We start from the raw sequence: 72,089 nt of genomic DNA, 5'->3' as shown, positions 1-72,089 counted from the left end.
GTGAACGTTAATGGCTTATATTTCTAAATTTGCTTCGCAAACGCGAAGTGCACAGCCATTTGCTTATGTTTTCAAAGCCGATAACAGCAGGTTTCATTTTTCAGCTGACTAGGAAACCTGCTCCGAGCACATGGCCATCCAGTAAGGCCAAAATAATTTATGGTGCAGTGACTCTTCTTCAGGAAACCAGCCCCTATCCAACGCATCTCCAGCAACACTATTACATTAGCCTTATATTAGGACAGGGTATCGGCTGGCTGCTTGGCAGCTTCATCTCTGCACAGGGAGCGCACGTTCCATGAGAAAATGCGCAGCTCGTTATTCCGTTATCATTGCCTGGTTCGTCGTTGTAAAATCCATCCCGTCCGACGCTCCTTCTGCGGCATCGTAACGTTGGTTTTCCATGTAGGGCTGTCAGCTCTACCCAACCCCCAGCCTGGAGGACTAGTTGGTACAATTTGACCCATTTTTAGGCGCAGGAAACTCCCCCTTATCTTTCTCCCTCTACTGCTTTTTTAAGAAAGATCCCCCGCGGTCACCACGTAGACATGGAAATAGAGGTTGGTAGTTGAGCTGTTGGTGTTGGTTCGGCAAGTGTTTCCCACGTTTTATGCACGTTTCGCCTTGTGATCTATACTACCCGCTTTTGCTTTTTTGGTCAGTTAAGTCCTTGAGGGTTTTACGTGAGCACCTGTCTGGAAGACTTAATCCCACGATCTTCTCAGGGCGCGGATTGATTTCGTGACCACAATCAAAGCCCCACTGAGACAGTGCATGGCTTAGCATTCATACTGGTGGATGCAAGATATACCTAAATCTCTACCGAACTAAGGAGTACTGCACCCGTGTTGAAACGCAACACCACGCCGAGGCCCGAAGGTGTCTTCTCGCTTGAGCACAACCACAACCCCCATGAAACTTCCACTAGGAGGCCAACCGCAAACAACCGAGCTGTACTCACATACAACGGGAGTTCGCCCAAAGTATGAAAGTTCAGGAGCTATCCCGGTTCCCATGGTACCAGTATACCTCTGGTAAGGTTTCGTGTCCAATTTACCACTTCAGATGAGTCCCCGTGCAGACTCGGGTCTGATCGCCCTAATTAGGCCTTTGGAGCATTCGCCTACTGCATCACGGCCGGCAAGCCAAAGTGAGTACAGCGTCTCCCGGTACCACAACTATGGAGGTTTTCCTCGGCCACTTGGTTTTGGTTTGGCCGACAGGGTTGCCGCCCCGTTTTCCTCACCGCCACCTCTGAGCACCGCTTTTTTGGTCAAATATAAAAGCAGCCCAACCGCTTCCTCGTCCAACCCGACCAGCGCGTAATTGGAACGGACGGCATCCACTGTCTCGCCGGCCAAAGTGAATTAGGTCTTGTTTATATTTATGTTTGTTTTTTTTCTTAAGATGAAATTTAATAATAATTTGATTAACAATCAAAATTAATTTATCCAATTGAACAATAAGAATAAGATTTAAAGTTATTACAACATGTGAACTCTACGTTAATTTCGAAGGGGGTTCTCGTGGAAGTCGAAGTTGGTGTTGCTGGTAAAATAGACGCTCCTAGGATTACACTTAACGCCCCTTTCAGTCTACTCACTTTGGTCGCCATTGCATTTTGACAGAATTCTGAAGCTCAGCATGCATTGCTACTAACTGCTTATTTGCGTCCTAACCATCCATTTGCAAGGTAGCTGTATGGGCTACGGTTTGTCTTAGCACTGTTCGCAGACAATTAGAATTTTTTTGTCACGAACGGGAAAATTTACAGACCACACCGTTACTGGATAATCCGTGGTGTTTGCACTAGTAAAATGACGGCCAACATCTTCCGGCGAGGAGAATTGCTATGGCGATCGACCGTAAAATTCTGTTTTCCTTCCTCTTTCTGCTGACAAGCTTCTCACACTACAATTGAACCGCAGCAAAATCCTTCACAGACAAATCCTTGTACTGGAATTAATGTATTATTAATCTTTATTAATCTTTATGTTATATATGGTTTTGTAGCATATCCTATATAGAATTAGATGTTTAATTTCAATTTTTTAAAAAAATTGTCTTAAATTGACCACTTTTATTATTGGCATAGCGCCACTTGCTATATGTAGGGATTCACAGACCGCACGTAAGGACTAAATCTCGTTAAAATCGGCTCAGCCGTTTCCGAATAAATTAGGTGGGACAGACAGACCGACAGAAAGACATCGAATCGATTCTAATAAGGTTTCGTTTCACGGAAAACAGACAATCAATTAAAACCCTTACTTGTTTTTCTCTTATATGGGGAACTTGTAATGCTAGCAAATAATATATGATATGAACAGTATTTTTGGGGCCTGGGTACCATAAAGAGGCGGCTTCATGATTTTTTTCCGATTTTTCGGTTTGGTAGTTTCTGAGAATGGGTCCGTTAAAGAAATCATCACTTTCTACCCCTCCCACTCCCCGCCTTTCTAACAAATCTCAAAACTAAGACCGGCTTCGAAAAGTACTAATGGAAACCTTTCATTTGGTACCCCACACAACTCTATTCGGTGAAAAAAAATTTTACACCACCCTTTTAGATGTATGGGGACCCCCTCTTAAGGTTTAAGGTTTTGGGGGAGGTCCCCATACATGCAAAAGCGGGGTATACAATTTTCACCGAATATAGTCATGCTGGGTATCAAATGAAAGGTCTTGATTAGTGCTTTTCGATGCCATTTGTTGGAAAGGCGGGGAGTGGAGAGGTGGAAAATTAAGATTTTTGAGCGGACCCGTTCTCAGAAACTAACCAACCGGAAAAGCTGAAAAAAATCACCAAGCTGCCTCCATATGGTGTCTAGGCCTAAAAATACTCTCCACATCTATATCTGTTCAAATTAATTTAATAATAGTATATTACCATATTTTAGGGGAAATTGAATAAAAAAGTGTGTAGTAGTGTAGTGTAGTAGTATAGAATATAATATAAGATAATAATGTCTCTAAGTTTGGTTAAAATCGTACTTTTACTATCAAAGTTACAGTAGCTCAAAGTTGACTTTACTGTGTAAATTTACTGCAACTACATATATATATGTCCGGATAGCTGAGTGGTTAGAGCACTAGGCTGTCATACGGAAGGTCGCTGTTCAAATCTCGTTGGCGGCAGTGGGATTTGTATGTTGATTTGACGTCGGATACCAGTGGACTCAGCTGCGAATAGGAAACTGAATCAAATCAGGTATTGGCTCTCATAACTTATATCAAAATGCAAATGATAACGGACTGCAGATTATTCAATTAGCAGTGTTAAACGAAATGGTTGTTGGAAGTACCTGGCTTGCGTGGAAAGCGGTCCTCAAAAATACGTGGGCATCTCCAGACGGGACCACTTTCAACTAAATCGACCACGTGTTGATCGAACGCCGCCACCTCTCAGCCTTGATGAATGTCAGAACATATAGGGGGGCCAATATCGACTCGGATCGCTATCTCGTTGGCATGGTACTCTGAGCTCGAATAATAACACCACCCAGAATCCCCTCTGACAATCAGGTGAGAGTTAACACTGGAGCCATCCACAGCACAGCCCTCCGTGAACCTATAAAAGGGAAATGCATGCCGCAATAACCGCAGTCAATAGAGGACCTGGAGATGAAGCATCAACAAATGATCTTCACTATCACCTGAAGAACGTTATCATAATACCGCCACATACTTGTCCCCAGCCGCAAAAAGAATCGGAACGGCTGGTTTGACGATGAAGCTAGCAACGGAGCGGAAGAATGCTGCATACCGAGTAATGTTGCATTCTTAAAGGACCCGCACACGCACGGGGGCTTATTACGAACTCCGGCGAGCGGAGAAGCGACTTCACAGACGGAAAAAGGAAACCTGTGCGAACCAACAGGTCTGTGAACTCAAAAAGTACAGGGAGCAACCGAACCAGCCGCGGAAGTTGTACCAACAAGTCAGAGGGATGAAGCCTTATACATCTCAATGTTCATCTTGCCGAGGCAAAGAAGGAAGTGGGCATATTGGAGCGATGGGTTCAGTACTTTGATGAACTACTGAACAACCAGAACATCGGCGAGTTGGAGGTCCCGCCAACTGAATACGACTGACAAATACTGCCACCACCAAGTATAGAAGAAACAGTCCGCGCAATTCATCGGCTTAAAAATTATAAGTCGCCAGGAGCCGGTGGAATTACAGGCGAATTAGTTAAATATGGAGGCGACCAATTACACCAAGTGGTTCATGACCTAACAACGCCTGGCGTTGACCTGCCTGATGACTGGCAAGGAGGCATTATCTGTCTTATACATAAAAAGGGTTATATCACAGAGTGCAACAATTATAAAGATATCACGTTGCTGAGTACCATCTATAAGATATTCTCCGCTATCTTGCTAGGCCCGACAACCCCATAAGCCCAGAACATCATTGGCCCTTACCAAAGAGGCTCCACTCCAGGCAAATCAGCAACACATCAGATTGGAAAAAAACTGTTGAAATATGGACATCAGTTGCGCCATTTTTTCATCGATTTTAAAGCCGCCTATAGCATAACCAGGGTAAAATTGTACACGGCCATCTGAGAATTCCGTATCCCGAGGAAATTGATAAGACTGAGCAGGTTGACACTGACCAATGTGTGAAGCCAATTAAAAGTAGCAGGATCACTTTCAAGACCATTCGACATCAACAACGGGCTACGAGAAGGAGACGCCCTATCATACGTCCTCTTTAACCTGGCCTTCGAGAAAGTGATTCGTGATGCTGGGATAAATGCGAGGAGTATGGTCCTCTTTAAGTCCACTCAACTACTGGCTTATGCTGACGATATCGACATCATGAGAAGAACGACTCGATACGTACAAACTGCTTTCATCCAGATCGAGCAGGCGGCGCGAGATCTTGAGCTGCACATCAATGAAAGCAAGACAAAGTATATGGTGGCAGCGGCTGCACCAAAGGCCAACCAACCAACAACATCAAACCGCACTACTCAACAGGAAGAATAAGGATAGGAGAATACAACATTGAGACCGTAGGTAATTTCTCCTATCTGGGTCGAAAATCACAACCGATAACAGTTACGATGATGAAATCCGCGCACGGTTGTTGACAGGCAATAGAGCCTATTTCAGCTTACAAAACTGTTCGGCTCAAAACGTCTCACCATAGGGTCAAGGCTCTTACTCTGCAAGACAATGATCTTGTCAATGCTCATGTATTCTTCGGAGACTTGGGTTCTTTGGAAGAAAAATTGCGAACTCTTGGCTGCATTCGCGAAGAGAATCCTCAGAAGAATTTTTAGCCCCCTACATGAGGACGGACGATTCCGTAGCGTATATAACGACGAAATCTATGAGCAATACCATAACCGTCAGGTTGGGGATAAAATTCGGCTCAATAGGTTACAGTGGGCGGGTCACTTAATCCGTATTAATGAGGATGATCCAGCCCCGAAAGTCTATAAGGGCAATATCGAAGGTAGCAAAAAAGACGAGGCAGACCCTGCTGAGATGGAGCAATGGTGTAGGTCAGGAAGCCAGACAGCTTTTAAGGATATCGAATTGGTGGACCTCGGTGCAAAACCGGGATGTCTGGGGTTCCTAGACTAGATACCGGTTGTTGTGACTTTGATGATGATGATGGATTCGACACTTGTCTAATCCAAACTGCATCCGAATATCACGGCTGAACATGTCTGTTATTCGCAACAGACTTCTAGGATGGTCGTCAGTACCAGCATACAGCTTGATGTCATCTAAGTACATCAAGTGTCAGTTCGACCTTAGCACGTAAGCCATATTTAGTTGCAAAACCATACCCTCTAGCATCATTTAGTAGCCATGAAAGGGGGTTCAGTACCATAAAGGGACTCAACGAATCCCCCTCAGATGCACGCACTGATAAAGTGGTATGCTGCCCTTCCATGACTGTCGCTAAAAACTTTATTAGTTTTGGATCAATGCGATACAGATATAGGACATCGATTAGCCAGGATGCTATCAAGAGCCTTGGCATAGTCGATATAGCAACTAAAGAGGTTCTTTGGCCTCTAGTTGCTTGTCCAACAGCTACCGATTCGATAATGGGTTGGTCTTTGCAGCACCTTGACCAGAACTCGGCAGCCCTTCTGCTCCTCGGACAGAATGTTGTTAGTCTCGAGATGCGCATTGACCCTTCCACTAATAATGGACGTAATGAATTTGTAGAAAGTTGGTAAGCAAGTAATCGGTCTTGTGCCTGCGGGGTCCGGCATCGTGCCTTTCTTAGGGATAAGGTAGGTAATCCCCGCAGTGAGGAAGGGTGGAAATTCCTCCGGCCGACTCATGACCTTGTTTATGCAGTGTGCCGATCCAGACCTGGGCCCCTCCAGTTCTTCGAGTTTGTTTATGGCTCGTCGAACTTCCTCTTCGGTAACATCTGCAAAATTCATGCCAGGCGTATTGGGATGACGGGTGCCTTCGGCGGTGATCCACTCAGTATGCTCAGCAGACTGCGCGGGTAACCCCCAAAGTCCAGCCCAGTATTCTTTCGCTTTCGTTACCGAAAACTGCACTGTCTGGACGCTCTGTTGGGATTCATTGAGAGATCTGAAAAAGCTCCACTGGTTCCTCGCGTATGTTGTATTCTGGACACGTCTGGAGTGACTTTCGCTATACCGTCGTGATCGACTGCATATGACAGAAAGTCTCTGCTTTAGTGTGTCCAGAATTTCAACTACGGGTGTCTCCTGGGGATGGCATAGTTTCTGTAAACCCTCTGCACTTTATTTTTCACCCGTCTGCTGGCAATGTCAGTGCTGACTTCAATCAGTCTAGCAATGTCCTGCCTTAATGAGTCGGCCCGACGTTCCAGACGAATTTTCCAAGGTGGATCTCTTCGGTCACTCAAACCGATAACACGAAAGCGAATCTTCAGACCGTGCAATATGACAGCAGCAACTCCACCACAATACACAAATGATCGTAAATGCAGCAACGACATATCAGCACCCAGCCGAGATGCAATCTCATCATTGATTTGAGATAGAATTCCCGGAGTTGCTGGAGATGCATAGAGCCTGGTAATACCTGGTCTATGCAAAGGATCCATTTCCGAGAATTCTATACACGCTTTTTGGAATTCGTCCCGAACCTCAACGGAAACCTCAGTTGGCAGTTGAAAAGAGTGCTTCGGCGAGTACTGAAACTGTAAGTTGCAGTGCGGCGTGGTGTTGTTGATGCCGCCGCCTCCGCCCCCATCAACTCTCGGTCACCAGTTTCCGCCGTAACCTCAAGTCGAACACGCTCCCTGATGGTGACCGGGATTGTGTCGCTGCGAGTAATAAAGCAGTAGTGGTCTGCGACTCGCTGCACAGTCACGTGCGCGAATTGCGGGAACATTCGGGAAATCTCTGGTGCAACAAAGGACGGTAAGGTGTTGTACCCGCCACCACCATTCTTTCGTAGTAAGAGCGGATTATGAAGAGGCTCATTTCTTCAGTCCACTTCATCCGCTGCCTACGCGAACCTGCTGAAGTGGTCGCCACAGATTGTGGTGAAACAGCTGCAGCAGGCCGAGCAATGCTCCTGGTCGCCGTGGCGCCTAGACGTCGAACCGTCCCACGAGTAGCGCTTTCGACGCCATGCTGTCCATTAAGAGAGCCCGACCCAGTCACCAAGTCAGACAACTCTCGCCGGTTATCCGTACCGGACCTCAAGTTTCTCCTTCTTCTCATTAGATGGATTTGCATTTTATACCTAACTGCCAGGTGTGGAGATAGCTTCCTCAGTGAGCAATCTGCAAGACTGCAAAGTTCCTGCACTTTCCTCAGCTACCCCTCGAGACACTGCGGTGGCGTACAGCCATTCACACCGAATCCCTCCTCCTTTCAAAACCGGGGTTGGGACCGGCTTCGGCGGAGTTGAGGTATTGCGATAATGTTTGAGCATTTCTCATCTCAGTATCGATGGCCGCCTTGACCATGATTTGTCATGTTCGGACCGAGGACTTACAATGATTGGTAATTTTTTTTTTTACTTTTTCTTGTAATAATTGTGAAACACAACCAGAGCAATTTCCGCTATGAGCTATCCGCCGTCATATATTTTTATTTTTTGGGTTATTAAATGTTCAATTCCTTGGCAGTCATCTGCCTGACTCTGCCTATTTTCAGGAATTCGCTACACAAAATTAGTTAGAAATTGCATGCAAGAAACACACCGGGGAAGTATTTGTACAATGTAAATACTTTAAAAATGATGGTCAATGCAATCCATTATTGGACAGGGAATAGCTAATGGTGCTTGAAGTTCCTCTAGAAGAATATCTTTATGACCGCGATAGTTAGAGGCATGCGCCACGGTTTTCAAGGAGACATTTCTTCTATATGATCTTTTCACTATTTCAAATAAATACTGCATCTCTCAATTCATCTTCCCTAAGTGTGCAACTATCTGATTCCGCCTCCCTTAAATTTGAGAAAAGGGGACAAATGACTTTCTGGATCTTATTGAGCCAAAATCAAATTCATCGATGGCAACACAGAAAAGCATCCTTGCTGGAGAGATAACACGAATAGGGTAGACCGAAATCTGGTCAATGAAGAATTCCCGGCAATATCGGGATGTAATTGAAAGGCAACCGAAAACTGTGTTTCAGAATAGGACAATGGAAAAATATAACTACATACTGGCTCTAAAATACTATGCCACTAAGGCAAGCTGAAAAAAACTTTGGAGTCGGTTCGGCGCCACAAACATCCACACGATTGGCACTCCAATGACGGTCTTTTTCTTTCAAGTGCTGAATGGTGCCTCGAATGTATAAGAATCCATCCAGCAGCCGCAGCATAATGATAGCACAGGAATGGAAATGCTCAAAGAGGGAAGAAAATGAATGAGTCTGGCTCTGAACGGGATATGGGACGGGACTGTGAATGTAACGCCGCCAGTAAGGAAAAAGCTCACAAGGCTATTACACTCCTTTGGATAAATGTTTTTGCCCCCCTAATTCGATGGGGCCCGGAAGCATTACGGCAGCAACTCGCTGTAAGAAATAGTTAACGAACTGAAAACGAATCGACAAAAAGCCTTGACCTCATGTTGCCGCCTTCCAACCCACACTAAATTTCCGAGCGTAGGACAGCCAAAAACGCCGGAGCATTTTTACGATATGATCGAAAGTTTGAATGTGGAGAATAAACATCGAACGACATTGATTGCCATTGTTTTTACAGATCTTATCTGGGCACATCAAAAGCAGAAGCTCTTCCGTTTGCTCCTCGTCCTTGCGATTCTTCCTCTATAATGGCAATTTTCGATGCTATACGATTATTTGCTGAAGGACATAATAACGACGGGGGTGTACTTGGCCAAAGAACGAGCTACCCTTGAACTTCGGATAGCCGAACAAAAAAATGAGAAATTAATGACATGAATAGCTGCAGGCGTTACGCAAATATGATTCCACAACAAGGCCTGCAAAAAAGCGTATTTACTTTTAATTCCCTGTAACCTAATATCGAAATCGGTGGAGGTAAAATTTCTGCGATTCCTGAAAATGAAAGCACATCCGGGGAATAGAAAGGACTTGAAAAGTTTCTTGCCGTCAGTTAACATGTATCTCTTTGTAAAAATTAATTATTTAAGCCCCGAGTCCTTTATTTCCACTTGATTTCATGGAACCGGCGAATCACTCATCAGAAAACTTAAGATGTGGTTTTTAATCTGATTTTAAGGGAAAATCTTAATTTCATTGAGTTTTGTCCAAGTGGTCGCTTTCTATTTTCTGTCTTTGTGGTACTTTATATTCGAAACAACTATGGCGCAGGATGTGTAGAGAGGACCTGATTCAATCAAGTTTTCTTAGGCACTGTTTCTACTCGGTTTCGTCTCTGCACATTTCATTTTCTTACATCTGTATAATCAGAAAATTTCCAATCCATGTCACTGTAAATTTGAACCCTCGCAGTCACTTAGAAACTTTTCCCTTTAAAGAAATATTAATGACGGGAGGACCAATGGCTAAAACGATTCCAAGATGAAATATTTAGATTTTTCTGGTTAAGATTGACTGGCATTACTCTGGCTGTTTAATAATTAAAACCGGTTGTCACCAGAGATTGCGGAGAGTAATTACGCAAATGTTATAGTTATGATGTTAAAGATAGATATCCAGTGTCCTGCTTGGTTTTTCGGTTAATAAAGATTTGTTACTTGATTCCTCACAAAAAGAGCGCTGCAAGATGTCACATAATTTGTCACCATCGCCGGGATTTATTCTTCGTAGTGCTGTTTTTTGCATTATAATTAAACGCTGACTCTTCGAATTGACACTGGATCGTAATCTTCACAAACTAACAAGCTGATGAGTCAAGAGCACAGACAGAATAACATAAAGACATTTTAAATAATTATACTAACCTTCCTAAGTCCAGGAAAGAAGAATTCTTTCCAGTCTTCTATATTTCCTGTGAACCAAAGGCCACTTCACCATTATGTTGCGGAAACTCTTTAGCCCGAGCCTTGGTTGTCTTATGCGGCAATATTCAAATTCTTCGGACACTGTTCTCGTTACTAGTGATGGGAAATATGACTCTTTTCGGTGAGTCGACTCATTTCGACTCACTAACTTTGCTGAGTCGAGTGCCTTAAAAGAGGCAGAATTATATTCACTTCGCCTGTAGCACTATGACGACAATTTCTTTTTTTCTCAATCCGGCCTTCTCCATTTTCTTCTTTTTTTTTTAACAAGGTAGATAATCAAAGATTTTCGCTGAAATGTTATATCATCGCAGACCCCCCTTAAACAAAATAACGACTTTAACAATTTTGTAATAAGATTAAATCAACGAATTTCATATTATTTACAAATCATGCTGATCCCAAACCCAGGTAAAGGAAGCTTGAGGCAACATACTTTTTACTATCCGTGGGTGGGTGAAAGAGCAGACAGTAACAGGTGCCATGTGAGAAAAGGGATTGATGGTGGTGGCCTTGTGCTTGTGAATACATGGTTCCATGCAACTATTGGACGATTGCCTCTTCTTCCTGCATTTAATAGTGGGAATGGTACAACGCAAATCGACTATATTCTCATAAGACATCGGTATTTTGCACCACCACTGACTGCAAAGCCGTTCCCTATGAGATCATTGCATCGCATGCGTCACAGATGGTCGACTTTACAAGAACGCCAATCGGAAAGCAAAGAAAGCGATCGCTGTTACCCGGGCGGTCCACTACATAGATCTTCACGATAAGGGCGAGAGAGATTTTCACGACTTGTAAAAAAACCGACACCAATGCCTACAGGATGTCGAACACTTCTGTTGCGTTAATGATATAAACGGTATTTACTTACTGTTTGCGTACAAAGTGCACTTTTTAAGGTTTTATTAAAATCGGATCAATGCCTGTCTGTCTGTCTGTCTGTTTTTTTTTTAAGGAGGTGGAAATTTCCAAAAGACTCTGGCCTGGGCACGCCAGAGTGTGGGATTTTTATCCACTAAATTTTCCGGTGATAGCACTTCGCCTAAACTCTCCTCTAGGTTCCACCTTTCTTCCACGAATCAAGGACATCACAGTTTGGACAATTAGGCGAAGTGTCCAATTTAAACCTGTACACGCATTGACGGTATCATCCATGGCCGGTGAGAAACTGGGTGAGATTATAATTGATCTACCCATGCTTTCTCTCCAGCCAGCCACAAGCTTGCAGCGCGTTTCCCCAAATCGGGACTGCATACAGCATGATAGAATTCACCACCCTGGCTATGAGCAGCCTGCAAGTATGCCGCGGTCCTTCTACGTTCGGCATCATCCTTGCAAGAGCCACCCTCGTGGTGGATGCTTTTTCCGTCTATCATCACCCCCAAGTATTTGATGGCCAGCTTGGAAGTGATGATACGATTCCCGATTCTAATGCAGGCGTAATTTCTTTTGCGGCCCGTAGTGATGAGGACCGCTTCCGTCTTTTCCTCCGCGAATGCCAGTCCAGTACTCTTTAACCAAGCCTTAACAACACTGATTGCTTCGCTTGAGTACAACTCAGCATCCTCGAGATGCTTTGCGATCACAACCAGCGCTATATCATCGGCGTAACCCACCACCGTGCCCTAATCCGGAACCGGAAGGTTAAGGACATCATTATACATAATGTTCCACAGTAATGGGCCCAGTGCAGAGCCACACCCACGTAGACAACGTACTCCTTGGCTCCATCATTGGTATTATACCAAAGTGTTCGCTCATGTAAGTAGCTATCGATAATAGCAGCGAGGTAGGTGGGAACACTAATCGCCGCCAGAGACTTTCGAATAAGGTTCCAATTGGCCGAGTTGAATGCGTTCCTCACATCCAGGCTAACCACCACACAATACTTGCTGGTACAACCCCTTCCGGGAATTGCATTTTCAACCAAGCCAGTAACCATTTTGATGGCATCAATGGTTGATCTGTCTTTACGGAACCCATACTGAAAGGCCCCCTTGGCTCCCGACGACTGGGAGTAGTCTATTATAAATAACCCACTCCTACAGTTTCCCCATAGCGTCTAGAAGATATATGGGTCTATAAGGGGACGCGGTTCCCCTGGCGGTTTGCCAGCCTTAGGCAGCAGCGCCAGTTTCTACCGCTTCCACGGTGCAGGAAAAATACCCTCGGACATGCACATTTCGGACAACTCCGCGATCATATCCAGTCTATATTTAACGGCAAGTTTGAGGGCCTTATTCGGTATGCCGTCCAGACCCGGGGCTTTGCTGTCGCCTATTCGACTGCAGATTTCCAGCAACTCGTCCCTGGTGACTGGTGGAATCGGCGTTACGTAAAGGGACGCTGGAAAGTGTTAGTACCCTCCTCTTGTTGGGAAAATAACCCATGCATTATTTTCAACGAGAGCATAGGGCACATGATCTGCGGAGATGATCAGCCTGTGAATCGTCCTGTCACGATTTTATGGGCGCTACCCCACGGCTTTATGTCCACTTCCAAAGAGAACTCCTTAAAATATTCCCACTTACTCTTCCGGATGGCGAACTTGAGGTTCTTGCGAGCTTCCCTATAGGCATACTCCATTTGGCCTTAATCGATCCTACCTATTGCCCTCTGAGCCGTTCGTCTGCCTCTGTGGCAAATCGATCGAAGGCTGGCAAGTTCACTATTCCACCAATAATTGGGTCTTCTAGTGGGGAATGGGTATCTCCTAGGCATCGACGCGCCACATGCTTTAGAGATGCTCTGTGTGACATGGAGAGCTCTATCCGTGGAGGTGTCTGCTTTGCTAGGCAGGTCTGGCCACACTTCCATGAATGTTTGCTCACCCATCGCTTTTGCAGACCATCCTGGTGGTCTTTTGGATTTCCTTAGTCCTTAGTTCAAAGGGTGGTGGTCGCTGTACGTGAAGTCATCGCTAACTTGCCAAGACGTGTCACGTGCCAGCGCAGAGCTGACAAAAGTCGGATCTACAATTGAACCAGTTCCCCCTTTACGATAAGTGTTTACATCGCCTTCGTTGGCCAGAACTACATCTAACTGCGCAAATGCTTCTAATAAGCACCGCCCCTTTGCGTTAGTCTCTTTGCTGCCCCACTTGATAGCCCACGCATTAAAGTCACCGGCTATCACCTTTGGACCTCGTCCCCCTGCGTCGTGAACAAGATCGTCTAACAGTTCTTCAAATTCAAGAAGTGTGAGGCTCGGTGGAACGTAACAACTGTATACGAATATACCGCTCATTTTTGCACACACAAAGCCAGTAGCCGGCTGACGCATGCTATATTGTATGGCTTGACGACCGCACGCCCATACCGCCGCTCCACCAGTCGAATCTGTGACCAATACACCACCGTCAAGATTTCTGTACGGTTCACTAACGATAGCAACCTTCATGGATTCGTAAGTGATCCGCACAAGCAAATCTTGTGAGACCCTACAATGATTAAGGTTTATTTGTATTAACCTCATTTGTTCACAGCAGTTAACGTCGTTCTAAATTCCGGGCATTTACTACTTCCGGGTCTCTACTGCACTCCTTAGCAATAGGTGCTTTCCCCCACACCCCCGACATCGATCGATGCCGCTAGTGCATGCCTTCGCGAAATGTCCAAACATTAGGCACATGAAACACCTCTTTAAAGAGATCTGTTCCCTTAGCTGGCAAACAACCCATCCAATTCGAACCTTCAACTGCTTCAAGGCAGTGCAGATCTCTTCTCTGGATGTTATCTCATCGAGATCCTTGCACTGGATATAGATCTCATGTTTTTGGGAACGAACCGCGACGTTCTCCCCAAGTGAGTTTAAAATATGGTTACGAAAGCCTTCAGTTTTCAACACGCTGGATTTTTCCAGTTCAAACATGAGATCCCCTTTCTAGGTGCTCCGGATTTTGCCGGCATTTCCGCCTAGGTCTTTTAGGTCGTGGACAGATTTCACCTTCTTCAGTATCTCCGCATACATGAGATGTCCTCTGCTGGAGATTACAATTGCCTCCGGACGAATTCGCATCTTTGGTTTTTTGTCTCTTTTCTTGTTCGCGACCTTAGTCCAGCCACCGCACTTATTTTCTTTCGGTTTTGCTTCGCTTGTCGCCGTTCCTACCTTGGGCACTTTGGGTCCCTCTCTCTTGGTTCCATTTGTTGGACTGGTCCAGACTCCTTTTTTTCCTTTTTGGTGTCTGTTGATTCCCCAAAGCTTCGCCCTCTTTGTCTCGCACTCGCTTACTTGGTCGAAGATCGATGACCTTGTGCTTTGTCGCCTAATTGACGTTACATTGGCTCTAAGCTCCTTCAACGCAGGATCTGCCTTAAGCCGTCGTAAAATACCAGCGTAGGACATACCCACTTTTCCTGTTATTACCAGCGCTTCGGTTTCATTTTGTAATCATTTCTCCTGCTTCACCCCGCTCCTTCCTTGATTTAACCAAAGTACAACTTGGGCTTGGATCTCTTTGGCTGTTGGTTCCTTTTACTCCAGCATTATCAGATATTTTGGCGGGGGATCCTTCCTTTTTTTCTTTTGGACCTGGTGGTGTATGGGTGAATCCTCAACGGCACTCTTTTGTGTTTCGTGTCCTGGCTGTGAAACAATCTTTCTAAACCGGGTTTCGGCCAGTCTTTTTCTGTGGAGCGGCGTCGTTGGGGACATTTGTGTTGGTCTATCTGTAGTCGTCTCATTTGGCAGTGTAAGGCAACCATCGCCGAGTTTCCCACGGGCCTCGTTATAAGTCCGTGTAGCTCGCTCATAATTTTTAATGGCGTGGTGTAGACTGTTCTTTGGACTAACATATTCCATCATAGAATTGTAGTAAACCCAGCCTGGTGAATCCATTCATTTTGGTTGAGTTCGCATTGGAGTTGGTTATGTTGTCGCATGTTGGCCGAAAACACTACTTGAATTCATCATGATCATCATCATCAATGGCCCAACAACCGGTATCCGGTCTAGGCCTGCCCTTATAAGGAACTCTAGACATCCCGGTTTTGCGCCGAGGTCTACCAATTCGACATCCCTAAAAGCTGTTTGGCTTCCTGACCTACGCCATCGTGACTCGTGTTCTTTTTCTACCATAGATATTGCCCTTATAGACTTTGCGCGGCGGTTGATCCTCATCCATACGAATTATGATAAGTGACTCGCCCGCCGTAACCTATTGAGCCGAATTTTATCCACAACCTGACGGTCATGGAACCGCTCATAGATTTCGCCGTTATGTAGGCTACGGAATGGTCCATCCTCATGTAGGCCAAAAATTCTTCGGAGGATTCTTCTCTCGAACGCGGTACAGAGTTCGCAATTTTTCTTCATAAAAACCCAGACCTCCGAAGAATACATGAGCACTGGCAAGATCATTGTCATGTACAGTAAGAGCTTTCACCCTATGGTAAGACGTTTCGAGCGAAACAGTTTTTGTAAGCTGAAATAGGCTCTGTTGACTGCCAGCCACCGTGCGCGGATTTCACCACCCTAGCTGTTATCGGTGGTGACTTTCAACCCTAGATAGAAGTTGTATTCCCCTTTCTTCTTCCCGTTTGATCAGTACGGTTTGATGTTGTTGGTGGTTTGGTTTTTGGTACTTACGTTGCCACTGTTCAGTCACTTCTTTTTTAAGTTTTATTATATTGTTTCGAATACAATTTCTAGTGAGCGTGACTTTCTTATGTTTTCTTTATATTTATTATCAAAAATGATTGATTAAAATCTATCACTAAGTAGGCAAAGTACTATAACAATCGCAAAAAGATCACTTTTTTATTTAGTGCTTACACCGCCGCGGTTGGAAACAGAAGAGACCGACTTATTTCCATGCGGTCCTTACTGTCCCAACCAACGGCATTTTTCCACCGCTAATTCTCCACTCCCCTGGTGCGTTCAGAAAATGAGTGAGTGGAGAGTTCGCCATCTACCCGTCCGCATCCGCAACATTCGAAATAAATTTCGAATGCCGCATATCCTGCCGCGCCACATCACTCCGCCCCCAGACGAAACCTAGGGGGTTTCGGCGACGGATCCCGGAACTTCGTTCGCCGTTAATCCACAAAGCGGACACGACGCTGCTTCGGGGCGCACAGGGGTTTCAGCCTGGACAAAGAGACCGCCTTTTTGTGACCACCGATCCCGAGCTGGAAGAAATGCTCTCCCCTCTCGAGAACGCGGTACGGGCCCTCATATGAAGGCTGCAGCGGCTTCCGGACGGCATCCGTCCTGATCAGCACGTGCGTGCATGTGTCCAGTTCCTTGGGCGAACAAGCAGGTATGGACGAGTGTCGAGTGGGTGGTGGCGCTTTGATGCGTCGGAGATTGTCCCTCAGCAGACGCACCAACCCCGACTCCGTGAGACCCGATCTCTTGTCGAAGACCGGATCGCTTGGGAGTCTTGGGTTCTCCCCGTATACCAGCTCCGCGGGGCTGGCAGCAAATTCCTCTCGGCGGGTTGTACGAAGGCCGAGTAGGACGAGAGGCAAGACTTGAGTCCAGGACGGGTCGTCGCGTGCCATAATGGCGGCTTTCAGCGTCCGGTGCCAACGTTCTAGCATCCCATTGGATTGCGGGTGGTATGCAGTAGTCCGCTGGCGTTTAAAACCCAGGAGTTTGCCTAACTCGGAGAAAAGGGTGGACTCAAATTGCATTCCCTGGTCAGTGATGACCACTGCAGGGACGCCAAAGCGAGGTATCCACTCTCGGCAGAGGGCTTCGGCACAAGATTGCGCCGTAATATCTTTCAGAGGTATTGCCTCAGGCCACCGCGTGAACCTGTCGATGATTGTGAGGCAATACTTGTAACCGTGCGAGTCTCGCAAAGGCCCTATTATGTCGAGGTGTATGGTGTGGAAACGCTTGGTAGTGCGAGGGAATGAGCCCACTTCTTTCCTTACATGCCTGGAGACTTTACACTTCTGGCATGCGATGCACTCTCTGGCCCAGGAATTGATATCCTTGTTCATGGAGGGCCAGAAGTATTAGGTGTACAAATAAGTTTTCGCGGTTTGTCAAAAGATTGCCCCACCAGAAGGTTATGGAGAAATTGTCAGATGTAAAACGTAATATCCCAAGTTTCGTCATCCGGCAACACCATAACCTTAAAGTACTAGTGATTCCGTGTCAGCATCACGTAATTTTTTTCGTGCAAAAATGTCAAGTTTTGTGCCGAATAAGCATCATTTGCGGGAACTTTTGATTTACTTCTTTAATTTGAAAAAATGTGCAGCTGAGGCGCATCGATTGCTTCTAGAAGCATATGGTGAAGCTGCTTTAAGTGAGAGAAGTTGTCAGGAATGGTTTCAAAAGTTTAAGAACGGTGAGTTTTACGTGAAGGACAAAGAACGCAGTGGAAGGCCGAAAGTGTACGAAGACATGGAATTAGAAGTACTATTGGAGGAAGATTCGTCCCAAACGCAAAAAGAACTTGCACTTACATTACAAGTGACTCAACAAGCAATTTCACATCGTTTAAAATCGTTAGGAATGATTCAAAAACAAGGAAATTGGGTTCCATATGAACTAAAGCCGAGAGACGTTGAACGCCGATTATGCATGAGTGAAATGCTGCTTGCCAGGAATAAAAAAAAGAGTTTTTTGCATCGTATAGTCACTGGTGACGAAAAATGGATTCACTACGATAATCCAAAGAAGAGAAAGTCATGGGTTAAGCCCGGCGAACCATCAACATCGACAGCTAAGCCGAATATTCATGGAAAAAAACTTATGCTGTGTATTTGGTGGGATCAGCTTGGTGTCGTGTATTATGAATTGCTGAAACCAAGCGAAACCATTACTGGAGCTCTCTACCGAACACAATTGATGAGATTGAGTCGGGCACTTAAGGAAAAACGCGCCCATTACTACTCCAGACACGACAAAATTATTCTTTTACACGATAATGCTCGTCCACATGTTGCGGCGCCGGTAAAAACATACTTGGAAACACTCAACTGGGAAGTTTTACCCCACCCGCCGTATTCACCAGACTTAGCCCCTTCCGATTATCACCTGTTCCGGTCGATGGCACATGGTCTGTCTGAGCAGCGCTTCACATCATATGAAGACACCAAAAATTGGGTAGATTTGTGGATAGCGTCAAAAGATGAAGAGTTTTTTCGACGGGGTATCCGAATGTTGCCAGAAAGATGGGGAAAAGTAGTGGCAAATGATGGAAAATACTTTAAATAAAACGTAATGTACTGTTCCTTCACAATAAATTCCTAATTTTTTATAAAAAACCGCGGAAACTTATTTGTACACCTAATATTTTCCGGTGACTAACCGGTTTGTTGTCCTGATGCCGGGGTGCGCCAAGTCGTGAACTGCGTGGAACACTTCCTTGCGAAATGTGGCCGGAATGTATGGCCGAGGTCCCTTTTCCGAGTCTTCGCAGCAGAGCGAGAGGTTTGAGCCGAAGATGGGCAACTCCCGAAATTTGTATTTGGGGTTGGACTTGAGGCTCTGAAGTGCTGCGTCATCCACCTGCGCCTTGGCAATAGCCGAGAAATCGAGTGAGGCGGGGATGTTAACTTCGGAGACACGAGACAAAGCGTCAGCAACAATGTTGTCCTTCCCGGACACGTGCTGGATGTCTGACGTGAACTGGCTTATGAAGCTCAGGTGTCGGGCTTTTGTTTCAAAGCATAAGTGAGAGGCTTATGGTCCGTGAACACTGTGAACGGCCTGCCTTCTAGGGAGAAACGGAAGTATTTGATGGACAAGTACGCGGCGAGCAGTTCGCGATCGTAGGTACTGTAGTTCCGTTGAGCGGGATTCAACTGTTTCGAGAAGAAGCTCAACGGCTGCCAAACTTGATCCACCTTTTGGTGAAGGGCAGCACCTACTGCAATGTCAGAGGCATCAACAAAAACGGCTAGGGTGCATCTTGCTGAGGAAATGCCAAAAGTGTAGCATCGGCCAGTTGCTGTCGGGATTTGTTGAACGCGCGGACAGCCTCTTCAGACCACACAATCTCTCGTGTGTCTTTTGTTTTGGGGCCAGACATGTACGCGTTCAAAACGGACTGGTGATGGGCGGCCTTGGGCAGGAAACGACGGTAAAAGTTTAGCATGCCCAAGAACCGCCTCAACTCCCTCACTGTTTTTGGACGCGGGAAGCTTGTGATTGCTTGCACCTTGTCTGGGTCGGGCTGTATTCCTTCAGAGGAAATGGAGTGGCCGAGGAATCTCACCTGTTGTTGAAGGAATTTGCATTTCTCAACGTTTAGGACTAAACCGGCCTCAAGGAGACGTTGAAAAATGCACTCGAGATGGGCTAAGTGCTCAGACTCAGTGGAAGAAGCGACCAAAACATCATCCAAATAGACGAAACAGAAATCAAGGTTTCGCAGGACTGAGTGGATGAACCTTTGAAAGGTTTGCGCCGCATTGCACAATCCGAAAGTCATTCGGGTGAACTCGAAGAGTCCAAAGGGTGTGCATATTGCCGTCTTTGGAATGTCTTCAGGAGCTACTGGGATTTGGTGGTAGGCCTTGGCTAAGTCCAAGGTCGAAAACATGCGGCAATTCGCGAGGTGATGCGCAAAGTCGTGGATGAGTGGAATCGGATATCGGTCAGGAACAGTCTGTGAGTTTAGCCTTCTGTAATCCCCACAGGGACGCCATTCGCCATTTGGCTTAGGGACCATATGTAAAGGGGAAGACCAGCAGCTGTTTGAGGGCCTGCAGATACCCTGTTGAACAAGTTGTTCAAATTCTTTCCGCGCGATAGCCAGTTTCTGGGGTGGTAGAGGACGCACCTTTGAGAAAATCGGGGAACCAGTAGTATTTATGTGGTGCTGCACATCGTGCTTCACTGGTTTCGAGAGACTACACTCGGTAGTAATCTGGCTGAACTTTTGGAGGAGTGTCCGAACACGAGAGTCGGAGATGTCTTCCAAAAGAACGGAAAGGTTATTGTCAGCGTGAGATACCATTTGGCCCGACGAATTTAGGTTGGTTGTAGGGTCTATAAGGGACTTATTTTGCAAGTCCACCAGCAACCCATAGTGACACAAGAAGTCTGCGCCTAATATGGGGAAGCTGACATCCGTCAGGATGAAACGCCACGGAAACGTCCTACGCAAGCCAAGACTCACGTCCACTTGCCTGTACCCGTATGTATTGATGCGGGAGGAATTTGCTGCCGCCAGTTTGAGGGGTTGTAGGTATAGTCGATGATGCTGGGGTACGGGAAGAACCGAAACCTCCGCACCCGTGTCGACGAGGTAGTTGCGCCTGCTGAGGGGGTCGAAAATAGTTAGGCGACGTGGCGCTGCGCTCTGGGTGGCCGTCGCCAAGACCCCCCGCGGACCTAGTTTTTTGCGGGAGGCGCGAATTTGCAAGGTAGCGTACATCTTGTTGCTTTATCTCCGAAGTTACGATGATACCAGCAAATACCTTGGTCCGCAGGCTGTCTTGACGACCTGCTACCCGAACGCCCTTTTCGTGTGGCAGACCGTGAGCGAGCTCGCGACCTGGCACTCGAACGCTGAGCGTCCAACGTCGCCCGCATCTCGGCCACGCTGGCAGTTAAAGCCGCTATCTCGCGCCGTAAGTCGCTCACCTCATCCGACTGTGGTTGAACGGCCGCTATGGTTGGGCGAACGTACACCTCCTGTACCTGGTCGGCCGTCGCTGCTAGTTCCTCCAAGGAACCGGAGACGCAGGCTAGGATCGCCTGGGTGCCCTGCGGGAGCCGACGCAACCAGAGCGACTTAATCAGATCGTCGCCGATCTTGCTCCCACCCAATTGCCTCATTTCACGAAGCAATTGGCTGGGAGTTCGATCACCCAACGTTAAACCCGCCAGCAAGTGGTCTAATTTTCCCGACTCGCTTGCCGACAGGCGCCTGATCAACTCGCTCTTGAGCTGCGAGTACGATGCCGACTTCACTACGTCGGACACCAGAAGTATGAACTCTTCGTCCAGGCCGACCACCGCGTAGTTGAAGCGGGTCTTGTCCGATGTGATGCCGGACATTTGGAACTGCGCTTCCAAATGCACGAACCACAGCTCGGGGTTCCGCCGCCAAAACGGAGGAACGCGTACGGCGAGGGCGGTCACTTGTGGGTCCGATGGGCCTGCCGCGTCTTTGCTGTCAAACGACATTTTGCTTACCGAAAAGTACGAGTTTGTGATGCAGACGCGGTGAGTTTATAATGAAACGCGGTGAATTTTACTCCGACACGGCAGGCCGCACCCACAAATGCACGCACGAACCGAGAAAAACGACGACCGAAGCGGACGCTCTCCAGCGCAGACCAAAAACACCAAGGAAACGGAGAACCCGCGATGCGAAACACCTCAACGCCGTCTCTTGCAGCGGCTTTAATTTTTATTATCACTTTTTAACTTTTAATATAATTAACAATTAGTGCGAATATTGCACAACTAATGATAACAATTAAATTTGATACGGATATAAAATGAGTATATAGATGAGATAATAATAATTTCACTTTTTAGGATAAAGTACAATAGTAACGACGTCGCAATAAATATAAACTAGTTCCTTCCGTGGATAAAATATGAAGCCTGAGATTTTCGCTACTTTCAAGCCGAGCTGGGGTCCTCCTCGACGGCGGCGCTGGTTCCAATTCGTCGGGCTGTAGCTGCGGCATTTTTCCACCGCTAATTCTCCACTCCCCTGGTGCGTTCAGAAAATGAGTGAGTGGAGAGTTCGCCATCTACCCGTCCGCATCCGCAACATTCGAAATAAATTTCGAATGCCGCAGATCCTGCCGCGCCACACCACCATATATGATACTTCGTCATGTCTTCATTGATGTGCAGCTCAAGATCTCGCGCCTCCTGCTCGATGAATTGCACGTCGGCTTCAGTTGGCGGAACCTCCAACTCGCCGATGTTCTGGTTGTTCAGTAGTTCATCAAAGTACTCAACCCATCGCTCCAATATACCCATTTTGTCGGAAATCAGATTTCTCTCTTTGTCTTGGCAAGGTGAACATCGAGGTAAGGCTTCATCCTGCTGACTTGTTGGTACAACTTTCGCGCCTGTTTCGGTTGCTCCCTGTACTTTTCGATTTCACAGACCTGTTGGTCCGCACAGGCTTGCTTTTTCCGTCTCTGAAATCGCTTCTCCGCTCGCCGCAGTTCGTGATAAGTCTCTGCACGGGCCTGCGTCCTTTGAAAATGCAATATTACTCGGTATGCAGCATTCTTCCGTTTCGTTGCTAGCTTACATTCATCGTCAAACCAGTTATTCCGATTATTTTTGCGGCTGTAATGAAATATATTTGCGGTCGTATTTATGATAGCGTTCTTCAGGTGATTGTGAAGATCATTTATTGATGCTTCATCTCCAGGATCTCTGTTGACTGCGGTTATAGGTGTTGCGTTGTTGATTGTCAGAGTGGATTCTGGATGGTATTGTTATTCGAGCTCAGAGCACCATTCCAACGAGATAGTTATCCGAGTCTATATTGGCCCCCCTATATATTCTGACATTCATGAACAAGTGGTCAATTTAGTTGTAAGTTTTTCCGTCTGGAGAGGCCCGCGTGTGTTTGTGAACCGCTTTCCATGCAAACCAGATTTTGATACCTGTAAAATTTTTGATTTTGATTCAGCTGCGTTCAGGTTCATATTCTTAGCAAATAAGTTAGTGATGCAAAATTAAAAGCTTTTCGGTTTCGCATGAAAATTGGACGCACTACACGTCCCACAGTTGGAAAGCTCAGGTTACGACCTTCAGTGGAATATTGTCGTACAACTCTTTTATTTTCATTTGAGTGTAATTATGCGTAATTAAGCTTGTTCTTTCTATTCGCTAGTGTTGATTTATATTTTGCAAATACCGATATTTCGGGAACCACTTGTTCCCTGCATCAGTACAGCAACAAGTAACAAGAGGACTAAAAAAAAGTCTGCATGCAGTGCAAAGAAATTGGGTATTTGTCAAACATTGAAGATAGGGGGAAAGTGACCCGAAACATAAAGCGTGAAGGATGTATATGATGCTAAAAGTCTCCACAATACCACTACTACTTGTGCTATATTAACTAGTCCTTTTTTTATTTTTTAATATCATTATTACCATTTTGTAGCATTGGCCGGATTTCAATTTTGCGTACGAAAATAGAACTCCTTTTGTTTTTCGCCCCCATCAAGTGTCTTATTTAATCCTTTTTCGTCGATTTTCTTTACAGTGTATACAACTGACTTTCTTTTACGTTCCTGTAAAAAAAAGAAACACATACAAGTCCTTTTTTCTGAACACTTATGTATTTCGTTAGACAGTGTCCGGATTTCAGTTCTGCTCACTGTATACAAAATTCTCTACGTCATTCTCTAGCTACACTGATCTAGGCTAGAACAATATTCACATTTCTTTTTCTAATTATTCTGCGTGCCGTAGACCATCTCAAATTCAACAGGTGAATTGCTACAGTTTTTAAGGTTTTGTGTCTGTCTATTCGTCTGTCAGTCACACCTATTATCTCAGAAATGATGACTCCTGTTTATACGAAATTTGGTAGAACGGGGTGACGCGTGAATCCTCTCGTATGCAATGAGTAACATAGTTCCAGTTTAAGGGATGGTCTCCATACATGCAAAGGGGGAGGAGGGTGAAACACATTCTTTTTATCGAAGATAGTCATCTGGGATATTAAATAAAAGCGGGGTCAGAAAAGAATCAGTTACTCCAAGATCCGTTCTCAGAAACTACACATTCAAAATATCTGAAAAGAATTATGGTGATCTACCATGTACACGTGGCATCTAGGCCTCAAAATACTAATCCATGTTTAAATAAAGTTAATAATAGTATATTACCATTTTTTAAAAATTATCTAGGATCCCCGTTGAGTTTATTCTAGAATCATCGGCTTCTACAATAAAATAGACTATTCTATACAGTATAAAGCTACCAAATTTAGTGGAAATGACACACATTGTTACTGATAGAGTTATAATAGGTCAACGTGATCACTTTTGTACAAATTTGTTGCATTCTCCGGCTTTGAATGATTAAGACTAAAGGGGATTGTCTGATAAACTAAATCCATGAACATTACGAGCTACAAACGGGATGAATGATCATTCGAATATGCCTATATAAGCAATACACAAAACCTTTCATGCCAGACGCGTTCAGCATCCCGTTTCTGGACTTGTTATATATATCATTACAAAAATTTACTAAAATATACGTAAATATAAGCGCAATAATTACCCTCGTTTGTATTTCTCTCGGCCTTTTCACCCCAAAAGAATTGACGAAAGAACCCTTTAAGGTCATTATCATGGTGTTACCCCTTAAACTTGCGAGCACTTCTGCGACCACGTCTGACGGATTCATAAACATGGAATTTCATTTCTCACCACCTTCAACTTCCGATATAATATTTGATTGAAAACACACATATGTATTTCGTCAACGCCTTTATCACCGCAAATCGAAACGCTTCCACAATCAATCATTTCTTTTCATATAAAATTCCTTTTGTTATTGAAAGGGAAATGTATTCCAGCTTCTATCTATTTGATTGACGTACAGTAATTGCCGGGGGATTTCCCTTCCAGTCCAAGATCGTGATAAAGTTATTTACATTCGAAAACCAACATTGCAGCCATCTCAGGAATCACCCTAATGAATCCCTGCCATTCTGCCAATATCGCGAATTATTGTAGAAGCGAACGACGTACCCAACGGACACTATCCGGACTGATTTCCCGGCAGAAAGGCGGAACTGTTAGGTACCGTCAAACTCACGCCGGGACTGTCTGTTATGTCGCATTACACAGAGATGGAAGTGTTTTCGAGAAAGTTGAAAGTATCAATTTGCCTTATCTATTTCGTAAAATTTGCATCCAAATCGCTCATGCAAATGAACTTGTAAATGTAGATTGCCTTCGTGGTAAGTTATGAAACTGCTCAGCACAGAGTCCCCTGCTCGGGTGCCACACATGAGCAGACATGTGAATTTACGTCCTGGTATATGGGAAAAGTTTTCGCCTCCCCAAACTGATATTATTTCCTAAGCAATGAAAACTGTAACTGCTCATATCTTGAAGGTATATCAAAAAGTCATTTACGGTATTACATCGTCATCGTCAGGCCAAGGAGAAAGTTTGCGGAGTTGCGGCAGGTTGTTGTGGTCGCCGCCTGGTTTCACGACGGATGGGTGACGAAGTTGAAGCCTTTGCATTATGCACTTGAGGACTCGATGCAATCTGCTGCATGCAGACTTGATTTTTATATTAGCTCATAGAAAACGTCCCAGGTTCAGGTAATAAATCTGAAACGCCTGAGTAAGGGTCTTAGAAATTACTCATGGCTAGATGCCAATTAAAGATATATTGCAGCTTTCCTGTTCTCGGCGTATTTCGCACAACAAAGTGCAAGGAATTGCCTTTAATTATTCTTGAATTAAAGACTGAGCAATGCAATACAGATCTCCACCTCGTGATATACCATCCGGTCAAACCGCATTTTGTATAGTATAACAACAAGAATTGTAGCTCATTCCCATGCTTCCCGGAACGAATTGTGTGCAAGTACAATAATTACACTACAGTTAGAAAGGGAAACCTGGAACCAGTATTTCCCATGCAGAGATGACTTCTGGTAGATGACCGTCAATGCAAATTAAGAAACCGATTTGGAGTTTCCCGGTGGTTACCCGTGGCTCCATTGTCGATGCTTCAGCAATTTTTTATTATTATCAGAGATTCTTGTCATAAATTAAAATCCATCATTTCTTGCGCCGACTGTGAAAATATTCATACATGAAGAAGGCGGTTTTTCATTGGCTAATGAAATCAGTTAGCATTTGAAGTTCTCCTTAAACAAGTAGTTAGGTAATTCTTTGCATATTTAATAATGTCCAACTGATTGGCCTGCAAAGGCGGAACAGAACAAAGAGAAACACAAACATCCATAACGATCGAGATCCGAACCCGAAGTAACGAGGTCGGGAAGCTGGCCTTCAACTATCTCGACCATAGCACTCGTCATATTATTAGGTTGTTGCAAATGAAATGGCCGATTTGGAACTAACATTTAAAACGACTGTAAGGCTTACAAAAATTTATTTATTTGATCAAAATAGGTGCCAGTCGTTTCAAACTGTACTTCTCCCAACGAGATTCAAGAGCATGTATGCCAGTTTCGTAGAAGTCCAACTGTCGGATGTTGATAAATTCGTCGAAAGCAATTTTGACAGCCTCTTCGTTCCAAATTGTCTTTCCGCCAAAAAATGATCCAAATGTGACTAATCTCGGCCGTTGAATACTCAATTTTTGGTGCATTTCCTCGAGTTGGGCACAGTATTTCTGTACATTTATCGTTTCTCCAGGTGCCAAAAAAGAATAGTGGTTAACCCCAGCTGTAGACCACCAAACAGTCACCATTACCTTATTCGGATGGAGGCTCGGTTTCTGCCTATGCTTCGGTGGCTCATCAGGCGATTGTCATATAATATCCACTTTTCATCACATGTCACTATTCTGTGCAAAAAGGGATTGCTTCTGTTGCGGGAGAGTAGGGAACTGCAAATGTCCATTCGAAGCGCCATTTTTTGCTCCGTAAGGACTTGCGGTACCCATTTGCCGAGCTTTTTCACCTTTCCAAGTTGTCACAAGTGCCGGGAAACTGTGAAATAGTGTACACCCAGTTTCTCTGAAATGTCTTTCACAGGCTGACGTGTGTTGGATTCGCCTAGCATACGCAGCTCATGGTTATCAATCGATGGTCCTGGATGTCCATGTGCCTCATTTTGAAGGTTTACGTCGCCTGAATGGAATTTTCCGAACCACAGCGGTGTGGTTCGTTCGCTTACCGTATCAGCCCCAAATGCGCTGTTAATATTCCTGGTCGCCTCCGCTGTTTTATGACCGAGTTTGGACTCATACAGAAAAAGTATACGTTCTTGGCTCTTTTCCATCCTTTTTTCCCTTTGATTCACCGTTATCACAACGATGGTCAAAACTGAAATGACTCCTTGATTAAATGTAGGAGTATTTTTACTTCATTATCCGACACCAACAGCGCCAACTGGTGGTGGTTTGATACAGCAAAATCGCAACTAACTTCACTTGATTGCCAAATCGGCCATTTCATATGCAACAACCTAATAATTGCACGCGTTATTTAGTCTACAGTATATCTAATAGGCAGCCCCAACACTCAATGGACCAGACTTGCAAATGCATTGGTGAAGCTTATCCGTATCATCATAGACATCATAGACCCTCAACATCTGGCAGTATCTACATGTGGTTTAGGGCCAATGATACGTACGGATAAGCTTCCCCAATACATTCACAAGTCCGGTCCATTGAGTGTGGATACTGTTAGATATACTGTGATTTAGACGTAAGACTGGAACTAATGAATCAAATAAAGAGAGGAGGTAGGAGAAAACAATTTTTGCTGCGAAACAGGTGAAAGTATGCTGGAGCTGATTTGTTGTTGTTGCGGACGTAATGAGATGTGCGGTTTGTGTGTTTTAAACAATACGAAGGAATAGTGGATTTAATGTTCGCAGCTTCCTGTCATTTCGTCTTGATATTTTTTTGATTGAGTAATACTTTTTTGAGACAAACAGCAACAATTTCCCGTGTTTAAAAAAGACATCAAATAAAGTGGCAACAGGTGGAAAACGCTCCTTTATATAATCGCAAAAACGCGACAAGATGAAAGTCCCAAACGAGGGCGATGAACCAAAAAACGTGGAAGTAAGTTGTAAGTATCATGTAAATGTGGACCCATATCCCAAACAATAATCTAACTTTAGCCTAGCTTAGGCTCAAACTATTGGCGGTTTAACTTGGATATAATTCGCATCATTTAGAAACGGAAGACCTTACGAGCCTCCTAATTGCTCAGAATGAAGATCTCTATACCCGACTATGGAGAGTCTTCAGAAGCAAGGTGGAGGGCAAGGGTAAACTCCTCACGATCGGGGGAGATGACCGATCCTTGGAGGCAATTAAACGTCGGAGTTGTCATATCAACTACCGATTTGGCAACATACCCGTGCATGTGCACAGGGAAAAGCCGAGGAAAGAGACCTCGGAGGAGGCATCGGGAGGAAAACATACCGAGGTCTGTGAAGAAGTCCCGAAATCAACCAGGGAAATAGACCTGCTGCCCAGTGACGAGCAGAAGTTGGACGACCTAGATCTAGGACTCCTAGGGCTCAGGGTGGACAGCGATGCGCAGGAAAGCGCCATGTCGGAGGAGGAGCGTGACACTCCGACAGTGGAGAAGAGCTCCAAACAATATCGGAGCCAATGGCCAGCACTAAGCTAGCCCAGATAATCCTCCACCATGCGAGAGCTGCATCTGCAGTGATTGGAAGGGCAAGTTCCAAGGAAAACATTGGAATAGTGCTGGCTCAGGAGCCCTGGGTGTACCGGGGGCAAATTCGCGGTCTACAAGGAGGAAACATGCAGGTAATTTGGGATTCCTCTTGGGAAAAACCAAGAGCTTGCATAATTCTTAAACGTAATTTAAAATACATATGTTTTTCAGAGTTCTTAACCGGGGACCTTGTGGCTATGCAAGTCTCATTGGAAGCCGGGAGGAGCACTCGAGAGGCAGTTGTGGCATCGGGATACTTCCCAGGAGACAAAATCCGGGCTCCACCGGAACAAGTCGCAAAACTGACGAAGTATTGCGAGGAGAGGGCGTTACCACTTCTTCTCGGCTGCGATGCCAACGCCCACCACGAAGTCTGGGGAAGCAGCGACATCAATCGTAGAGATGAGTACCTTCTTGAATTTATTCTTAGTAATAAGTTAGAAATATACAACGTAGGGAACACTCCAACATTTGTGACCAGCACCAGACAGGAGGTACTAGGTATAACTCTAGGAAATACCCTCTTGAACGGAATGGTCAGGAATTAGAGGGAGTCGGATGAACCCTCAATGTGTGATCACAGGATAATCAGATTCGACATTGAGGGTAATTCCGAAATAGAAAGAATAATAAGGAATTCCAGGAGAACGGATTGGGAATCCTACGCAACGCACTTGAGCAACAATATTGCCCACCTTCAAGGGGGCGGTGACATCAGGAGAGAACTGGAATTAGAAACGGTGGTGGAAAACCTCAACATAATCGTCATTGACGCATATGAGGCCAGCTGTCCGGCTAAGACCGTCAAGTCATCAAGGGATGTACCTTGGTGGAGCAAGAACCTAGCCAGAATGAGAACAGAGGCACGAAAACTCCTTAATCGGGCAAAACAAACCGGGGACTGGCAGAGGTATAAAAATGCACTGACTGCGTATAGCAACGCGATCAGAGAAGCGAAATGGAACAGCTTCAGGGAATTCTGTGAAGGGAGCGAACAGATCACAAAAGCAACCAGGCTGTATAAGGCTGTAGCCAAAGACGGGGGAATATCCTCTGTCTGCTTGCAAAAGGAAGATGGGACATTTATCGAGAATGAGGAGGACAGGGTACACCTGCTTCTCAGAACTCATTTACCGGGGTCCTACCTCAGGTTGTTGTCAGGCAGACTGTTGTCGCCTGCCACCCCAATAATGAATAAAAGGGGAAGGAAGGAGAGCTGGAAAGTGGCAAAAATGGTATGCTCAGAAGCTAGGCTAAGATGCGCAGTGGGAACTTTTAAACCAATGAAATCTCCCGGAGTAGACGGCATTTTCCCAGCACTTATCCAGAGAGGCCTAGGAATTATCTTAGAGTCTCTTCTGAGGGTGGTAAGGGGGAGCATAGCACTGGGATAGCAAAAGTGGTCTTTATTCTGAAAGCGGGTAAAAAGGATCCTTTTCACTCTAAATCTTTCAGACCAATTTGCCTAACATCGTTCGTCCTCAAAACGGTGGAGAAGGTCATAGGCAACTATATTAGAACTAACGTTCTAAAGCATAATCCCCTACATCACGGTCAGCACACTTACCAGGCAGGACCGTCAACTGAAACTGCTCTGTATCAGCTGACAGAGGTACTACGGGATGCCATAGAAACAAAAGAAATTGCACTGTGCGTGTTTTTGGATATCGAGAGAGCATTCGACAACATATCGCACACAGAGATACAAGACGCCTTGAGCCGTAAAGGAGTGGGAAACACCCCAGCATTCTGAATGGACAAAATGCTAGAAAGCAGGCAAATAGAAGTACCGACAGGTACAGATTCTATTGTCATGAACACTACTCAAGGCTGTCCACAGAGCGGGGTACAACTGCAGGTGATATGGAGTATGGTAGTGGACGAACTTCTGGACGTGCTAACAAATACTGAAATACAAGTCCAGGGTTACGCGGACGACATTGTTTTAATCTGTAGGGGCAAATATGAAGATACTCTATGTGATAGAATCCAAACTGGGCTAAGGGTTACTAGTGCCTGGTGCAGGAAGGTGGGGCTGCGGATCAACCCAACCAAAACCACCATAATACCATTCACTAGGAGGCGTAAACTTGATCACCTGAGAGCCATAACATTACATGATATGGAGGTGAAACGAGAAACAGAGGTCAAATATGTGGAAACTACGCTAGACCAAAAATTACTCTGGAAGACACATATCGGGAACACTTGTCGGAAAGCCACGAGGGCTCTGATGACTTGCAGATCCATAGCAGAAAAAAATGGGGTTGCGGCCCGAAGATACTACTTTGGATATATACTGCAATAGTAAGGCCAATGATTACCTATGGAGCGGTAATCTGGGCAGAAAGAACCCAACTCAGCACACAAGCCAGGGAATTACATAAGCTCCAAAGGCTTGCGTGTGAATCAGTGGGGCAATGAGGACATGCCCAACGGCATCCCTGGAGGTCCTTCTGGGATTAACCCCTCTCCATCTGCACATACATATGAAGGCGAGGAGGTCAATATTCAGGATGGCCGGTAGTATGAGTGAGGCGGGGAGCTGCCTTAATCGAAGGAAGATTGATATCCTTTCTAGGCGGTATCCCGAATTACTGATACCAAGGGACAACATGACAACGAGGTTTCACTTCGATAAGAAGTTTGAAACACGTTGGAGTAACAAGGCGAACTGGGAGAGCGTGGCTGCGACATACGGCTTAAACCAGCAACTGATTACTTGGTACACTGACGGATCCCTCACAGCAGGGGGAGCGGGTGCCGGTGTCATTAATAATAATCGTTGGCGCAACAATCCATATTGGATCAGGGCCTTGAAGTGTGTTAGAGCACTTCATTCAAGACCGTAACGGTACACTACAGAACACTGTAGGAGGCAATGTGGTCAGCATTGCGCTCGCCCGAGATTATTACCCAAATTTGACTCAGGTACTCATTCACAGCTGAGTCGACTGGTATCCGGCGTCAAGTCACGATACAAATCCTACTGGCACCAGCGAGATTTGAACTGCGGCCTTCCGTATGACAACCCAGTGCTCTAACCACTGAGCTATCCGAAAATGTACTTTGAGCCAATGGGCAGGTACACTAGCATATTCCAGGCGGAAATATACGCCATAGACAAATGTGCCTCCTTTAATCTGGAAAGGAACTACAGGGGGCAGAACATAGCTATTCTCACCGATAGCCAAGCAGGGGGGGGGGGGCTACCGGGGATGGAGCAGTCCAGGGTGCTTATTGGGGGATAAGTAACTACTTTCATTGTTTCCAATTTTGTCAACTTTATCGGCTACAAAAAAGCATGCTCAAAATATTTTTTCCAATTTATAGTTCATTTAGTGGAAAAAGGTTCTCAAAGTAATTTTCTTAATTGATTGTATTATATGATCGCCCCATGCACATTGAATCTAAACAAAACTGAATTTTTGACGACCGATCCCCTGAAACAGGCACAATCACTGTCAACGGCAGTGATCTGCCCAGAACTGAGCGATTTAAATATCTCGGGTCAACGCTATCAACCTATGGGGAACTGCTTTATGAAATTGCTTCACGCATTATCGCAACCTGGATGAAGTGGCATTCCACAACTGATGTTCTTTGTGATCAACGTATCAACGAACGTCTCAAATCTAAAATTTACCGCAATGTCGTCCATCCTGTCGCTCTCTATGATTCTGAGTGTTCTCTGTCGGCGTCGACGGAGTGATGTGAGCGTAGCTCTGCCAAGGTGGTAGTTGCGATGTGTATCAGGAGCCAGCCTCTTCGGGACCCTGGTCGGGAAGTGTGCATTGAACCAGTGTTAGTAGACCGCGTTGCCCCGAGCGAGCGCTGATCCGTCCGTGAATTCCGGGATCAGCTAAACGTAGGTCAGGCCTCAGGGAACTGGGGTAGGGGCTGTGTCCCCGAGGGTATACCCGTTCTTGACTATTGCGGCCCGCTCCCTTGCACACGATGCGCTGGTAACTTTTTCATGGAGAATATTCTGAAAATTATAAAAAAAAAAACGACGAAACAACAGACAAGGAGGAAGAGCTGGGTGCGTTTGGGCGGAGCACAAAGATGCGTCGTTCACCGCAGCGACCAGTGAAAGAGGCAACGAGGGCTGATATACCCGATGAGACACCGGGGCGCCCAAATAAAGAGGAAGCCTCATCAAGTGGTGCGACTGACCGTGCGGGGATGGCAACTCCACTACCTTGCAGTGCCCCTGTCCTGGAAGTAAGCTCAGTGAGAAACGCTAGTCCTGAGCAGATGGATTTGGGCACAAATCGAGTGGAAATGCATTCGACCGTCCTCGCTAGAGCCGAAGAGGAAAGGCTCATCCGAAAGTGCGCAGCCGTGGTGAAGCGTATTTGGTCGGCAACGTTCCTTCAGAGAAACGTCAGCAAAGGCGTCAAAAAGGGGCTGATAGAACTGGAGGAACTACTGGACCGCGTTTCCTTTTATAGACGCACGTGGAGAGCAGCGGAAGACGATTGTAGAGCAGAAACAGTCGCACTCCCCGCTGAGAATGCTGCTTGCGTCAAACGGACCGCAGATAGCCCTCTGCAAAGTGAACAGGGGAAAAAGCGGAAAGAGGACGACGTGCCTGAAGGAGACTTTATCGAAGTAGTTTCCAAGGCCCAAAAAAAAAAGGCGAAAAAGGATAAAAAGAAACAACGGACTCCGGCGCCAGAGACACGTCTGTCCAAAAACAAGGAGGCTGCCAACCCAAAGCCAGTAGCGGAAAAAACGAGGAAACGAAGAAGGACTAGACCGTCGGCTCTGCTCATTAAGCCGACGGAAGGCAAGACATTTGCGGAAGTCCTTAGTGAAATCCGCTACAGGATGAAACCCGAGGAGAACGGAGCAGAGGTGTCTTCGATACGGAAAACGAGGAGTGGTGGAGTTCTCGTCGAACTGGGCCCAAAGACGACCAACAAGAGCACGTTCTGCGAAGCGATCAAGGGGCTATTGGGGGAGAAGGCCCTTGTTTCCAGCCTAGAACCCATGTGCTCTCTGGAAATACGGGATCTTGACTGCCTCACAGAAAAGGTCGAAGTAGAGGAGGCGCTAAAGCGTGAATGTCCAGAGGTAACCAATGCCCGGGTAGCTATTACCTCTGTAAATGCTCGAGGCCAAAAACTTGCCGTGGTGGATGTCCCCGAGCAATATGCGAGGAAACTCCTTAACAGCGGGAGAATCAAAATCGGATGGGTAGTATGCAGGGTACGAATGCGGATAGTCCCCACCAAGTGCTACAGGTGTCTGGACTATGGACACACGTCAGCAGCTTGCAAGGGTCCGGACAGGAGGACAGCATACCGGAGATGCGGCCAAGCGGGTCATCAAGCGAAGACTTGCAAGGAAAGCGAGAGTTGTGTTCTCTGCAGGGATCGTGGTGCGTCTGGCGAAAGCGTCGCACACACTGCGGGCTCGGGACGGTGTCCGATCTTCAGGGGGGAATTGGAGAGGGCTAGGGTGCGAACGCCATGATCCGCATTTTGCAAATTAACATGCACCGGAGTGCAACCGCTCACCAGTTGCTAGCGCAGTTCGCTGCGGAAGTAAATGCTGATCTAGTGCTGATTAGCGAGCAATACCGAAACAAGGACCCGTCCTCATGGTATCTGGACTTATCGGGCACCGCTGCCATCTGGGTTCTGGACGACGTTCGACTTCGTGTTCTTGCCGAAGGCCGGGGGGACGGATTTGCCTGGATCCGGTGTTTGGGGATAACGTTTTTTAGCGTTTACCTGACGCCGAATGAGTCGATTCCGGACTTTCAACGCCGGCTTGATGCTCTGGAGGACGCCGTTTCGAGCACGGAGGGACGAATCCTGGTTGGCGGTGATTTTAATGCCAGGGCTCTTGAATGGGGCATGCCTCAATCAGACTCCAGAGGGAAACGGATTCTGGAAATGGCGTCGAGAACCGGGCTCGTAATTTTAAACACCGGATCCACGCCAACGTTTCGGCGCTCAGGTTGTGAAGGAAGCATTCCCGACATCACTTTTGCGTCGGAATCTCTGGCATCATCGGTGGACGGGTGGCGAGTCCTAGAAGACTTCTCGGCAAGTGATCATCAGTACATTGCGTTCGAAGTGTTTGACGCTACTTGCCGGCGAGCACCAACACGACGTTCCCCCTGCGTGTGGAATGTCGCGAAGGTGAACATCGGAAGGTTCGTCGAAGCTCTTGGAGCAGGTAGGGCCGCACTGGGGGGCACTCCGGGGGGTGGTGGTGTCGCAGCTGACACCGTCGTAAATTCAGTGATGAATCTGATAACGACGGCGTGTGAGGCTTCCATGCCCCGGAGGGGCCCCAGGCGCGACAAGCCTTCTATGTACTGGTGGACGGCGGAAATTGCCGACCTACGGAAGGAGTGTCATAAGCTCCGCCGTTTGGCACAACGTTTGTACGCCAACGAGGAGGCATGTGCCATAAAGGCACAATATAGATCAGCAAAATGGAGACTCCGCAGCGCTATAAATAAAAGCAAAGCTCGCGGCTGGCAAAATCTTGTTAATGAGGTGAATGATGACCCGTGGGGACTTGGCTATAAGCTTGTCACTCGGAAAATCGGGGCTCTGCGGAAGCCCTGCATACTGAGCACCGACCAGATGGACCGCATTGTGCGGGCATTGTTCCCCAGACACCCTGTACGGGTTGATGTAAACAGCGCGGAAAGCCTCGTGGATTGCCCCCTTTTCACAATGGGAGAACTCGAAGAAGCGGTTTTCACTATGAAAAACAGGAAGGCGCCAGGCCCTGATGGCATCCCGGCGGAAGTTTACAAACTGGTGTACCGCCAACGGCCAGAATTGCTGCTCGAAGCGTTCAACGCGTGCTTGAAGGAGGGCATTTTCCCTTCTCGCTGGAAAGTGGCCAGACTCGCGTTGATCCATAAGGGTAAAGGAGATCCGGAGCTTCCGTCTGCATACCGACCGCTGTGTATGCTTGACATGACCGGAAAAGTGCTCGAGAAGCTCATCAGGGGTAGACTCGCTGAAGCGATCCGTGCTGCCGGGGACTTATCCGCAAGGCAGTTCGGGTTTAGAACAGGGAAATCTACAGTGGATGCTGTTATGGAGGTCGTAGATGCGTTAAATCGAGCCGGGGCGCACAGCCGCCGATCTCGACGGATAGTGCTCCTCATAACGCTTGACGTTAGAAATGCCTTCAATTCCGTAAGATGGACAGATATGCTGGGCACACTAGAGAACTCCTTTCACGTGCCAAGCTATCTCTTGCGGATATTGAGGGATTATCTGAAAGACCGCTCCCTGTTCTATGAGACGCTAGAGGGCCAGAGGAGGATGGAAATCACGTCGGGAGTAGCGCAGGGATCCATCCTAGGGCCGGACCTCTGGAACGCTTCCTACGATAGTCTGCTGAGATTCGATATACCTGAAGAGTCGCGCCTGGTCGGTTATGCAGACGACGTTGCGGCGCTTGTTGCCGGACGCACTGTTGAACAGGCGCAAAGCAGACTTGGCATATTGATGCGACGGGTAAGCGGATGGATGACTGCTCACGGTTTCAACCTTGCGCTGGAGAAAACCGAAGTAGTCATCCTGACCAGAAGGAGAATCCCGACCTTGCGTCCCATATCGATCGGCGAGTTGACTATAGAGTCAAAACCAGCGGTTAAATACCTTGGTTTAATGCTCGACTCGAAGATGAGCTTCTTCGAGCAAATCAAAGCAGCCGCGGACAGGGCTGCAGCAGGAGTCGCGGCCTTGAGTCGGCTAATGGCGAATGTGGGCGGCCCTATATCAACTAGGAGACGTCTCCTCATGGAAGCAACGCAGTCCGTCTTTCTCTATGGTGCGGAGGTATGGGCTGATGCCCTTGACAAGGAGGTGCATCGTAAACGCCTAGCTCAAGTGCAGAGGCGGGGAGCTTTGCGAGTGGCGTCTGCTTATCGCACTGTCTCCGAACCGGCTGTGATGGTGATTGCGGGAGTGATCCCCGTTGCCCTCCTTGCCAAGGAGCGCAAAGCTATCTATCGCCGTAAGGGCGAAAACTTAAGACAAGTGGTCGCCCGTGAAGAACGTCAACGCACCCTTAACGAGTGGCAAGTTTCTTGGCAAAATGAGCCAAGGGGCAAGTGGACTGCGCGGCTCATCGACAAATTAGACCCATGGTTGAACAGAAAGCACGGTGAGATTGATTACTTCCTTACCCAACTTCTAAGTGGGCATGGAGGTTTTCAGTCTTACCTGCACAGGGTTGGGAAGGCGCGATCTCCTGATTGTGTGTTCTGCAATACAGTGCCGGATGACGCTGAACACACCTTTTTCTCTTGCGAGAGGTGGGATGGCCTCCGCCAGCAGCTTTATGCAGACACAGGGGAGCTCTCTCCAGACAACATTGTCAGAGAGATGCTGAAGAGCGCTGGCAGCTGGAATCATATTGCGCATTATGTTCGGGCTCTTCTTACTACGAAGAAGATTGAACTTGACCGGCAGAGGGATCGGACGGTAAGGGGTTCCCTGAACTAACAACTCCCTTCCTCCCCTCCCCTCCCGTTGGTGAAAGGAATTCCCTGACTTGAAGGCTCCGAAAGCCGGGAGAGCGGGAGGGCTGGCCCGAAGTAATGTGTCAAACGGTTCCAGGCTAGTTCTCTGATGACAGGGAGGTGTTTAGTTGGTAGTCCGCCAGCGTGCTTTTGCGGGAGTCCAACACTCTGTGCGTAAACGCATTCACCTACCCTACTCCAAACAAAAAAAAAGAAAAAAAAAAAATGATTCTGAGTGTTGGCCGGCTATAAAAGACAATGAACAGCGTCTGGCAGTAATGGAGACGTTTTGATCACATTCGAAATGGGGATATCCGCAATCGTTATGGGGTTGCACCAATCGTGGAAAAATTACGAGAGAGGCGTCTTCGATGTTATGGTCACGCAATTCATGCTAACAAGAATTCACTTGCCAAGATTGGTCTGAACAACGAAGTCGATGGTAAACGACCAAAAGGCAGGCCGAAACAACGGTGACTTGCTGCGCTGGATGGGGATTTAAAAGCCTCGAGATCGCACCCAGATCAGGCATTCGATAGAGCCAAATGGCGAAACCGATCACGACGAGCCGACACCGATTGTGAACGGGACAGAGGCTGGAGAAATAAAAAGATTATTGATTTATTATGTTGTTGGAAAACAATCTGCCGAGAAGCTGAAGCTCTCTACTGTTAAAATGGTACAGAAAGGCTATAGTCAGAGGGAAGTTGTTAAGGAACTCAGTACCTCGCAGTCCCATTCCGTAACATGAACCCAGTTGAAAAAAAGAAGAGTAGCAGGCACCGGAGGAAATCAACTGAGACCCAGCACCGTTCGCATCTCCGTGTGGAAAGATCCGTTTAAAATGGTGTCCCCATATCTCAGATTGTGGCAACAACTTGTGGAAGTTGGACGTCATAGCAGTTACGGCTAGGATTATTTTGCGGTGGACAAGGAAATTTGTCTTTTATGACTTATTCATGTTATCTTATGTTACCCTATGTCTAGGCCCCCTTTTCTATTTGCTAGTAGTATTACAGTTTAATAATTATGGATCTTCATGTGGGTTAATCATAAAAACTCGATTAAGGAATAACCCAGCTGTTCTACTTTGTACTGCCAAATTTGAGTTCTACCATTATATTCTTCCCTTCGTTGGCGTACTAGAAGGGAGGAGAACTATCCCCGAAAGTTTCTAGATGGTAAAAAAACTCAAAAATCGTGTTCAGTGCAAATTAGCATATCGAGAAATCAGCTTTCAGCGTCTTTCGAAAAGAAGGCATTGGATATGACTCACACCGCTCACTTCTGGTTGAATCCGCAGGCTTAAGGGGGTCATCCCGTGCGTCGGATCCGAGGAATCGAATTTTCTTTTTTGCATCAATTGTATCTAGATACAGTGTAGAATATATGGGCAAAGTGATTTTTTGATATTCGGAGTCGTTGCCACATGTCAGATTTATGTCGATTGCCGTAATAAAGTTAGTATTTATCGGTCCGAAAACGTTTGAATGACTTCGCTACAAGGAAAAGAATTGAAGCCAAGGCTGTACATGCGTTTATTCAGGAAACCTAAGGGTTATGGACCAGGTGTAGCAGATTAATGGTCAGTTAAGGTTTTATGGCCAAAAATTGCATTCAACTTTTTAAATGCGTTTTTCTCGAAACTAAACGTTGAAAGTCGGCTGCCACCATAGCCTAAAATCTATCCAACCGAATTCCTGGTGCCATTTCACAACTTATTCAGAATATATTTCTACGGTCCGCAAACTAGAATGATTGCGATTCATTCAGTAATTATTATTATATTAAACGTGAAAAAACACCAAAAATCACAAAAAAAAAGTTCAACAAGGTACCAAAAATTTAGCTTTTAATATTTTTTAATAATCCTTGTTTGCGGACTGTAGTTAAGCCTCTACGTTAAAATGCCGTTTACTTTTCTTCTTTAAGATAATCGCAGCGCCCTCTAGCACCTATTTTGGAGATGGGTATATAAATTGTTCTGTATTTCAATAACGGACTATGCGATCGAGCTGGAAAAAATAGTATGCACGCTCAAGATATAAGTAAATCTATGGTAAAAAAATTCGTATTTGTATCTTTATCCAGTTCTTCTAAAAAAAGCGAAAAAACGGTCTTCACACGGGATGACCTCCTTATCTTAATTTTGCGACGAAAATCCACAATTTTTCCACTAATAATTCCTCAGGTGTTAAATTTTTCTGCAATATGTGAGTTTTTATAGGAAATATATATAATCAGCCACGCTTATCGTTGATCCGTTAATCAATAAATATGAAAATTTTGCCTCATTATGGGTACATACGCGATTTTCTTTTCTTTCAAAGTGTTTGGCGATATAAATGAATATCGCTCGTAACGCCCGCTATCTACACACTTTTCAGTAGTGCGAATCGCGTACAACATCACACTATCTAAACCAGAATCTTTCTCCGAAATTTTTCGAAGCAATTTCCAACACAAAGAGTTTACTCCACCAAGGCCACAACCATCGACAAGGTATCTATTAACTTTTGCCCCAACTTGTGCCAAAGTCCTACCACTTAAAAAAAAACACGAACACTATCGAATGCAATCCTTAAATTCTTCATGCCGTTAGCCAGCAAGGAAAAAGCGGACGCACATTGAAGTTTTCATACTTGTCGTATTTTCAAAAAGATTCTGCCATGAAGATACCACGGGCGGAAATTTGGTAGAGAATTCAACCGTTGCCAAGAACACATCATCCAAACGTCTCGATAATTTTAAGTTACGTAAAGTGTAAAGCGCTTTAAAAATGATTTTCGTTGAGGATCATCGGCTTGGTAAGTGTAAATGATATTGTGTGATAGCCTGGGACAGTTTGTCATACAAATTTGGCTTCAGTAATATATTATTTAATATTATTATATTTTGCCTAACCTAAATTTCCAAACTAATAAACTTTTCTTCGTCCAAATTTATTAACTCATCGATTAATCTAGTATCCTAATTTTGACCAAACACAATTGAAAAAGCGAAACAGAAAAGAAAAAAATCAACATGATAGCCCATTTCCTTTTGTGAAAGTCGTTGCCATTAATTCAACACGGACTTCGGACTTCGGATCTTCTCTCGCGGTTCTATAGCACCCTGCAAAATGGATGTCACTATCAGCAAAAATGCCAGGCAAGAAAATAAATCGCTCAATCCATTATTAATGCAAATTAAAAAAAAATATCTTGAAACTCCCAATATTGCCATTTTAACCTTTCATTGTGACCTCCACTATACTAACTATAACTATTACTAGTGCCATTTAATATCGTAATAGGAAGAAGACTAGAAGCCCAGCTCTTTCAATAGTACAGTACGCAAACGTAACTAGGGCAAACCCCTTCAGTTCGATCTTGGTCGCTACCGACAAGTGTGGAACGATATTTTGTTTTTAATTCAGTGTTTATGCGGTTCCTTGTTGAACCTGTAAGCAAAACATGCTCCCTCAGCACGAAAAAGTTTTATCAGGTTTCGATACGGTTCGAATTCGTGTGCAGAGAACACTAAATCATTAACTTCCATTCGCGGTGAAGTCAAAATCGAAACTGAATCGTGCGTGTTTGAAAAAGCCTTGATTGATTGATTTGTTCCCTTCATATGAATTCGAACCGTATTGAAACCTGATAAAACTTGTTCGTGTCGTGGGAGAATTCGGTGCTATTCGGTTTGAATAAGATACCGAATCGAAATCGAAACACTGTTTTACACTTTTTGGGCGCCACGGCAACTGAACCTAGTGGAACCGTATAAAAGTGAAACAAGCCAACGGGTTTTATTCGATACGGTCCAATTTCGGTTGCGATCGAAAGTAAACCGAGTCGGATGGAACCGTATGCTTGGGAAATGAGCTTTACGATTGCGATGAAACATGGCACAGCGTTTCTACGATTAAACTAGCGCGACTCAAGGTGAAAATCGGGTAGAGTAAATGGTATTCAGATTAAAAATCAAATGATCTCTGCTTCGTAATGTGATCTCAAATGAGAGAAGGAAAAAATCGTTGATGTGGAAAAAATATACGAATCTAAAAACACCATTTTCCTCAACATTATTATTAAAAAATAATGGCCATGGCAATTTTAAAATATAAATATAGGGAGCGGGATTACTAGTGGGTGGACATATTGGGAGGGGGAGTGGTGATCGAGTGGTTTCGGTCAATCACATGGTTAGCGCTGTTAGGAAATATTCTTCATTCCGCATCTAGAAGGTTGAATGTGATTGAAACCTTTCAGGGAATTGGACCACGTATCTGGCCATAACGACATCGATGCGTGGAGTTCGGAAGGAATCGTAGAGGATCTGGTTGGCTATGTACCTCGTACCTTTTTCGTTTATAAATATTCCGGTCTTTCCTTCACATGTTCACAAGAGATGAATGCGAAACTGTTCGACTGTCTAGTTAACATTTTGTGGAGTGGGTTAATTGAGCTGGAAAATAGGATAAGTTTGAGGTGATAACGGCGCCTAGATAAATGACTTATCCAACTGTAGAAATGAGAAGTGAATTGATGTTGAGCGATAGGTAATTTTCCGTGTCATCCTCATTCTATTCTTGCGAATAAGATAAAATATTGGAGACTCTTGATAAGGTTGTAATTAGGAGCGGGTTTGTGTCCGACTCCAGGAGGACTGGTATAGGAGGAGCGCGAGAGAGCTGTTCCTAAATTTTCACTTAAGATTGACCACCATCTAAAAAGCTAGCAGTGAGGAGTGGTGGGCGTTGACAAAGTTGTTAGCAAGGACATTTGCCTTTTAGAAAGGAAATATCGATTGGTTGTTTTGCCTTGACGCAGGAAGACTTTACGGAGCTCTCTTATGTGTTTGGATTGAATTCTTTATCACACAAACTGTTATGTATCACGGATAGAAGTATCAACGCCTTTGATCTTGTTCTCTAAGAAGGAATACTACGGAGGAGGAATACTACTTTCTAAATAATCTCCATGATGAGACCTTTTTGAAGTGAATATCTTGAAAGATATCGTCTGAAACGAGATAAGGGTTTCGATAGTTGATGGTGGGAACTGGCACAAGTTCGTCGCGTTCTGTCTGAATTCCAGGAATGGGAACGTATTCTGGTTCGGATTTATGTTTATGCTGACAGCTCCTTGCGATGCAAGTACGATGCGTCGAACTAAATTGGAAGATGCTTCATACATCAGCACCTAATTTCAGCCAGTGGTAAAGCTGACGACAAATCGATATCATACCGATATCTGTTCAAATAAAGTTAATAATAGTATATTACTATAATTATGACTAATTGACTGCTAACCCACCTTAAGTTCATCCTACAAAGTTATAACAGGTCAAAGTTGCCGTTTCTGTGCAAATTTAAGACTTTGAATGTCATTATCACGCGATAGTGGACATTCTCATATAATATATGCATATATTACGTGATAGGTTCTAATGGGACAAGTGAACATTCAAATGGCTTTATAGAAGAAATACACAAACCCTTTCATATCTGAGACGTCCAGCTTCCGGTTTCCCGACTTGTTGTAGGCATGCATGCACTTGCAGCCGACCCGAGTCGGTTTTTGGCACATATCGAAGGACGCATGCACACCTTTGACCATAAGATATAAATACTGGGTGCGGCAGCATAACTTTCTTTTTTCAAAACTCAATAAAAACTATTGTATGCATCGGAAAATATTTATTTATTTTTTATGATGTAGGTACATGTCTAAAGTTTTTATTTACATTGTTTTGAAGATCAAATCTGTTAGGTGACGTCCCCCATTTTCCACACATTGCGTAAACCGGCGTTTGTCATGACTCTTGTTAGCATAGCAGGTGTTATGTTGGCAATTTCTTCTTGGATGTTGGTCTTCAAATCTTGTAGGGTTCTTGGACGGTTCACATAAACACGGGATTTCAGAAAACCCCATAAAAAAAACCATAAGGGGACAGATCGGGAGAGCGTGCCGGCCATTCCAAATCGCCTCTAATTGAGATAAGGTGTTCTGGAAAGTGTTCCCTCAAAACAGCCATCGATGCTCTTGAAGTGTGTGCTGTTGCACCGTCTTGTTGGAACCAAGTGTCCCCCAAATCCAAATTTTCTAGCCGTGGGAAAAAAAAATTCTGTAACATGTTTACATACCGGTCCGAATTCACTGTCACTGTAACTTCATTTTCCTCAAAAAACCAGGGACCAATAATTCCAGCTGAGGAAATTGCACACCACACTGTGACTTTGGGTCAATGCAAAACAATAGCACCCCCGGGAACGACATCAAGAAGAAGCTCACACGCGTTCATCCGAGAATTGAAGTCACATTCTGAAAGTTCCTGCACTATCGCTATCTTATAGGGATGGAAATGAAGATCATCATGAAGAATTCTTCTCACAGAACGATCGGATAGTCCAAGGGCAGATGCGTGTTTGCGCGCAGAACGCCGTGGCGATCGCAACATTGACGCTCTCACTGCTTCAATGTTCTCAGGTGATCTAACGGGCCGAGGGACTCCAGTTCTTCCTTTTGTCGCACTTGCAGTTTGTCTGAATGTAGTGACCCATGTAACAATTGATTTGCATGCTGTGTTGCAATAGCGGAACATCCGCTTGAAAAGTAAACCTTAACGGCAAAGGCACGCTCCTGACTATTCCAACGCATGATGGCGACTGAACCGTGTCGGGAAAAAACTTTACAGTATCCTCTCTTGAACGAGACCGCTAGCGCTCCGCTATGACATCAACTAACTGAGTGGCGCGCATTTTAAAAAAGGAAGTTATGCTGTCGCACCCTGTATGATGCATGGAGTTTGGGCGTCATGCTCACCCGTTTTAAGGTTTTGTGTGAAACAAATATCTATCATATTTTGGAAATTTATCCGAAAATTTCCTTAAGTTCCTCCTAAAAGTACACAATTATAGAATTTTGAAAAGACCACTGGAAATCAAACTATTATTAACAAAGTTGTAGAAGGTCAAAATTGTGTGTGGCAATTCAAAATTTGTCACACACGATGAACACAAAACCTTTATACCCGAATCGCCCAGCTTCTGTTATTTGTTTAATATAACATATGGCTTGTCAGCATCATCATCATTAATGGCGCAACAACCGGTATCCGGTCTAGGCCTGCCTTAATAATTCGTGTATCTCTAAAAGCTGTCTGGCGTCCTGACCTACGCCATCGCTTCACCTTAGGCAGGGTCTGCCTCGTCTTTTTTTTCTACCATAGATATTGTCCTTATACACTTTCGGGGCTGGATCATCCTCATCCATACGGATTAACCGATTGAACGGGATTTTACCCACAACCTGACGGTGGTATCGCTCATATATTTCGTCATTATGTGGGCTACGGAATCGTCCATCCTCATGTAGGGGGCCAAAATGCATGTCCCAACTGAAGGAAAATATGATGAAGTCAAGGAGCCATTGCCCTAATGTTTTCAAGACATTACCTAGCGATTTCAACGCTTTTACGTTTATATGAACCCGGCAGACGGTGTGCACAAAACTGCGGATTTTCTCCGTGCACCGGAAGAAATAAACAAATCACATAATACACTTGCCCTTGCACTTCGTCCCCACATAATCTAGGAAGGTGATCTGACCCGAGTCTGTAATGGGACTTATCTGAAGTGGCTCTTGCCACAAAGTTTGCTGCAGGTTATCTGGTACTATAGAAACCCTGATAGGCTTCTTAAGCATATGCTGCAGAAGAGTTCTTGAGTGGGAGTTTCAAGGTGGTTGTGTCCATATCGCTAGCAGAGTTTCTTGTTGACTCTAGTGTGGAGCTGCGTTGTAAACTTCGGGCGCATAACCCTCAATTGCAGCAAAGGTATTAGATAGGCCTCAGTATAAGCCAGCACCGCTGTGCCAATCTCGGCGGGACTCTGATTATGATCCCTAAATCAACCTGTATCTGTAAAGAGCCGTGGGATTATGACATTTAAGTTAAACCTCCTGGACCTTCATGGCCTTGCGACTTAAGTGCAGGCGAGAAATTATCATATTTTATAATATTCGGCACTCAAAACGACGCCATTTGGAATCATACATTGTATTTCCGAACATACTGTAAAAGGTAAAAGTAAAGGGAGCTCCAAAAATTTGAGTTAGAAATGGAATAAACATACCAGGCATTTCTTACTGAAAATTCAAAGCCGGACGATATAAGCACAGTATAACCATTTAATCAATGAGGACATTTCGGTGGATTTGTATTGTTCTTGTCACTCTAATACGCTGCAAATCATCAACCCCCCTTGCACATTGCGAAGATTATTGCCTCACAAGTAAGCCGGAAATAGCCCCTTTTCGCGGCGCCATAATCTTTCTTCGACGATGTAAAAAAAGGGCTTTCTTCTTCCTACGGCACCCACTCTTTATCCCCTTTCTCTCAAACTTTATCACGATAATATCAAATAGGGGTCCATTTAGGGCGCCATTACTTTATCAAAGGAGCTGACCGCTGGAACTTTTCTACGGGCTTTGAGGGAGAAAATCTCCCACTGCTCCATTCATCCTAGGGTTCAAAGTTAAACTCCAACGTTTTGCATGAAGAAAGCCCAGATGTCGCGATTTTTTAACAGGGTTGAAAGGAAGAACTTCTTCTGCCTCTTGCATACACCTCCATCCTTTCTCTTTAATACGGTAGGATTGAACATTAAAACAATAAAAACTAACTTAGACGAGCCATAATTTTTTACGGCAGCTTGAATGGCCTAAAAACCTTCCCCGTTAAAAAATACATATGTATGTCAATTTTCAACACGATCGGTTGAAAGCTTTCGGAATCCATAGATCGCAAACGAAACGTGTGACAGATAGACAATGTCACACGCATTTTTCTCAGAAAATTGGAAGACAAGGTGGGAAATTCATGCAAAAGAGACAAATTTAACCTATTATAACTTTGTTAGTGATAGTGCACTTTCTACTAGGCTTGGTAGTATCTATAGTTTAGCCTATACTACCCCAAAACTTGGTGGGGCAAACTTAAGGGGGTTTCTAAACAACTTCTAAGAAGTATACTAATATCAAATATGGTAATATACTATTATTGACTTTATTTAAACAGCTATCGGTATCAAGAGTACTTTAGGGTCTAGATAATTTTTTCAGGCTGGGTAGTTTCTGACACCGGGTCCTCGAGGTAATTGACCCTTGGGCAATCCTTCCGTTTACGACCAGTGTCAAAACCCTCGAAATGGTTGGATATGAATCCCGGTGCTGCAGAAATGATTAGTTTAATCATGAATGCCAGTAAGCACTTGACAAAGAGAAGGGAACATAAAGACAACTTATAGAGGGAAACACGAAATGAAAGTTACAAAATTCAGCTAATAAAATATTTAGGCAAAGTAAACGAAAACTTTTTGAGGAGTAATTAAAGAAAGTTGACGCAATATAGCCAACAGCCACCAAAGGCAATTCTTCAAAGTTTCATTAACAAAGGGCGTAGATTTACCAAGCAAACACAAAAAAGGGACAATCATTGGGAACGAAAGTGAAATACGTGTAAAATAGGCGTCTTATTTCCAACAACTACTCAACCCCTCGCACACAACTCAGTCACTAGAATCTACAAGAATTATGATCGAGGATAATAGGAACATTGAACCGCCAACATTGGAAAAAACAGAGGCAGCCATCAAATGTTAAAGAGCGGCCCATGGACCATTAAAGCAAGAGTGGTTAAAAAGTATGATATGTTCTGCCAAGTGGATATGTGGAAACTACAAAGGCATCTCAATTTTTTGTACATCATTCAAAATATTCACAAAAATACTGGAGAAAAGAATTAGACTGTACGCCGATAAATTGATTGGTGAATGCCCAGGAGGATTTTGGATTGGGAGACCTTACTTTTATTCTTTAAGTCTCGCCAAACCATCGCATATGTCAACGATATAAACATCAGCAAAGGAAACTTTAATGAATCTCGACAAAACAGCAAACAAAATTGGTCTCCGAATTGACAAAAATAGGACAAAATTATGCTGCAAACCACAAAAATAGACGAAATACAATGGTTGACGTACGAACTTCCGAAAAACTGGTCAGTACCTTCGATGAAAGCGCCCTGAGGAGGATAATAGAAATTAAACGACGGCCAATGATGAATCAGATACAACGATGAGTTGCATCAAATATTTGATGGAAATGAAGTCTCCAAAATAATCAAACTTCGAAAATTGCAACGAACTGGCAACGTTCAACGTATGGACGACATATATATACCTAAAAGGGTATTTTAAGAGGAAGAGAAGGACGAAAATTGGTGGGGAAACTTAGAAAGCGTTAGGCAGGTTCTGTTGATAAAGAGAACCCATAATCGGTAATATCCCTAAAGATTGCGTGGTAGTGATTCCAGACGCAATAAATGCATTTAATTCAGCCAATGTGAACCAAATACGGAAAGCCCTGGCGACAGTATAACACCGATGATCGACCCTAGCAGGACGCTGTCTCCGCGGGTGTACCATAGAGTTTTGTTCTAGGCGCACTGGTTTGGAATATTATGTCAAGTTTCTAGTTTACGTAAACAATACACCACGGTTGTCTACAAGATGCTTTGTTATGGCAATCATACCGCGCCGGGTATCAAATCCTTCGGAATGATGATAAACGGGAAGCTCATTTATAAGCCACATGGACAAAGCATCCACGACAAATATGGCCCGAACAAAGATGATGCCGAACGTTGGAGGACTACGGTATACTTGCAGGCTGCTTTCACCAAAGGGCAAGACAATGCAGATTTCGCGCTTATGAACTGAATGCAGTCTACGCAAGAACAGCCCAAAATGTATGCTCTGCTTTCTGAGGATGCAGCATGCGTCATCTCAGAAGCGGTAATTGCCATCAGATGAGATGATGAGCGTAAATTATGTGAAGTCCATCTCTATTTTCTCGCAGGCGAAAAACGCCAAAAGAGAGAAATCTGTAAATTTATAGTATGTACATTGGGAATGATCGGGAAAGGGACGGTGAAGATACAATGGTTAGAGAGACAGCATGGTGATGTGAATAATAATCTCACCCAGCTCCTCACGCAGCAGCATAGAGGATATCGCTAGTACCTGTACAGGTTCAAACTAGATAACTCGTCGGGTTGTCCAAACTGCTATGGAATCCCGGATCACCCCTTCGGTTTTCGTGTACGCCAATTTATTTGGGGAGATCTCTTGAGACTGTGGGTTCATTAAATCTTACTAAATCCATTCACCAAATTCTTTTTATATGAAGTACAAAGTGGATGATGTAGGCGAGAGTAGCGATAACGTAACTGGAATGGCATTCATTATGATCAGTCGATCAGCGATTTATTTAAAAATTTAAGGATCCTGAAAATCGATAACTGTTTCATATATTTTATCATCATCAACGGCGCAAAAACCGGTATTCGAACTAGGCCTGTCTTAATAAGGAACTCCAGACATCCCGGTTTTGCGCCGAAGTTCACCAATTCGATATCCCTAACAGTTGGCTGACGTCCTGACCTACTCCATCTCTCCATCTCAGACAGGGTCTGCCTCGTCTTCTTTTCCTACCCTAAAAATTTGCCCTTATAAACCTTCCGGGCTAGATCATCCTCATTAATACGGATTAAGTGACCCGCCCACCGTAACCTATTGAGCCGAATTTTATCCACAATCTGACGGTCATGGTATCACTCATACATTTTGTCGTTATGTATGCATATATATTATGCGAAAATGCAAATCATGCGGAATCCCCTAATAACTACTTCAATTTTCTGTATTGTATGGGCCAAATAGGTTAATTCTATTCCAAGAAGCTGTTTTTGTTTTTAATTAATTATAACTTCACCGAAGCTATTCATTTAACAGCTTGGAATGCACATGGAGCCGAATCACTCACTGAACTACACTAAACTAAACGCTACAAGTGGTATCAAAATTATAACATTTTCCAAAGGGCATTATCGGTCGATGTGCTGTTTTTCTCATAAGCCCCGGAAGAGTCAGGTTATCCAGTTAATTGAATAGCCCCCGGCCCCAATTGCATTCAGAACACTCCACCATAAGTGCAAATAGGGTAGCAACTGGATTTTTTTTTTAAAAAGTCCAGTCGAATATTTATATACATTTTCATTCAATTATGGAACCTACCCCATATATGTCAGCCTTCCCAACACAAACTGTTCTAGCCGCCGTCCACTTGCCAGTAGAATATCGAACTTTCAACGGAAACTTTTTTATGACATTCATGGCGAAAAATGCAGCGAAAAAGTAGAATCCCATTATGGATCCAAAGCCAGCCAACAGCCGACACTGTTAGAGCGATGACTTCTCGATTTTTGCAAATGCAAAATTTCAACTGAAATATTTTTGGGTTGGATCAGAGCCAAATTGCTACAACTCTTGCGGAAATACGATAAAAGTTTGAGTACTCGAGATTAGAATCCTGGTATCTAGTTTTATGTAGGTAACTCGAGTATGGGTTACAGTAACACTAAAGTTCGTCTTTGTTCACATGATGGTATCGCGCAATATCTTCCTTCTTCAACTGCTTTATTAGGCCCAGTTTATGCGATGCACTCTTCGCCAAGTTAGCATGTGCACTAATATCCTTTAATGAGGTAGAGTGCATTTGCATGCATGGTTTGGTTTATTGTAACTGCAGCAGTTAATCAATAGATAGGAATGTACTTACAGAGCAGTTTCAGCTGCTTCCACGAAAATCCTACGATGAAGTTTTATTTTGTTTGCAAGAACACTTGGAGCAAGATCTTATTAGAATTTAAGGGGGTTTGGATGCACATTCACACAAAAGTACATCCGGGAAGTGCTTTGGAACATATGATAAAACCGTGAGTATAACTTCAGCAATGATAACGTTGGTAATAAGGAAACTTCGCGGATAATTTCCGAATTGCTCCTTCGGTAAAGAGCGCCGTTATTGAAGGAAATAAAGGGCGATATTCTTTATCGAGGTTCACATAAAAGGTGAATTTACAACGAACTCTTTTTTAATGAAAAACAGGTTACATTTGGTCTTGCGGGTATTTGCAAGAATATTCTTTCCAAAATTTCGTAAAACAGGACTTTACTAGAATCAGTACCTCCGTACATACCAGCATGTCTTTATTATATTAGAGAGCTCAGTCTAATTAACAACATCTGCCGCTTTACTTTTAAAATCTAATGATTATAACTTCAAGTTTGTAAATTATTAGTTTTATTTCAAGGTCATACTTTTGAATCCACTAAAACGACAAATTAACTGATAAAATTCAGTTTGATTTAAGGAGTAATGGCGGCCTGGTCTGATTATGCTTCAGGTTAAAGTTGCATAATTAGGCAAGTCCTCACACGACCTCCGCGTGGTGGCCGCTGGAAACCGTCTTCGGGCGGGCCAAGAGTGTGTAGGGCCGGGCTGGGAGTAGGCTCATCCAACTGATGAGGATCTGCTTGTCTGCTGGTCATGTGTTAGGGGCAAGTGGATCTGGCGGGGGGATGGACTGAAGCAACAGCCCGGGGATCGTCCTCCCTGCACCGGAGAAGGTGCTAATAGGACCCCAAGCCAAGGTGGAACAGCATACGCCGAGGGCTGCGTGGCCAATGGGGAGCTTGGTCTTTAGTATGCGAACTCTGAATAACTTGGGCACCTTCAGTTTCAAATAAGACCCTTACCCTGGTGGCCGGGCCAGCCAGGGTGGACATTCTTCCCGGACTACTCGTGGCACCAAGACTCAATTAATAAAAAAACCAAAACGACGATAGAAGAGGAGGCGATGATGCCAGGCGCATCATCGAAGAACGAGCTGCTGGCCTCCAGCCAGGAGACAGTGGCCGTCGAGAGCTGTACACTCGGTGCCAGCCGTAGCATCGTTATGCTGAAACCAACCGCAGGGACCTCCCGGAGCGAGGCGTCAGACGGACTAGTGGCTTCCAGCCTGGAACCCACTGCCGTCAGGCTGGGTGTAGCGAGTACCAGACATAGTACTCCTGACCCGAAGCCCTCAGCGTCGGGGGATCCCTCGAAAGCGAAAACCGACAAGAATGTCGGTCGCCGGAAACCGGCTAAGAAGCGAAGGTCCACGGGTGTCCTGCTCAAGAGTCAGTACCAGAAGGCCATGCATATTCTCGGCAAGATTGCCAAGAATAAGGAGGCCAGTACTGTCGACGAGCGGGATGAAAAAGACCTCGCTAAATACCAGGCGATTGTTGATGAATACAACAGCAAACGCCGGGCTGATGAGCAGAAGGTGAAGCCCATCGCTCTAAAACGCAACCGATCTCAAGACGAGGTCGAACAAGATAAGAAGCTGAGCAGAGTGGGCAAGAGCGCAGACGCCAAGCAACATACGGAGGAAATTGTACAGGAACCGTCAGCCGGCGGGCCACGTACTGCGAAGCCCTTCAGCGATGTGGCCAGGAGTCACTTATGGGTGCCGCTGGCGGATGGCAATTCTGCTAGCGGCAAACTAACGCTGGAGGTGTGGACCAGTGTTGAGGCTAGGCTGCCGGGCATGGTCTATGAACATCTCGTGGAAACCGGAGGCAAACACCCGGGACTCACTCCCCACTTTGATTCATCTCAGGTGGTCCGTGGGTTCCACGTAATAGCTTGCATGGACCAGTTCTCTAAGGACTTTCTCGGCTCGTGCGTCGCTAAGATCAGCGACGCTTGGGAGGGCGTTAAGCTCAAGATTATCCCTTACGAAGAGATTACCAGGAGACCGGTCGCTCGCATTTGGTTGCCGAAGATCCGCATGGAGAAGGACAAGCTGGTCCATTTCCTACGCCCTCACAACCCCGGGATTCCCATGGACGACTGGGTTGTTATAAAGGAGGACGAACCTCAGATAAACAGCCAGCCCGTACTACTCCGCATAAACGAGGAGTGCCTGGAGGCACTGAAAAAGGCTAATTACAAAGTGTGGTTCGGAGTCAGGAATGCCAAAGTAAAAGTGTTCCGCTCTGCAAAACCGGACGACGACCTTGACCCAATCGACGCCGCCAACGAGCTGTTGGAGGAGATGACGATCGACGGTCTGACGGGGGCTGACAAACCCCCCACGCAAGCAGATCATGCTGAGGGTAACGCAGATAAATCTGCAGCACTCGAGGTGTGCCTCGGCTAATCTGCTTGTCTTCCTCTTAGAGGAAGACATCGACATCGCATTAATACAGGAGCCCTGGGTCGGAAGCGACCGAACCATCAAAGCGCTCCAAAGCAAATATTTTAATTTATTCCACAGCACAGGAGACGCTGATCAGGCTAAACCTAGAGCATGTATTCTTGCGAGGAAGAGTCTGCACGCTTCCCTGTGCCCGGACCTGAGTTCCAGTGACCTAGTTGTGGTCAAGCTGGAGCAGGTGGGGGCAGAGAACGTGTATATTTCCTCGGCGTACATGGCTCATGACCGATCAGCTCCGCCAGAAGAACTACAACATCTGACGAACACCATAACACCAAAGAAAGCCAACCGGCTGATAGGCTGCGACGCAAATGCAAGGCATACGCTTTGGGGCAGCTCCGAAATCAACGAAAGAGGTGAGTCATTCTTTGATTTTATTATTACTTCAAATCTATCGGTGTGTAACAGGGGCAGTACACCAACCTTTCATTTCCCCTGCTCGGAGAACTGTGACGGTTGGGAGGAGGTCCTTGATATCACCCTAATAACCGACAACGGGATTCTTAGGGTGGAGGACTGGAGAGTGTCTGACCAGAGATCCTTCTCTGACCACAGATGGATACTCTTCAGTCTAGATCTCGCCGCAGAGGTCTCCAAGCCCTTTAGAGACCCCAGGAGGATCGACTGGAGAAAGTTTGGTCAGGTAATTAAGAACAAACTCTCCGATGCGCAAATTGGTAGGATTGGCACGACAGACTAACTGGAGTCAAAGGTCGGGGCTCTGGAGAAGGCTTTTGATACCGCCTTCAAAGTCTCGTGATCTGCTAAGTACAGCAAAAAGACCCTGCCACCGTGGTGGAACGAAGATCTCTCTAGTCTCAGGAAGCTGACCAGAGAAATCTTCAACATCTGCTACAGGCAAAAATACTGGCAGCCATACAAGGACCGCCTAAAGAAGTACAAGTCGGCCATCAGGACCGCCAAGAGGCGGTCTTGGCTAGACTATTGTCAGAACATTGAAAGCACTAGTGAATCCGCGAGGCTCAATAAGATTCTGTCCAAGGAACATAAGAGTCCATCCTTCCTTAAAAAGTCGGAAGGCTCCTGGACGGAATCTTCTAGTGAAACCTTGGAGCTGCTGGTGCAAACGCACTTTCCGTCCAGTGAGGAGGACTGTGAGTCAGAACCTCGCTTGGAGGGTTTGCGGCAACCCCAGCTGTGCGAGACTATCAAATCGGTAATTACCGGGGATAGGATCGGCTGGGCTATAAACAGCTTCTCCGCATACAAATCTCCAGGCCCAGATGGCATAATGCCAGTCATGCTACAGAAGCAGAAGGAAATGGTTGTGCCGTGGCTTGTTGAGATTTACCGTACCGCAGTCCTGGAGGCGCGCACGGGTGGTTTTCATACCGAAAGCGGACAGGCGCGGTCATGAGTCCGCGAAGGACTTTCGGCCAATCAGCCTGACCTCTTTCGTGCTCAAGACCCTAGAACGCGTCCTGGACATTCACTTAAGGACGATTATGGAGAGAACGCCTTTCTCTAAGTCCCAGCATGCCTACCTCAAAGGAAAATCCACAGAAACCGCCCTCCACGAGGTAATTGGCACGGTTGAGCGGTCGCTGCAGTACAAGCAGTATACTCTTGCTGCCTTCTTGGATATAGAAGGAGCTTTCAACAACGTCAGTACCAACGCCATCAAGGAAGCGTTGACTGGTATTGGATTGGAGGGGTATCTCACGCATTGGATTATATCCATGCTGAGTACCAGGATAATCCAGTCCGATCTGGGAAGCAACCACTTGACCAGAGCTGTGAACAGAGGCACGCCCCAGGGTGGTGCTATCTCACCGGTGCTCTGGTTAATAGTAATGGACAAAATTTTACGTACATTAGACAGCAGCGGGGTGAAGGTGGTGGCGTATGCCGACGACTTGGTGATATTAGTATCAGGGATGTTTCTGTCCATTATGAGCGACATCATGGAAGGAGCGTTGCCAAAGGTGTGCGTGTGGGCCGCAAGATGCGGACTCAGCATAAACCCAACCAAAACGCAACTGATGCTATTCACCACCAAGACAAGGATACCTGAATTCCATCTACCACGGCTGAATGAACAAAGATTGGTTCTTTCCTCTAATGTGAAGTATCTGGGTGTAATCCTGGATCCTAAGCTAAATTGGAGGTTGAACATAGAACTGAGGGTTAAGAAGGCCTGTATAGGCTTCTATGCCTGTAAGAGAACCTTTGCCAAGAAATGGGGTCTCCGGCCGAGGATGGTTCTCTGGATGTACACCGCTGTAGTGCGTCCGATCCTGACGTACGGATCTATTGTATGGTGGCAGGCTTTGAAGAAGAAATACAATAGAACGAAGCTTAATAGGATTCAAAGAACCGCGTGTGCAGGTGCTATGGGGGTTCTGCAGTCTTGCCCGGCAGATGCTCTTAATGTACTCCTGCATCTCCTCCCCGTTGACCTCCACATCAAATATGTTGCAGCGTGCGGTGCCGTCAGACTACGTGAGTCCGGATTATGGGCAGCAAAGTCCTACGGCCACAGCAACATTCTAGATGAAATACCTCGAGAAATCTGGGCACCCCCCACGGACTATGTCACACGCAAGCTGAACTTCACGAGAAACTTTGCTGTGGACCTTCCAACCAGGGCAAAGTGGAAGACCGGCGGCGTGTTGCAAGACTATGACACGGTATTCTTTACGGACGGATCAAAGATGGCCTATGGAGTCGGCGCGGGGGTTTTCTCGAATACACACGGTGTATCCAAGTCGTATGGTCTCCCAGGTTTCACCAGTGTATTCCAGGCGGAAGTACTGGCGATATTGGAAGTCTGTCGATGGCTGGAGCGTGATTCGAGCCCCAAGCGTAACATAGCCATTCTGACCGACAGCCAAGCGGCCATCAAGGCCTTGTACTCAACGACGACATCTTCCCGGTTGGTGGGGCAGTGCAGAGACACGCTCAACCATCTGGGCGGCACGCTCAAGATCACTCTCCTCTGGGTTCCCGGGCATAGGAACATAGAAGGGAATGAGCGGGCTGACGGATTGGCCAGGCAAGGCTCTGCTCTTAGCAGTCCCTCGGGGAACACAGTCGGTGTTCCGCTGGCGGCTGTCGGAGGCCGAGTCTACTCGCACTACCTAGCAGCCGCGGGCCTGAGATGGCGAAGGCTTACAAGCTGTGCCAAATCAAGGAGAATTTGGCCCGCTTATAACATAGCCCGATCACGAGAGCTCCTGTGTCAGACGCGTGCAAATGCATTCAAGATTACGGCGGTCTGCACGGGGCACTGGCCCATAGGGGACCATGCCGCTAGGCTCGGCTTACCCTGCAACTCGCATTTCCGAAGCTGCGGAGAAGGAAGGGAAACCCTCATGCACTTTCTCTGCGATTGCCCGGCTCTGGCTCGGGTTAGGCTGCGGACACTGGGTAAACCATTCTTTGGGGACCTCAGCGAGATTTCTAGTTACAGGGTCGGAGAGCTGCTTTCCTTCGTGAATGCTACGGGCTGGCTTTGAAGATCCGAGCCAGCTGGACTCCGCTTCCCTGTTCCTATAACAACAGTCACGGTCTTAGGAGTTTGTGGCATCAAAACGGCGCATCAAAGCGCTAATTGGGCTCCTCGGAGCAGCCACTGATACCTACCTACCCCAAGGAGTAATACTAACATTGCATGCATGAAATCAAGGGTCATTTTCAATGATTTATAGAAAAACAAGTCGGGATCCCGGGAGCTTGGCGCTTTGGGTATTAAAGTTTTGTGTTCACCTTATGTGAGAAACTGTCTATGCACGATTTTTCATTGGTACATATGCAGCTCAGAATACAATATATTCCGCAATATTTTTCCAAACTTTAAAATACACATATGTACATACATATCAACGACATAAATACTGTGTTCATACTAAATTTTCCTTATTGCCGCATTGATAAAACGATTAGATCACGCATCGTCACGCATTTCCACCTTACTCTGTCAAAAACCAATTTTCAGAATTATGTCCTATATTATCGTCTATACTGCTGCCAAATTAACAGGGTTTTCCGATAAATTTCTAAAATATATTATCGTTAACTTTATTTGTGCAGATATCGGAACCGGATGTATTCTGATGCCTAGATTTCGTAGAGATGCACCACTGTGATTTTTTTAGATTTTTCGGTTGGATAGGTTCTGAGAACGAGACCTGTCTCACTTTTTGGAACACACATTTCGAGCCCTATCTCCCCTTTGTTTTAACCAATATCAGAAATAAGATCAGTTTCGCAAAGTATAATTCATTTGCAGACCCAATATTCGCACCGAATTCCATGACCATCGATTCAGCTGTTTTCGAGTAAGTCGGGTGTCACAGACTGACAGACAAGCAGACATTGAATACATTTTAATAAGGTTTTGTTCCACACAAAACCTTAAACAAGCCAGAAAACCGGAAACTTGACGCTTCAAATATAAAAGATTTTGTGTTTCCCTATGTGAAGAACGATGAGTGCATGATAGTTATGCGTGTACATACATAGTTAAATATTCAACTGTGCGTTATCTTTTAAAGATCCATTTACACAAAAAAATTGACCTGGAAAGCACGTTATTAATAATAGCCTAATACGCTTCACACTCGGACTCGGATTTTGTTTTGCACAAAAACTTAAACAGGAATTCAAATTCCTCAGTTCTTTTTTAAGGTTTTGTGTAAACACAAAACCTTATTAAAATCGGTTTACTGTCTGTCTGTATGTCTATCCGTCTGTCTGTCTGTCTGCCCGTCACACGCATTTTTCTCGGACGCGATTATAGCGATTGACACCAAATTTGGTAGAAAGGTGGGAACTGTGAACGCTCACGCATACAGTAAATTACATCCTTTTCCATGGAATTTAAGGAGGCGTCCCCATACATGCAAAAGGGGGGTGTAACATTTTTTTTCATCAAATATAGTCATGTGGGGTATCAAATTAAAGGTCTTGATTAGTACTTTTCAAAGCCGATCTTAGTTTTGACATTCGTTGGAAGGGTGGGGAGCGCGGGGGCTTGAAAGTGATCACTACTTTAAGGAGGCCATTCTCAGAAACTACCAAACTGAAAAATCTGAAAAAAATCAGGAGGCTGCCACTATATGGTGCCTGGGCTCCGAAATACCTTCCATGCCGATATCTGTTTAAATAAAGTTAATAATAGTATATTACTACAATTTTTTGTATTTGGTTAGAAACCGGCCTTAAGTTCATCCTAGTGTGGCGCGGCAGGATCTGCAGCATTCGAAATTTATTTCGGATGTTGCGGATGCGGACGGGTAGATGGCGCTGAACTCAGAAACTCTCCACTCACTCGTTTTCAGAACGCACCAGGGGAGTGGAGAACCAGCGGTAAAAAAATGCCGTTGGTTGGGACAGTAAGGACCGCATGGAAATAAGTCGGTCTCTTCTGTATCCAACCGCGGCGCTGAACACTTCGGCTCGCTCGTGACTTAAATTCAAAATATTGTAATCAATTACAACTCGGCAGATTTCGCGCTAGTAAATTCTATCTCATTTAAAGTTGACGAGAGTTCATATTTTATCCACGGAAGGAACTAGTTTATATTTATTGCGACGTCGTTACTATTGTACTTTATCCTAAAAAGTGAAATTATTATTATCTCATCTCTGTAATCATTTTATATCCGAATCAAATTCAATTGTTAGCATTAGTTGTGCACTATTCGCACTAATTGTTCATTATATTAAAAGTTAAAAAGTGATAATAAAATTAAAGCCGCTGCAAGAGACGGCGTTGAGGTGCTGGCGGGTTTAACGTTGGGTGATCGAACTTCCAGCCAATTGCTTCGTGAAATGAGGCAATTGGGTGGGAGCAAGATCGGCGACGACCTGATCAAGTCGCTCTGGCTGCGTCGGCTCCCGGAGGGCACCCAGGCGATCCTAGCCTGCGTCTCCGGTTCCTTGGAGGAACTAGCAGCAACGGCCGATCAGGTACAGGAGGTGTACGTTCGCCCAACCATAGCGGCCGTTCAACCACCGTCGGATGAGGTCAGCGACTTACGGCGCGAGATCGCGGCCTTAACTGCCAGCGTGGCCGAGATGCGGGCGACGTTGGACGCTCAGCGTTCGAGTGCCAGGTCGCGAGCTCGCTCACGGTCTGCCACACGAAAAGGGCGTTCGGGTAGCAGGTCGTCAAGACAGCCTGCGGACCAAGGTATTTGCTGGTATCATCGTAAGTTCGGAGATAAAGCGACAAGATGTACGCTACCTTGCAAATTCGCGCCTACCGCAAAAAACTAGGTCCGCGGGGGGTCTTGGCGACGGCCACCCAGAGCGCAGCGCCACGTCGCCTAACTATTTTCGACCCCCTCAGCAGGCGCAACTACCTCGTCGACACGGGTGCGGAGGTTTCGGTTCTTCCCGTACCCCAGCATCATCGACTATTTCCACAACCCCTCAAACTGGCGGCAGCAAATTCCTCCCGCATCAATACATACGGGTATAGGCAAGTGGACGTGAGTCTTGGCTTGCGTAGGACGTTTCCGTGGCGTTTTATCCTGGCGGATGTCAGCTTCCCCATATTAGGCGCAGACTTCTTGTGTCACTATGGGTTGCTGGTGGACTTGCAACATAAGTCCCTTATAGACCCCACAACCAAACTAAATTCGTCGGGCCAAATGGTATCTCACGCTGACAATAACCTTTCCGTTCTTTTGGAAGACATCTCCGACTCTCGTGTTCGGACACTCCTCCAAAAGTTCAGCCAGATAACTACCGAGTGTAGTCTCTCGAAACCAGTAAAGCACAATGTGCAGCACCACATAAATACTACTGGTTCCCCGATTTTCTCAAAGGTGCGTCCTCTACCACCCCAGAAACTGGCTATCGCGCGGAAAGAATTTGAACAACTTGTTCAACAGGGTATCTGCAGGCCCTCAAACAGCTGTTGGTCTTCCCCTTTACATATGGTCCCTAAGCCAAATGGCGAATGGCGTCCCTGTGGGGATTACAGAAGGCTAAACGCACAGACTGTTCCTGACCGATATCCGATTCTACTCATCCACGACTTTGCGCATCACCTCGCGAATTGCCGCATCTTTTCGACCTTGGACTTAGCCAAGGCATACCACCAAATCCCAGTAGCTCCTGAAGACATTCCAAAGACGGCAATATGCACACCCTTTGGACTCTTCGAGTTCACCCGAATGACTTTCGGATTGTGCAATGCGGCGCAAACCTTTCAAAGGTTCATTCACTCAGTCCTGCGAAACCTCGATTTCTGTTTCGTCTATTTGGATGATGTTTTGGTCGCTTCTTCTACTGAGTCTGAGCACTTAGCCCATCTCGAGTGCATTTTTCAACGTCTCCTTCAGGCCGGTTTAGTCTTAAACGTTGAGAAGTGCAAATTCCTTCAAAAACAGGTGAGATTCCTCGGCCACTCCATTTCCTCTGAAGGAATACAGCCCGACCCAGACAAGGTGCAAGCAATCACAAGCTTCCCGCGTCCAAAAACAGTGAGGGAGTTGAGGAGGTTCTTGGGCATGCTAAACTTTTACCGTCGTTTCCTGCCCAAGGCCGCCCATCACCAGTCCGTTTTGAACGCGTACTTCTCTGGCCCCAAAACAAAAGACACACGAGAGATTGTGTGGTCTGAAGAGGCTGTCTGCGCGTTCAATAAATCCAGACAGCAACTGGCTGACGCTACACTCTTGGCATTTCCTCTACAAGATGCACCCCTAGCCGTTTTTGTTGATGCCTCTGACATCGCAGTAGGTGCTGCCCTTCACCAAAAGGTGGACCAAGTTTGGCAGCCGTTGAGCTTCTTCTCGAAGCAGTTGAATCCCGCTCAACGGAACTACAGCACCTACGATCGCGAACTGCTCGCCGCATACCTGTCCATCAAATACTTCCGTTTCTCCCTAGAAGGCAGGCCGTTCACAGTGTTCACGGACCATAAGCCTCTCACGTTTGCTTTGAAACAGAAGCCCGACAAAGCGTCCCCTCGTCAGCTTCGACACCTGAGCTTCATAAGCCAGTTCACGTCAGACATCCAGCACGTGTCCGGGAAGGACAACATTGTTGCTGACGCTTTGTCTCGTGTCTCCGAAGTTAACATCCCCGCCTCACTCGATTTCTCGGCTATTGCCAAGGCGCAAGTGGATGACGCAGCACTTCAGAGCCTCAAGTCCAACCCCAAATACAAATTTCGGGAGTTGCCCATCTTCGGCTCAAACCTCTCGCTCTGCTGCGAAGACTCGGAAAAGGGACCTCGGCCATACATTCCGGCCACATTTCGCAAGGAAGTGTTCCACGCAGTTCACGACTTGGCGCACCCCGGCATCAGGACAACAAACCGGTTAGTCACCGGAAAATACTTCTGGCCCTCCATGAACAAGGATATCAATTCCTGGGCCAGAGAGTGCATCGCATGCCAGAAGTGTAAAGTCTCCAGGCATGTAAGGAAAGAAGTGGGCTCATTCCCCCGCACTACCAAGCGTTTCCACACCATACACCTCGACATTATAGGGCCTTTGCGAGACTCGCACGGTTACAAGTATTGCCTCACAATCATCGACAGGTTCACGCGGTGGCCTGAGGCAATACCTCTGAAGGACATTACGGCGCAATCTTGTGCCGAAGCCCTCTGCCGAGAGTGGATACCTCGCTTTGGCGTCCCTGCAGTGATCATCACTGACCAGGGAATGCAATTTGAGTCCACCCTTTTCTCCGAGTTAGGCAAACTCCTGGGTTTTAAACGCCAGCGGACTACTGTATACCACCCGCAGTACAATGGGATGCTAGAACGTTGGCACCGGACGCTGAAAGCCGCCATTATGGCACGCGACGACCCGTCCTGGACGCAAGTCTTGCCTCTCGTCCTACTCGGCCTTCGTACAACCCGCCGAGAGGAATTTGCTGCCAGCCCCGCGGAGCTGGTTTACGGGGAGAACCCAAGACTCCTAAGCGATCCGGTCTTCGACAAGAGATCGGGTCTCACGGAGTCGGGGTTGGTGCGTCTGCTGAGGGACAATCTCCGACGCATCAAAGCGCCACCACCCACTCGACACTCGTCCATACCTGCTTGTTCGCCCAAGGAACTGGACACGTGCACGCACGTGCTGATCAGGACGGATGCCGTCCGGAAGCCGCTGCAGCCTCCATATGAGGGCCCGTACCGCGTTCTCGAGAGGGGAGAACATTTCTTCCAGCTCGAGATCGGTGGTCACAAAAAGGCGGTCTCTTTGTCCAGGCTGAAACCCGTGTGCGCCCCGAAGCAACGTCGTGTCCGCTTTGTGGATTAACGGCGAACGAAGTTCGGGGATCCGTCGCCGAAACCCCCTAGGTTTCGTCTGGGGGCGGAGTGATGTGGCGCAGCAGGATCTGCAGCATTCGAAATTTATTTCGGATGTTGCGGATGCGGACGGGTAGATGGCGCTGAACTCAGAAACTCTCCACTCACTCGTTTTCAGAACGCACCAGGGGAGTGGAGAACCAGCGGTAAAAAAATGCCGTTGGTTGGGACAGTAAGGACCGCATGGAAATAAGTCGGTCTCTTCTGTATCCAACCGCGGCGCTGAACACTTCGGCTCGCTCGTGACTTAAATTCAAAATATTGTAATCAATTACAACTCGGCAGATTTCGCGCTAGTAAATTCTATCTCATTTAAAGTTGACGAGAGTTTGTGAGTCATTTGCTTGAAACACGCATAACGTGAAGAACTTTCCAATTTCGAGGACAATTTCACTAAAAGGTAATACTTAACTAGTACCATGCAATTTTGCAGTGATATAGGCTTGATTGGCATGATCTTACCAAGTTCGGTGGAAATCGCACTATTACTAACAAAGTTATAGTACCTCAAATTTGTTGCTTCTTTGAAAATTGAAGACTATCAATGTCAATATCACCCGAAAGTGGATACTCTCACATAATATATGTATATATTACATGCTACGTACTAAGAAATACACAAAACCTTTCGTACCTGAAGCCTCCAGCTTGCGGTTTCCCGACTTGTTTCTATGCTATTTTGAAAATGTGCAGGTCGCAGTCTTTTATCTAGAGCAAAATGCTTAAAATCTCTTTCAAATTGACATAAAAACCTAGTTAGTAGTAGTAGTAGTAGTTGGATATTTTATTTTCAACAAAATAAAATAAATAAAATACGAGACCGCTCCCGAAGAGTAGGGGAAGGGGGATGGTAAAAAATCGGTACCCGCTCTGAGCGTGACAATTGGAGAGGTATCAGCATGCTCTCATCGCAAAGATAATAGCTAAAATAATCCTCGAACGCATGAAAGAACTTTTCGAAAGCTTGATTCACAGAGAGCAGACTGGTTTTCGTTCCATATCCTTTTGTATTGATCACTGCAACAACCTACGGATCAATTTGGAGCAATGCTCGGAGCTTAGATCTTTGCTTTATCTTCTCTTCATCGATTTTGAGAAAGCTCTACGCAGGAGAGGGATTCCGCGCAAAATAATAGCTGTTATCAGAGCGACATTTATAGCGGAAAATATCACCTACTACCGCAAGGTAAAATCTCAACGGATTTTCAGGACCAAAGCGAAAAACTCCAGGGTTGCATCTTGATACTGATATTATTTCTACTTGTTATCGGTGACGCTTTTCACACTGCCTTGTCCGGAGGACGTATTAATGAATTGTGACATCAAAAGCCTTTGCTACGGTGATGATCCTTATTTGGTCTCTCACCGGGTCGTGCACCTTGGTCAAATAGCTCTGGATTTGGAAATGGGATGAATGGACAGAGCATAGAAGGCGTTGATCAATTTGTATATCTAGGAAACGTGGTTTCTACAAACGGTAGCAAAAAAACGGCATGTTGTCCGACGTATTAGAAGCACTAGATCCGCTTTCACTGCTTTGTCCAAAATCTGGAAATGCCGTTAATTCAACACCTAGATCAAGATGAGCTGGTTATGTGCTAGTATTCTTTCTGTGTTGTTACATGGGAGCAGCACATAGAAAGTAATCGCTATGGTTATTAAAAAGGTCCACGCCGTTATAAAGGAAGAACTTGGTGGTGCACAAGCCTAGCACCCGTGCAGAATATGACCAGAAGCGGAAGTGGCGATGGATAGATCATACATTAAAGTAGGGCGACAATTGCATTGCTGACTACTCTATGCAGTGAAATCCACACTCCCAAGATTACCGATGAGTGAGCCGCTCCACAGGCACTTGACGCAGAAAAGTGGACAAGGAATACAAACATCTCATGAAATCATAAAGAGAGCTGAAGCGCATTTCAGATAACCGCGAACGATGTAGGTGTAATTAATGCGCTACTAAAAGGCAAATGGAGACCATATTTTAATAAAATGGCATCAATTTGAAGTAAATTGGCTATACAATAATTACAATAAAAATGTTATATACTTTACTTAAAAAATGTTACTATAAAGCTACAATTAAAGTTTGGATTTGGTCGGTTAAAAATTCGAGGAGCTAGATTTTCGCCCATTTTGAAAAACATTTCGATTGTCAAAACTTTAAGGAAATTCATATTATATTTGCAATCGACCATACTTGGGCTATATAGTAGGTCTTCAAAAGGCACATTCTTCTATATCTCATCCTCCTTTGGTGGAAAACGTATTTACGGGCTTCTCTTCTCTTCAGTGAGGTAATGCTCAGACTGCGATATATGCGTGGCGTCGGCTTCTGAGCAAAATGTATAACAATAAAATTCCGTTGTAATACTAAGTTGATCCATAACTTGCATTTTTTCATTACTGCAAACTTTGCAGTAATACCGAGGACTGTTTGCTAGGCACAGATTGAGGAGTTATTGGCCATACTATCACAGCAAAACTCAAAACTTCGAGCTTTCGGTAAATCCACTCTAGCACTCAAGTTAGTAATTAATCTTTGCTAAGGGGGTGTCCGGATAGCTGAGTGGTTAGAGCGCAAGGCTGTCGTACGGAAGGTCACGGTTTAAATGTCACTGGTGGCAGTGGAATTTGTATCGTGATTTGACGTCGGATACCAGTCGACTTGGTTGTGAATGAGTACCTGAGTCAAATCAGGGTAATAATCTCGGGCGAGCGCAATGCTGACCACATTGCCTCCTAGGGTACCGTTATGGTCTTGAATGAAGTGCTCTAACACACTTGAAGGCCCTGATCCAACGTGGATTGTTGCGCCAACGATTATTATTATTATTAAGGAGGTAAATCCACTGTTAAAGCACGAAAAATTACTTCTTTTATCGGTCTACTGTCTGTTTTCTGTTTGTCTGTCACACGCACCTTCCTCAGAAACGACTGTCACCAAATTGGCTGGGAAGCTGGGAACTGTAAACGCCCATGCAAGCAATTCTATATGGAACTTAAGGAAGCATGGCTCCTCTCCTTAATTGAAGAAAATATAGTGACAGAAGAGACTGCTGTAAAAATGATAACACGGCTCAAAATGTTGCTTCTTAACAGCTATTTGACAGAGCAAGTGCAGAATAGCAGCAGAAAATGCCCTAATTGCGATACACGTTCCTTGAGCAGTATTTAAAAATTTGCCTGTATGACAGTTCATAGAAAATTGCCCCCGGAGCATCGGAATCGGTTACTGATGAATCGTGTATCGAAATGAAAGATGAATGCTTAAGTTTTCAATTTAATTCGTGGTTACATGTGATTTGTAGTGGCTGCATGTGATCTAAAGTTAAATCCAGTGCTGAATAGAAGTTTTGATTTGTTTTCGAATTGAAAGTGGTGTCTTTATTAAATCTATGGAATGAGAATGCGGTTATTTTTGTGGAATGGATGATCTGTTATCGAAGTCCTTTGGATCCCGTTTGTTTGCTAGTAGGGAAGAAATTGTTGACAAAGGTCGGTATTAAAGATTTAAACGGAAAGAATTGTCCCACCCGTGACTTTTTTAGTAAGTTGCATATAGCAAATTTTATTGTGAGCCATGTCTGCTATTTCCTGGTGAACAAGAAGATTCGGCGATTTAAATTAATTTTATAAAACTGTTGTAAGGCTCGAAAGAAATCTCCAAACATTTGAGATCGTTATTAGCTTTATATAAACTCGACAACGATCCAAGAATCGAAGACTTGATTGATACTCATTGCAGATCAGCATTGTTATCTTCTTATATATAAAAATCAATTGCTGTTCGTTAGTCTCGCTAAAACTCGAGAACGGCTGAACGGATTTATGTTATCTTGGTTTTGAAATGTCCGTGGAGGTCTAGGGAAGGTTTAAAAGGTGAGAAAAATTCGAATAATTGCCGATAAAACTCTAAAAACAGCACTTTTCTTCTTCCCATATAAACGTTTTTTTCTAAATAAAATTTAGAGTCAATTTGAACTTTATTGATATTCAATAAAGTTCAATCACTCACTGTGTTCATTGGACCTCATATTACAGCTATGAAACGGACAAACTTTTTAACGCAACTAGAAATATTTGACAACCAAGTGACAATCTTTTATTTCTAAAAAGACAAAAGACATCAAATGTTTCACAGCTCAGAACATGTATTGGAAAATAGAATTTCTGTTTTAGTATTTTTGGTTCTCGCCGTTTAAACCTCTGAATTTCCATAAATATTTCAAGACCAAACTAGACTACCTAGACCTAGACTAGATATTAAGTTTTGTTACAAATTAAATTTCTGAGCGCAACGATAATATTTGACATTAGATTTGACAACCAACTAATATGTCAATCCATCCTGTTGCACTTTAGAACACGGAAAGAAGTATTACGATATTGCGTTACGATACCTATAAGTGCGCGAGAACTTTCTTTACTTTGGCGATCCTTTGTGATAGTGACATTTCAGGTAATGTGCTCTTTTTTTTTGATATTTTGTGATTGTGACGCTTTACTGCTAAGTGAGCGAAACATTTTCTCACTTTCATTATTTACAATTTACGATGCCGAGGAGAAGACGACCTGACTTAGGTCGTCGCAGTCAATCAAATGTGCGAAGAGCTACCTCACGTGCTAACCGCACTGATGACCAGAGAGAGACAGATTAAGAAAATAGTCATATTGCTATGCCAGAATTGTGTTATTTAGTGAGTGATAATGAAGTAGATAGGCTTAGAATGCAACGAGTTCATGCACATCAAACACAACAACAGCAATCACGACATAATGAAATTGATCGAATCCGCAGACGGAATGCTTCACAATATGCTTTCTTATTAAATACAGATTCGTTTTGTTTGTTTTAAAATTATTTTATACAAAAGTTTAGGTCTTTTATTTATCGATTGAGGCAGTACGAAGTCTGTCGGGTCAGCTAGTATAGTGTAAATATATGTCTTTTATGTATATTTTTGTAGGCTATGTTATTGCGTTTTAAATAATTTTGATAGAAAGTAGTAACCATATTAAAACTATTTTGTTTATTTATTTATGAATTAATTTATTTCCCACATGTATATATACTATTCTAAACATTAGTATATATATAATAATAATAATAATCGTTGGCGCAACAATCCATGTTGGATCAGGGCCTTGAAGTGTGTTAGAGCACTTCATCCAAGACCGTAACGGTACACTAGGAGGCAATGTGGTCAGCATTGCACTCGTCCGAGATTATTACCCTGATTTGACTCAGGTACTCATTCACAGCTGAGTCGACTGGTGTCCGTCGTCAAATCACGATACAAATCCCACTGTCATCAACCGCGACCTTCCGTACGACAGCCTTCCACTCTTACCACTCAGCTACCCGGACAACAATAGTACAAAAAGCCCTATTCCCGCCCAACCGGATCGAGGGGCGACCAACCTAAGGATGGGCTGAAGGCAACATCCAAAGTCCCGCATCACAGCGATGATGCGTTTTAACGCAAAGTGTGTGCGACCATGCGAAAATGTATTACTACATCCCGATTGTCGCAAACACTTCAGCCAATGACGCGGAGGTTCTACACTACAGAGCCATGGATCTTATATTGAAGACAGTGCGGATCAAGACTGAAACCCATTAGGTCAGATTGTTACCGGACAGGACTCTTCGGACTATACCACAGTCCGCTTTTTGCATCACCATGTATAGTTCAACCCTAAGATCGAGCGTTTTCAGCGCTTTATGTAAGTTCTGCGGGACTAATTCAGTCGCTGAAATTACTACTGGGACTACTTCGATCTTTCGTAGTCTCCAGGTCTGCTTCATATCGTCTGCCAAGGGGCCGTAGTTCCGGATTTTTTCGTGCTGTTTTTCAACAGTGTTCCGGTCCAACGGTACGGCTACATCGATTATAAAGCACGCTCGTTCTTCCTTCAGAAGCAGAACTAGATCGGGTCTGTTATGATTAACACTGTGGTCGGTGGCAATAGTGTGATCCCACAGTAGTTTGACCCGATCATTTTCCAAGATTCTCTGCGGAGTATACTTATAGTAAGGATGGTAGGTTGCCACCAAGTTATACTTCAAAGCAAGGTTTTGATGGAGAATCTTGCAGACGGAGTTCTGACGATTGGTATACTCGGTACCGCTCAACATCCTGCACGCAGATGTTATGTGCTGGATGGTCTCCTCTTCACAGTTGCATAACCTACAACTGGAGTTGGTGATTGAGGAGTCGTGAAGAATGTACCGTTTATAATTTTTTGTTGGGAGCGAAGCATCCTGAATTGAAGTTAGGAATGCTTCGGTCTCATAGAAAAGTACACCATTTGTCAACCATTTGTTGGAGGCTTCGATGTCAATGCCTGACAACAACAAATTTTTGATATGACCTCCGTGAATGAGTTTCTCTTTCCACATGTCGATCTTCTGTTGGACTGAAGTAACATTCGACATGGGATCCCATTCTCTGCTTCTCAAGTTCAAAGGAGATAACTTATTATCTGCCATGACGGTAGCCTGATGTATTTGGCTAGAGGATTGTTTCTCATAGAAAAACTCACGAAGAGAATGCACTTGATTGTAGTGTAACGTTTTTAAATCAAGTACCCCCCTTCCTCCCTGATGACGTGAATAGTGATCCTCAATTTTTTGGCAGCTCTATTATGCATGTTGTTGTTTGCAAGAACTACCCTTACCCGTCTATTATAATAATAATAATAATCGTTGGCGCAACAATCCATATTGGATCTAGGCCTTGAAGTGTGTTAGAGCACTTCATTCAAGACCGTAAGGGTACACCACAGTACACTGTGGGAGGCAATGTGGTCAGCATTGCGCTCGCCCGAGATTATTACCCTGATTTGACTCAGGTACTCATTCACAGCTGAGTCGACTGGTGTCCGACATCCAATCACGATAACAAATTCCTCTGCCCCCAGCGAGATTTGAACCGCGACCTTCCGCTACGACAGCCCAGCGCTCTAACCACTTGAGCCATCCGGACACCCGTCTATTGACAGCTTCTAAATCAGTATTACTCCACTGAATCACACCGAAAGTGTATCGAAGGACGGGAATGGCGAAGGTGTTGATTGCCATGATTTTATTTTACCCGTACAGCTCAGTTTTAAGGACAAGATCCAGACGCCGCTCAAATTCCCCCAGCATTTTAGATTTGATTATTGCCACAGCAGGTGTTGTTGCTTGCAATATGCCGAGGTATTTGTAGACGTCGTCCGAATCCATGCCCTCAATTCGGATGTTATTTTGGCTGTATCCTTCGTTGTCGGTGTGTTTTCCCCGAACAATTGCTTTTATGCGACATTTCTCCAAACCCAACTGCATGCCGATATCCCTGCTGAACTGGATGGTGATGTCCAGCAAGGAGCGAAGTTGGTTTTCGTCTTTGGCATACAATTTGATGTCGTCAATGTACATTAAATGGCTCAATGTACATTTCGACAATATGCCATGCTTGACTTGGAACCCGTATTTGCTTTCATGCAAAAGATGGGATAGCGGATTCAAAGCCAAACAAAACCACAGTGGGCTTAGAGAGTCGCCTTGGAAAATGCCATGCCTGATTGGTATCTCTCCTGATGTTTGCGAAGATACCGATAGCTTCGTGCTCCAATTCTTCATTACTGTTCTCAGTAGAAGAACGACATTCGGGTTGATTTTATACAAGCGTAACACTTGTAGTAACCTCGAATGTGATATGGAGTCAAAGGCTGATTTATAATCGATGTAGGCTGTCGAGATGTGTCGTTTTTGGTGGACAGCCTGCTTTACAGCTACCGTATCGATTATAAGCTGTTCTTTGCAGCCTCGGGAGCCTTTTGCGCATCCTTTTTGCTCCTCAGCTATCAATGTATGAACATCAAGATGTTTTGAGATATTCGTGCACAGAACGAAGACCTTGTAGATGGTAGGAAGACAAGTAATTAGTCGACATTTTGAAGGGCAAGAGACACCCTGTTCCTTGGGGATGAGGAAAGTTATCCCCTTGGTGAAAAATGGTGGAACTAAATCAGGATCGGCAATCATCTGATTAAATTGATTTGCCAATATCCTGTGAGTGCTCCTGAACCGCTTCAGCCAGAAGTTGTGAATCTTGTCAACTCCTGGCGCCTTCCAGTTACCTGCCTTGCCAAGGGCTTCAGTTACGTCAGGCATGGTCATTTCGGGGAGGGCCTTGCATGAACGCATAAGGTGTGGGAGCCACGCAGCTTCTAAATTGCAACGGCTGGATTCGCTCCAAACACTTCTCCAGAAGTCTTCTGCCTGATCCAGATCGAGGTTACTTTCCCTATCTGAGCTGGTGAGATTTTTGTAGAATCCCCGTTGGTTCTGGAAGAACAAGGTGTTGTCTGTCCTTCGCTGAAAGCTTTTCTGATACCTACGGATGCGATTGGAGTATACCGCAAGTTTCTGCTTCAGCACCTCGAGGATTTCTTCGATTGGCACATCATTGGACAGATGGTAGTTTCCAATGATGTTCGCAACGCATCTGTGCACTCTTGGTGATGGATTTCCAAGGAGTGCTTGCGTCACACGACCAATCTCCTTTCTCAACTTTTCGACTCTTTTGTTGAGTCGAAACACCAAGAACGGTAAAGTCCTTCTGCGCATACCTCTGTTATTCACTCTAAGATGTTGGTTATGGAGACGAATAACCGTGGCGGCTACAACGTAGATCAGGCTGTGAACCTCTGTAGCAGTAATCTCGCTAGCCAAACGATCAGCCAAAATTCTGTCAACGGCAGCAATGATGTTAGTAGTTGCCGAAGTAAACTTCAGTTTTGGGATCTTTGGCCTAGCGTCTAGGAGAATCTCAGCATATTCTGTGAATGCGACCAGGAATGCGGTCAAAGCCTCATTATAAATTGGGTCGACATCCCCAGTTACTAAGCTTCTCCTGACTACTGGATTCATTGAGTGCCTTACAGGTGGAGTACTTGTGTTACTCCTTTGACTAGTCCGGTAATTTGATGACTCCAGTCCGAGCTCAAGTGAAACCTCTTGGAAGATTTGTTGCCTAGTTGGTAAGGCAACTCGGTTGTTATTCACGATCACCCGGTACTGGTTGACGACGTTCTGTTCCGGAACATGACTTAGCTCCGGAAATCGGGTTATGAACGCGTCATGTAGTCGATGTCTGTACCCTGATGGATTCTGTTCCAAATCCGTGACACGGTAATAGGCGCGGACGATAAATTCGTTGAGTTGGTTCGTCCAAACCATACGACGCCTAGGTCTCCCGTCCCTGGTGGTTGACGGCATAACCGCCAAAACATCCAAGGGCGAAGAGCCGCTCTGATGTTGTTGAACGACCCTTAAACGTGTTGGGTACTGTCTTCGTGTCCCTGGGGTCCCATTAGAAGAATTTAAATTGTTTTCCCCAATTTTATTCCCACGAGTATTGGGGAAGCAGTCAACCCTACAACAGAGCCCCAATGTTACAATGCCCCATGGTTACCTCCAAAGGTAGGGAAGGTATTTGGAGGGGAGCCGCTGAAATACAGTGTAACGTCACTGCAATTCATCCGATAGGCGCGTCGATCCCTTCACCCCGGATTACGGATTTGTTAAGGAGGTTTACGCCCCTTTATCGGGAAGAATCGGTAAGGGAGGACGAACACAAAGGGAAACGTTCTGCTTGTCCGTGGCAACTTATTTACAAGATTAACTTGCGATATTCGTAGCTGAAACGGTGGGTCATGTCATTACCCGCAACCCATGACACGCGCCTGGTCGAATGCAGCTCTACGTTTGCAACTCAGGTGAGGATAAACCTGGTACGCCAGGTATATATTTAATTATATATATTTTATGGCTTTGATATGGTAACATGATGGCGTAAATGTCACACGCGCACAAAGCAGCTAACAGGAGAAGTTCCGACCACTTTTGATTCTAAAAACATTAAATTAAATTATATTCTCAATCCACGCCTCGTCACTGTTCTCCATACATGCAAAAGGGAATTATATTTTTTCTTTCACCCAATATAGTTATTGAGGGTATCAAATGAAAGATTTCGATTAGTACTTAGTCAGCCTGTTCTGACATTAAATGTAAAATACGGGAGGTCGGACGCTGGAAAGTGGCCATTTCCGCGGACTCATTCCGGAAAATCCAAAAAAACAGGACGCTGAAACTATACAGTGCCTTAACTCCGAAATACCTTCCATTGCGTTAGTTAATAATAGTTCATTACTATATTCTTTTAATAACTGAGAGAATCTCGAAATTGCTGTAATAAAGATTATAATATAAAACATGTTCGTATCAAGTTTGGTTGAAATCGCATTATTACTAACAAAGTTATATGATAGTAGGTCAAATTTTTCGCTT

The sequence above is a fragment of the Hermetia illucens genome, chromosome 2 (assembly GCF_905115235.1).
Source record: "Hermetia illucens chromosome 2, iHerIll2.2.curated.20191125, whole genome shotgun sequence".
NCBI classification, from domain to species: domain Eukaryota; kingdom Metazoa; phylum Arthropoda; class Insecta; order Diptera; family Stratiomyidae; genus Hermetia; species Hermetia illucens.
Note: the sequence above shows the minus strand (reverse complement) of the source record.